Genomic DNA, 72089 nt, shown 5'->3' with positions numbered 1-72089 from the left:
CATTTTAAGCCTATAATGGGCGAGGATCGAGGGTCTGGCAAGCCCAAGGGGGCACCAGCAAAGGACAATTCGAGGACCCTTTTAGAAATACTGAAACTCTGCCCATCTTATGTTGAATCTCTGTCCGCAGACACAAAGGGGAAACTCATTCTAACTTTTCCCTCGAATTTATTTTTTTTTGGCAAAAGTATGCGAACTAGAGATCATGTGGTTAGGTTTATTTTTCAAACATGCATGTGAATTAGATACCATGCAGTTAGGATTTTTTACGAGTAACAAAACATGTGGGTAAATATCATGTTGGGTAGGATCTACTAAAGCATGATTCGGTAGATGCCATGTTGGGTAGATACCATGTGAATTAGGTTTAGAATGTATATATTTTCTATCTTCATGTTTTTGACTATTCATTGTATATACTAACACAGTTTTTATTTTGTTTGTGTTTTGTTTTATTTATTACCGCTGCATTGCATCATCATTCATGAAAAAGGTGTTGATTCACAAGGTGGTCATAAAAGTAGAAGGCGGTCATAAAATGGACAAGAGCTTTCATAACAAGGAAGTGGATAACGCAGAAGTGAGGTCGTGGTCCGAGGAAACTCAGAGGAAGAAAGGCGACAGTTTGACTGAAGATTACATATCAGTACTACTAGAGGTTGCTCCGGTCAGTCTAAAGCAAAACGATTTGCAAGAGTTACGCGAAATTTGGGAAAGTTGGAATTCTAATGTGAAATACTCTTTCTGGCAAAAGTATGGTGACATCGCCCTTCTGTTGTACGTGAAAGTAAACGAACCCCTAATCAAAGCTCTCGTCCAGTTTTGGAATCCCGCATATAGCTGCTTCACTTTCAACAAGGAAGACATGACTCCCACGTTAGAAGAATACACCTCCTTGTTTCATTTCGAGACGATACACTTGGACCGTGTCTACTCAAAGCCTCAAGGACACAATCCTTTAAGAGCAAGCTCGCAAGGATTACTGGGATGGGAGAGAAGTGGGTTGCTGATCGAATCCAAAAGAAGGGAGAGTCCGATTGCTTCCCTTGGTCATGCCTCAAAGAGCTTATCGTCAAGCATAGCGATATCGAGAAGAGCATGGAGATGTTCGCCTTGGGAATTTATGGTTTGATGATTTTCCCGAAAGTTCTTTATCACGTGGAAGCCGCAGTGGTCGATTTATTCGAGCGTTTGGAAAGGAAGGTAAACCCTGTTCCTGCGGTTTTGGCTGAAACATTCAGAGCACTTAGCAGTTGCAGAAAAGCTGAGAGTAGCCGCTTCACCGGGTGTGTCCAGCTGCTTACTGTTTGGATACGCAGTCACTTCTGGAAAATTGACCGAGAGTATGGTCGACGGTTTTCTACGGCCTATTCACCCTTAAAAGATTTCCTCACCAAAGAGTGGCCAGAGCATCTCACCAGGAAAGATTGGGTTTCACTCTTCAGAAATTTACAGGAACATGATATAGTGTGGCGTGTCCCCTGGTTAGCTTTTGTGGATGTGTTGTACAAATGCGGGGATTCCGATTGGGTAACCCTATTAGGGTTATGGAGTAGAGTAGGTTATGCGCCACTGATGGTACTAAGGCAATTTGGGGCACGCCAATTCGTCCCAGCTACATCCGGTCTGAAGGCATCTGAATTTGTGTACTGTGGAGATCATTACAAGAAGACTGCTCGTGCAATGTCAGAGGCATGGAAGTCAACCTTTAGAACTGATTTCATAGCAGCTGAGGTCATGCTGACACCAGATTACGTGGCATGGAGGGCGGTGCGAAAGAATGATATCCTTCCGTTGGCGGATCGTGACCAAACAATTCCTTTGGAAGTACAGTTTAAATACGTACCGTCTAAGTTGGAGATACTGAAGAGTGAATTCGAAGCAGAAATCGCCAGGAAGGAAGCAGAGTGTGAGGCCCTTAGACAAAAGAATTTCATGTTGGACATCGATAGGGGATTCTATAATACACAGTTTGAGCTTATGCGCAAGAGAAAGGATGAAGTGGAGGCCAATCTCACTAGTTTACAGAGCGATTACCAAAAGATGAGTCGAGCACGGGCAATCGCTGGCCTCGGGAGAACTTCAGAGCAGTGGCGGTTAGAGCTCCGGGCTGAGAGGGATCGTCGAGTTAGAGACGTCAGAGCCGAGAGAGAGCACCGAGTCAGAGAAGTAGAGACAGAGAAGAAGAAAAGAAATCAAGAACTTGAGTCCGAGAGAAGGTCCTGGGTTAGGGTACTGAAGAGCGAAAGGACAGAGGCTAAAGAGTTAAGACAAAGGTACACCTTGAGCAAGAAGCGAGAAGAAGAATTGCATGCTAATATTGAAGAACTCAGAATGAAGGCAAATAACATGCAACTTGACCTTGAGGTTAGAAAGCAAAGAATCGACGAGCTCGAAACTGAGAAGAGGCAAAGCAAAGAAGAGCTAAAATTAGAAAGGCAACATCGGGAAAATGTTCTCCAGGGCAAACAGGATGAAGTATTCCTCTGGATACGGAGGTGCGGAGCAAAGAACGAACGGATAGAGGTACTCAATCAAGAGATGCATGAAATGGAATCAAGGCATGAGGAAGAGTTAGCTCGAGCCAAGGCAAAGAATGAAGAGTATAGTGCCTACGTTATGCAGCTTGAAAGTTCCTTATCTGCAGAAAACAGTCAGCGTTGCCCAGTGGATCAAAGGGTTAGCCTCGAGGAGAACGCTGCTTTGCAAAAGAAGATTCATGATTTAGAGGCTGCCTTACGAAGCTGCCAGACACAAATCGCTGGTCTCGAGCGCACCGTCCAAGGCACCAGACTGCAATGGCAAAACTCAAACGATCACTTTAGAGACTGGAAGACAAACGTGAATCACGTGATCCGAGAGACCATGAATCAGTTAAGCGGCGTTGCGAGGCAGTTGGGAGAGATGGACCTCCAAGCAAAAGTCATCCAGAGCTATGCCAATCCAGCATCAGGCGTAGGAAAGAGGGTCGATTGGCTTGTCAATCAGATAGTAGAGCTGAACATGAGAGCTAGGCCATTTCTGTAATAGACCTTTCTTGTAAAAATGATGCTTTTGTCCTAAATGAAAGTTGTTCTAAGACTGATCGCGTCTTATGAATCAATGCCTTTCTGCATGCAATTTAAGTTTTGTGTTGCATTTTTTATCACACTTTACATAATTTGCATCCATCCTCAAAAACATTAAAATTAACAATAAGGGATACATTACAGAATACTGGGAAATTTCAAGCATCACTATAACACAAGGAAGGCCATGGATGATAAGATTGCTCAAATAGAAAGAACTCAATTACAGTTGCAAGATGATCTGAGGAAAATGCAAGAAGATATGCTTAAGGCTCAAGAGGATATGTTGTCTAAGTTGGCAAATATGCTGGGAGGGAGAAATCCAGAGCACGGAAAGGCCCATGAGCAAACAAGTGAAGAACCACTTTACCCCCCAGGGTTTACCCCAGTACAGTCTCCGAATATCCAAGGAACATCTGTCCATACCAAAGTACACATAAATCCTGACGGCATTACAGTGAATCCGCAACCTGGATCTTGTTCGCATCCCGAAGAAAACCCATATCACCAGGTCCCGGACCTTGATGAAGAAGCAAAGAAGAGCGAAAAACAAGTTGTTGCAGGAGAAATATAAGCAGCTAGCAAATGAAGTACAAGCTATGAAAGAAGATACCAGCTTGTATGGTCTCGACGCTAAGGAACTGAGTTTAGTTCCTGATCTGGTCCTACCTCCCAAGTTCAAAACCCCTGACTTCGAGAAATACGACGGTACCCAATGCCCTTCTGCCCATATCACAATGTTCTGCAGGAAAATGACTGGTTACGTAGGGGACGACCAGCTGTTGATCCACTGTTTCCAGGAAAGCTTAGTAGGCTCAGCATTGCGATGGTATAATCAACTAAGGAGAGTTGATGTCAGGACATGGAAAGACCTGGCCAAATCTTTTCTCGACCAGTATAAGCATGTGAAGGACGTCAGGCCTAACAGAATGGTGCTGCAAGCAATGGAGAAGAAGCATAGTGAAAGTTTCAGACAATATGCTCAGAGGTGGAGAGAGGTAGCAGTACAAGTCCACCCACCGTTGGTAGAGGAAGAAACGAACCTACTTTTTGTTAATACCTTGAAGGCTCCATTTTTCTCACATTTTGTTGGTAATCCTTCTCGAAGTTTTGCTGATATAGTTACGGCGGGAGAAATGATTGAAATGGCGATCAAAAGCGGGAAGCTTGAGGGATGAGATTCCAGCAAGAAACAACCGATGAGGAAGAAGGAAACGAAGTCAACAAAATAAGGCAGTATGATTCCCATAATATCACAGTGTCCCGACCCAGGGAACGGTAGCATCACCCCAAATTGACAATAGGCAAGGGGCAAGAGATCCAAGGAGAGAGAGGCCTCAATTTGATCCGATTCCATGACTTATAAGGAGTATTCCACGAATTATATGATCGATGTAGTCTCACCTTATCATGTGGACCCTATACAACCCCCGTATCCCAAGTGGTATGATGCTAGTGCTAAGTGCGAATACCATGCAGGGGTTTCCGGACATTCTATTGAAAATTGTCCCGCTTTCAAAAAGGTCGTCCAAGCTCTGAGAAGAAGAAACGTCATCAATTTTGGTGACAGTGAACAGCCAAACATAGCCCAGAATCCATTGCCAAACCAGCAGGAGCCGGGATTAATGCAGTCGCTGAAGAGAAAGGAAGAACGACTGTAAAAAATGTTAGGGAGGTGATGTCACCCATGTCTTGGGTGTGGTGCCAAATGGTCAAGGTAGGACTATTAAAGACTAATCTGCCATGTGAACATTTCAACAATGAAGAGATGTGCCACTACCATAACTGCACAAAACACAGTATACAACAGTGTTCTGATTTCTTAGGGCTGGTACAAAATGATGGATAGTAAGGAAATCGAGTTCTTCAAAGAAGGGGCTGAGAAAGAAGAAGCGGAAGTTTACGCCTCTGAGGGATCATCCAAAGGGGTCTATAGTGCTAGTTGTCCCCTCGTCATTACTCCCAAGAATCGAGTGGTTGAGAAGGTAGCTCCAAAGGTGATTATTACACCTCCATCTCCGTTCCCGTACAAAGACAATAAACAAGTACCCTGGAGATATACTTGTCAAATAGGAGAGGTGACAAAGCAACAGGAAGAGATAGATGAAGTGGGACACATGACCAGGAGTGGTAGATGTTATCACAAAGAACCTGAGAAAAAGATTGCTGTCGAGAAAGGAAAAAGTATCGATGTGCAAATAAGAAAAGATGAACCCATCGTCAATGAGCCAGTAACGGAGAATGAAGCGATGGAATTTTTAAAATTTTGAAACATAGTGAATACAGTATGTCGAGCAACTGCACAAGCTGCCTGCCCGTATTTCTGTCCTATCACTTCTTCTAAGTTCAGAGGCTCATCGCAATGCCCTGTTAAAAGTTTTAAACCAAACCTTTGTCCCGAAGGAGATACCCGCAGAAAAGCTGGACCGACTAGTTGCCAACATCCAGGCCGATAATTTTTTATCTTTTCTGAGGATGAGATCCCTTCTGGGATGATTGGCAATCATAAGGCCCTACACATCACAGTTAGGTGCAAAGGGCATGTTCTATCCAGAGTACTGATAGATAACGGTTCGGCGTTAAATGTGATGCCCTTGGTGACCCTGAAAAAACTGCCGGTGGACAGCACCCTGATGAGAAGCTGTCAAAGTGTGGTTCGAGCCTTTGATGGAACGAAGAGAGAAGTTCTAGGCAAGATCGATATCCCTTTGACTATTGGCCCGGCGATACGAAGTGGAGTTTCTTGTGATGGACATCGTGCCTACATACAACTGCTTATTGGGAAGACCCTGGATTCATCAGGCCGGTGCGGTTCCGTCAACGTTGCACCAAAGGATAAATTTGCAATGATGGGAGGCTATATGCATTCATGCTGAAGAAGACATTATTGCTTCAGTTTTACTACTGCTCCATACGTTGAAGTGGAAGAGCAAGCTGTTGAATGTTCTTTCAGATCGTTGGAATATGTCAATACCATGTTTGTGGCAGAAGGAAAGAAGATCCCGAAGCCTAGATTATCAAACTGCACCAAAATGGGGCTTAAGCTGACTCTGGGAAGAGGAGCAAAAACTGGCAAAGGGTTTGGACGTCGGTTGCAAGGACTGGTGGGCCCAATCTACCATGTAACTAAAAGAGACAGGTTCGGTTTAGGGTATCAGTCGACTTTAAAAGAAAAACTGAGAAGCATCAAGAAGATTAAGGAATTGAGAAAGGCAAGATTGACTGGTGAAGACCCAAGCTGGGAGCCCATGACATTCCCGCCATTGAGCAGCATTTTCGTATCAGGAGGATATATGTTTCAAGGGACTTTGGAAAGCGGTAAAGTGATAGTTGAGAATGCCTTGGAGGACTTGGGCATTAATGTCATAACCAATGAGGAGTTCAAAGAAATGAGAGCTACGGGCATTTACCCTGCGCCACTGGGCTTTGTGTTGAACAACTGGACTGCGGAGGAATTGCCTGTAGTTTACAAATCTTTCGCAGAGTAATACACTAGAACTCTTCCCTATTGTTCATACCCTGGGACAGTAGGTGATTTGATGTAAAGGGTTAAGTTGTGTGTTTTTACTTGCTTTCAATAAAAGATGTGTTTTGTTAATTCCCGAATGACAAACATTTCCTCATGCATTTTTGTTTGAATATACGCATATATTATTTCTTTCTATTTGTTTATATGGGAAAAGATTCTCCCATATGTATATATGTATATATATCTTCTTTTTCGTTACCCTTTCAGGAACTCAGATATCAATAATACGAATGCTAATGACTCTGACCCGGAGATTGATTTCGAGATGCCCATATGTCAAGGGGAAATCGAAGGTTGTGATGATAATGAGGGATGTGAACCACCCTCAGAATTACTAAGATGGTGGAACAGGAAGATGAGCAGATCCTGCCTCACGAAGAGCTTACAGAGATCTTGAACCTGGGTACAGATGAGGATAGAAAGGAAATAAAGATTGGTACCACCATGTCTGCTGAAGGAAGGCAAAGCTTGATAGAATTACTTCAAGAATTCAATGATGTATTTGCTTGGTCATACGAGGACATGCCAGGGCTGGATACAGAATTGGTTGTCCATAAATTACCAATAAAGCCTGATTGCAAGCCCGTACAACAGAAACTGAGAAGAATGAGACCCGAGATGCTGCTCAAGATTAAAGAAGAAGTGAAGAAACAATTTGATGCTGGGTTTCTCACAGTGGCCAAATATCCTGAGTGGGTAGCAAATATTGTCCCAGTACCAAAGAAGGATGGGAAGTACGAATGTGTCGACTATAGAGATCTGAATAGAGCTAGTCCAAAGGATAATTTTCCTTTGCCACACATAGATACGTTAGTGGACAATACTGCTGGAAATTCCTTATTCTCATTTATGATGGTTTCTCCGACTATAATCAATTAAAATGTACCCTGAAGATATGGAGAAAACAACGTTTGTCACTATGTGGGGGACGTTTTGCTATAAAGTCATGCCGTTTGGATTAAAGAATGCAGGGGCAACCTATCAGAGGGCCATGGTGACATTGTTTCATGACATGATGCATAAAGAAATTGAAGTCTATGTCGATGATATGATTGTCAAAGCCAAGACGGAGGAGGAACATGTCGAGAATTTGAGGAAGCTCTTCAAAGATTAAAGAGTGCCAACTAAAACTTAACCCAAATAAGTGTACTTTTGGGGTGACATCGGGAAAACTGTTGGGATTCGTAGTGAGCCGAAAGGGAATCGAAATAGATCCCGACAAAGTAAAAGCCATTCAAGATTTGCCAGCCCCAAAACACAGAAAGAGGTTCGAGGATTTTTGGGGAGATTAAATTACATCGCTCGGTTTATCTCGCAGCTGACCGAAAGATGTGATCCCATATTCCGCCTTCTTCGTAAGAATGATTCGGGAGAATGGAGTGAAGATTGCCGAGAGGCTTTTGAGGCAGTAAAGAGATATCTTTCGAATACTCGATCCTAGCGCCACCTATCCCAGGAAAGCCTTTAATTCTTTACTTGTCCGTTTATGACAATTCAATGGGATGTGTGTTGGGCAACATGATCAAACTGAGAAGAGGGAGAGGGCTATCTACTATCTCAGTAAGAAGTTCACGAGTGTGAGGCCAGATACTCACCAATTGAAAAATTGTGTTGCGCTTTAGTGTGGGCTACCAGAAGACTTAGACAGTATATGTTGTATCATACTACCTGGCTCATATCTAAGCTGGACCCTTTAAAGTATCTAATGGGGGTCCCTACATTGTCAGGAAGGTTAGCCCGTTGGCAAATCCTGTTGTCCGAATTTGATATCCAGTATGTAAGCCAGAAGGCAGTTAAAGGGAGCGCCATAGCAGAATTCATTGCGAGTAGGCTTCAAAAGAATATGAACAGTTGAACTTCGATTTTCCAGATGAGGATTTAATGGCTATCGCGGAGGAAGAAACAGTTGCGCTCACCGGTAAATACTGGAAGATGAACTTTGATGGTGCTTCAAACGCCTTGGGGCATGGGATTGGGGCAATCTTGGTCTCACCAAGTGAAGAGCATTATCCTTTTACCAGTCGGCTCAATTTTGATTATACAAACAATATGGCTGAATATGAGGCTTGTGTTATGGGTCTTAGAGCAGCTATTGAACTCAAAGCAAAAATGCTGAGGGTATATGGAGATTCAGCTTTGGTAATTTACCAGCTCAGAGGTGAATGGGAAACCAAAGATCCCAAACTTGTGGAATATCGTAAATTAGTTCTGGGACTTATTGAAGAATTTGAAGAAGTGACTTTCAATTACCTCCCCAGAGAAGAAAATCAAATGGCGGACGCCTTGGCTACTTTGGCAGCAGCCTTTAAGATGAACGAGCATTCAATATGATGCCTATTGAGATGAAGGCTTATGAGTATCCAGCCCACTGTTTTAACATTGAAGAAGAAGATGATGAAGGACCTTGGTACTATGATATCTTCCAGTATATAAGATATCAAAGTTACCCCGAACAGGCAACTGAGAATGACAAAAGGACCATTAGAAGAATGGCAGCAGGGTATGTGCTTAATGGCGAGACCTTATATAAGAAAAGCATGGATCATGTCTTATTAAGGTATGTGGACACTAAAGAAGCAAAAATGATTCTTGAAGAAGTACATGAAGGAATATGTGGCACCCATGCTAATGGGCATGTAATGGCCAGACAGATTATGAGATTTGGGTATTATTGGTCAACTATGGAAACTGATTGCATCAATTATGCCCGAAAGTGTCACAAGTGTCAGATTTATGGGGATAGAATGCACACCCCTCCTCATCCGTTGCATGTGATGACAGCTCCGTGGCCGTTTTCTATGTGGGGTATGGATGTTATTGGGCAAATTTTTCCAAAAGCGTCAAATGGTCATCGCTTCATTCTGGTAGCAATAGATTACTTCACCAAGTGGGTAGAAGCAGCTTCCTATGCAAGTGTTACCCAGTCAACGATATGTAGGTTCTTGAAGAAGGAAATCATCTGCAGATATGGCTTACCAGAGAGAATTATCTCTGACAATGCATTGAACTTAAACAACAAGATGATGAAATCTGTATGTGAGCAATTCAAATAAAGCATCACAATTCCACGGTTTATCGCCCAAAGATGAATGGGGCAGTGGAGGCGGCTAATAAGAACATTAAGAGGCTTATAGAGAAGATGACTGAAACTTATAAAGATTGGCATGAGAAGTTGCCATTTGCTCTGTTTGCCTATCGGACTTCTGTACGGACGTCTACTGGGGCAACTCCGTTTTCTCTAGTTTATGGGATGGAAGCTGTCCTCCCTATTGAAGTGGAAATTCCCTCGCTCCGGGTTTTATCAGAGGTGAAGCTAAATGAGGCATAATGGGTACAGGCCGATATGACCAATTGAATCTGATTGAAGAAAAGAGATTGAAGGCTATTTGTCACGGTCAGATATACCAGAAGCGGATGATACGAGCACATGATAAGAAAGTTCGCCCTCGAGAAATCCACGAAGGAGGTTTGGTGCTCAGGAGGATATTTCCCATTCAAAAAGATTTCCGAGGGAAATGGATGCCCAAGTGGGAAGGACCCTATGTTGTCAAGAAAGCTTTCTCTGGGGGAGCTCTGGTCTTAACTGAGATGGATGGGTCTGAATTACCTCATCCAGTGAATTCTGACGCAGTTAAGAAGTATTTTGCTTGAAGAAAAAGAAGAAGAAAAAATGAGTGAAAATGAAAAAATAAAAAAAAAAAATGAATGAAAAAATGAAAAAATGAGGGTTCAAGATGAAAACTCGAAAAGGGCGTCTTGAAACCAAAGGAGGTCGAGTCGAAAACCCGCAAAGGCGACTTGAGTTTTAAATTCAGAGTTCGTGTATGGTGGAGGATCTGAATTGTTTTTGGGAGTAGGAAGATCCTGACATGGGTAACGACAATGGCCATTGGGGTTGAGACCAAAGATCAATGAGTCTTGATGGGGACAACCAGAGGGGGAATTGAATGCACGTGAGATTCAATATTGGTTTATGGCATCCAATTATGGGAGATTTTGGGGTCCAGAAAGGGTTTCACACTCTTAGGTGTCATCACCATTTTGGAGGTCCTTTTGACAGAAGCTACACCCGAGTCATTCTGACGGCGTGCCAGTTCAAAGCATTTGTGTTATTGATATTTGAAGATGCTATCCTTTCGTTCTTTTCTGATTAAAGTTTGTCATGTAGTTGCCTAAAAATTCTTCGCCATTTATATAAGTAAAGAGATATTTTCCCTTCTTAATTTCCCTTTTACAAGCATCTAATTTGAGAAAGTTAAAACGCATAGCTTAACTTGTGGTACATGAGATCATTTTGTATTATTATGCAAAAGGTTCTGGAAATGCATGTATTCTGAAGCTAGCAATGGTTTTACCCATAAGCTTGTATGGTTGCGAAAAGCTAAAACTTTGGAATTCACAGACAATCTTAGCCATTAATAGATGACCCAAAGAAATTGTCATTTATCGAGAAGTTGGTCACGTGTACCGGCAGGTTTCAAGAAAGAAAGAAGTCAAAGTCCGGTCGAGCCAAAAGTTATGGTATTGAGAGTGTTAGCTGGGGTGAACTGGTCAAATGCTCTGTACCCGAAACGAAATCGAGTTCTATTGAAATCAAAAGATATGAGGTTCCTTCGAAGAAGAAAATGCGTTAAATTGCACATTTGCATACATTTTAGGCATGAATAGGATCATGACATTGCATGATGACTTAAATATTTACAGGTTTCCCAGCGATCGTTGAAGATTGTTCGGTCTTATACTCTCTGAAGAAATAGGGAGCAGACGCGATTGTTGAAGTTTGTTCGAGTCTTATACTCTCTGAAAGAATAGGGAGCAGACACGATTGTTGAAGATATTCGAGTCTCATACTCTCTGAAAGAATAGGGAGTAGACACGATTGTTGAAGATTGTTCGAGTCTCGTACTCTCTGAAGGAATAGGGAGCAGACACGTTTTCAAAAGATTTTCGAGTTCTATACTCCCTGAAGAAAGTGGGAGCGAACCCGTTTGCAGAAGATTTTCAAGTTCTATACTCCCTGAAGAAAGAGGGAGCGAACCCGTAGGCAAAAGAGTGTACGAGTTTCTACTCCCTGAAGGAATAGGGAGTGAACATGTTTTCCAAGGATTTTTCAAGTCTCACCCCGGGGGAGGAGTGGAGCATATCCCTCATCAAATTTTGAAGCAAGAAGATGGAATTGGACAAAAACACCCAATATGAGTCGTCCGAGCCATTTAAGCTTTCTCAGAAGAGTGTTGGAGCAAACCATCAGATAAAAAAAAAGTATTCTCGGTTTGTGCAAGTGAGATGGAAGCAAAGGTAAAAAAGAAGACTGAAGAAAGGAAAAATGATGTTGCAATTGGACAAAATTAGGTCATTATTATCTTTGCTACGTTCTTCTGGTCATAACAACGAGCAAAGAGGGGCAGCTGTAATACCCTAATTTTATCCGGCAATTTAATTCATTTAGAGATGCTTGAGAATTAATTTGGAGGTAATCGTGCTCAAATGAGAATTTAATTCAAATGATGAATGGAAGCTTGCATTTTGGGGACAACATGAAAATCAATAACTTTTGCTTAATTGGATTGATATCGTATAGTTTCATTTTGGAGATCGAGATACAAATTGAAATTCAACCCCAAATTAAGTGTTTAAAGTCCACTTATAGTCCAAAATAGATTACAAATATTTATGGACCAATTACAACCCAAATTAATGACAAGCTCAAGACAAACCCAGACCCGAGCACCCCACGTGAAGGCCTTGTTCTGCTCCATAACACCCGGTCACTAGCTGGCAATCTCTCCCACGTGATGCACCACAATTGATCAGCATCCATGGCTCCCACGTGGATCATTCCAACAACAACCCCCAGAAGCCCATGCTGCTCACGCTGGAGACAAGGTTCGACTCCCGAACTGCTGCCCATGCTCCGCTACGGCATCATCCAACCTCGATATGGAACACCACGCCTTACTCCATTCACCAGAACTGGGCAGCTCGGTTCCCCAATGCCACTAGCACCATAGTCGAGCAACCCGTGCCCATGCTGCTGAAGCCCCGTGACAAGCTCGCGCCCGTGACCTGCTCGTTCCAGAGCCCTGCAAGCGCACCAAACGAGAGCAGAAACAGACAAAAACAAAACTAGAGAAGACGAGATCAACTAGAAATAACGAAAGGAGGGGGGGTAACAGGATCTCTCTCGGTCATCGGCAACAGAAACAAAAAAAAGGAAACACCAATCTCTCAGTCATAAGAAACAACAGAGAATACAACCCCAAAGAACACAAAAAACGAAATACCCAGAAACCAGCAACCATAGAACACAAACCCAACGCAAGACACTTACCCTTTCGATCCAGTAACTTTCGTCACTAGAAATCCACCCCGTCTGCGATAAGGTAAAACCTTTCGCTTCCCGTTCATTTTGAGTCGTGCATGTCAGTTTTAGGTCTCGAGCTTTAGGGATTTGAAGGGTTCGGTGTAGATTTGGTCATATGTTGGCCGGGTAGTTGGATGGTGGCTCTCATCGGAGTCTTTTGGGGAAGGAAAAAGGTCGCGGTGGCCGTGGTTTTGTAGTCTACTGGAGAGTGAAACAGAGTGGGATTCGAGGGTTTGGTTTGAGTCATGGGTTAGGGTCGTGTTTATTTTAGGAAGAGGTCTGCTTCGAGTTATCGTCGGGCTTGTATGGCTCCCCATCGGAGCCGTTGAACGACGGAGGCCGCGGTGGCCTTCTGTCTCGTTTAGGGTTGAGAGACGAGAGAGCAGAGGATATGGGAGAGGCAGAAAATGGCTGAGGTGAGAATGAGAGGCTTAGAGGAAATGTTAGGGTTAGGAATGTTACCCTAAAATCCCATATATCAGAATACCCAAACGGCGTTGTTTAGATACCCCCAAAACGGCAACGTTCTGATAGCCTGAGGGAATCCGTGTTTTGGGATGGTGTGTAATCACGTGTGAGGCCCAGTATGTTCAGTCTGTTTCATTTTAGTCCCTTAACCGAGCTTTACCGTTTTCTGATTTGCATTGTAATTTTCTGCGTGATTTATTTTAGTCCAATTTCAGTTTTGAGCTATTTTCGTGTTGTTTTCAATTTAGATGTGTGATTTAGGAAACTTCCATTTTAATCCTATGAAGTATTTTGGTTGTATTATGTTTGCAGTACCCAGAAATGAAAATGTTATGAAAAAGCTTATTGTTATTTTTTTTTCATGTTTTAGTCCTTTTAATATTTTATGCATGTCTGTTAAGATAATTTAGATTTATTTTAAATATATGCATGTGTATATTATTTCGAGCATGTTGTCCATACGCACTTAGGTGTATTTCTTTTTAAAGCATGTTAGCCCCGTTTACTTTAATCGCATGTTCAATTAATCTTTGCATTAACATCACTTTGTATGATTTGCATGATATCCTCATATGCATAACTTGACATTATTGCATAATCGGAATTAAGGGTAATGCCCTTTTAATCTAAAATTATCAGAATGGCTTTCCTTAACTTACAGGAAAGTTGTTTTGACGATTTTAAATTAAAATGGTATCCCGTCAGTAACGCCTAATTAAATTTGGATATATCATTGTAAAATTTGGGAGCGAAAGAAAAGGAAATATTCGACTATTTAAACTTTTCGAGAAAAGGTCGTTAGAACTGAACTAAAGATCTGGTCTCGATATTTTTAAATAATCGAATATTCTTTATCTTTCTAATGACTTGGTAATTTTAAATTAAATCTATTTTGTTGCTTTGAATGTTGCAAATTTGCATGTTTGTCGTTTAAAGGGATCATTAATCAAATCAAATTTGAACTTGTGAAATTCGTTGCAAAGAAATTAATTAATCGACTAGGTACCGATTTAGGGCGTTGTGGGGGGTGCTAATCCTTCCCCACACGTAATCGACTCCCGAACTCAGATTTTGATAACGCAGACCTCTACTTGTCGTTTTAATTAAAATTAATTTTTATTTAAAATGACAAAATGTTTTTGGGTGCCCAATCACACCCTAATCAAAGATTGGTGGCGACTCCTCGAACCTTATATTTTTACCGTAACGGAATTTCCAATTTTTCGAAACGAGAGGTTTTCTAAAATTGCATCGTTTTTAATTAAAAATTCAATTGAAAAGAGAATAATTAAAAATGACGCGGTTTTCAAAGTCTCGCTCCCACCCCCGTTTAAAAATTGTTTCGACACAAATGTTAAAAGTTGGTGTTAAAATTAAAAGTACGATGGTTTTATCGACATTAATTTTATAATTAAATAATTATTTGAGTAGTTTATTCTAAAATATATGAACAAATCAAAGCATAATATTAAAACACAACGTAACCTTGAATTGTTAACACGTGGGGAGTAAAAGCAAGAGCTTTAAATTAGATTACAATAATATAATTTATTTTTGGTCAAAAAGATTAGCAAGAAAAAGAAAGTAGAGTGTACGAAATGACAAAGATCGGTGAATGGGAAGAGAAAAAGAAGGATTAAATGCATTATTGTCCTATCAATTATATTGTTGATATCGAGTTGTTTTTTTAAAGTATATTTAAGATATTTTATTTTTTAAAGTTTAAATTATTACTTTATTTACCTTAAATTGTTAATTCCGTTAAAAGTTATAAGAGTAAATTACCTATTTAGTCACTTATATTTTTATGATTCTGTTTTGGTCACCCTAATTTTTTTTTCAAAATTATCATTAAATTTAAGTATTTATTTTATTTTAGTCACTCAATTCGATTCGGTTTATTTTTTAAAATTTGAAATATATAAAAATTTTATTACATCACATATTTTTTAACACAACACACAAATTTAACTTATAATAATAATAAATAATATTGTAATGTAAATAATAATCTGACTTTGATCTTGTGTTATACATCTTTTTTAGCCGCCGCACTGAAAACTTCTCTATGTGGAATCTCAGTATTTGTTGCTTTAATGCAATGTATCTCCTCCCTTTTAATATAAAATTTTGTAAAGTATGTTATGTTACACAATGTAGAACATTTTTAATTTTACATAGATTTAAGATCGTAAGATGAGTGAAGATAGATGGTTGAGATTAACAGTAGTAAATGAGAATATATTTAATTAAATAAAAAACAAGAAATCAATCTCAACCATCTATTTTTGGTCCACCCGACCCAACTCGAGAACAAGGAATCATCCACCCGATATTCGAACCAACCCGACCAAAACAAGAATTAACTCGACCTGGTATATAACTTAAAAATCCAACCCGACTCGACCCGAAATAATAATAAAAATAGTGATTTAATTAAAAATAATAATAATATATAGAGAATTTTATTATAATTATTCCTAAATATATAAGGTAAAATTATATATTTTTCCAGGTTGGGTATTTTTTACTCTAAACCATAACCCGATTTTTTTAAAAAACCTGAACCCGATTTTAAAAAAAACGATCCGATTTGACCGGGTTAGAACCCCTCGGGTTCGGGTCCATGCCCATCTCATGGGGAGCTTGTGTTCTTTCTCAGAAGCTGCAAAAAATTGATTAAAAGGAAGAACTTTGAATAGTTAAAAGTATATGATAAGGTTTATGTACGTTTTACAACGAATGACACTTTGGAAGACGATGGCTTGCTCGAATGTCGGTGAATACTGAGTACCCTTCGTGAAATTGCCACTGAAACTCTACTTTCCTATCAACCTATTGAGTACAAATAAGTTAATAATACACGAACCAATTTATCTCAATGATTAAAAGAATCGTTGTTGTTCTTAAAGGTCATGAGTTTGAGCATATACGACTGTAAGATAATAGAACATTCATTATCAAATGAATAAGAGTACTGAAACCCGAATTTTAATTCGATTTTGTTAATGCATTTACACTTCTAAATGTACCTGGAGAGTGGAAACACAAAAGAGACACTGGTGCTATATATATAGCTAGCGAGGTAATTACTCAAGAGTGTGGGTGTTTGTAGAAGACTTTTATTTATGTTATAATATGATTTATTATTATAAATTAAATTTATAGGCTGCGTAAAAAAATATGATATAAATGAATTCTTATATATTACAAACTTAAAAAATAAATCAAATTGAATTGGGGATCAAAATGAAACAAAAACTTAAGTTTAGTGATGGTTTTGAAAAAAATAAATTAGTTGAGTGACCAAAACAGGACGCCAAGAATAATTGAGTGACTAAATATGTAATTTAACATTGTGTTTTTTAACATAATTAACCGTTCGAGACAAATGAGATAACGATTTAAATTTCAGGGACCAAACGTCTCGAAAAATACTTTATGGGATAACTCGATACAAACAATATAATTTAATGGGCAATGGCACATTTAAGCCTGAGAAAAAAAATGATATAAAGAGTAAACTATACATATAAACATTAAAAATTTTTCTTTTCCATTTTGACTATGACTTGTAATTTTGTCAATCAGATTACTTAATTATTTAAGTGTTGTTAATCAAGCCACTTGCCACCAACATTTAACAGAGGAAGTGACATGACTGTTAAAATATTAATATAATTACACATTTGATCCTTACTATTTACACATTCTATCAATTTAATCATAATTTTAATTCAACTAAACAAATTTAATACTAATTAAAAAGTTACATATTCGATAAGAAAGCAGTTACAACCTAAAATATTGCATGAGTAATAAATTTAATTATATTGAGGAACTCATATAACATTGTAGATTGTAATTGATTTTCTCATCAAATATATAACTTATTAAGTTGTAACCATACAACAGTTTAAGTTGATAATCATTAAACTATTATAAAAATCTCATCAAACATCTCAAACTTAACCGCCTTTTTTTAATATTTATTTTAAGTGACAATCATTTAAAATATATATTATAAAAACACTTCGAATCGATTTTAAGTGAACAATCAGCTTATCTCAGTAGTTAAAAGAATTATTGTTGATATTAGAGGTCATAGGTTCATGCTTCGATAATTTTTTTATGGTACAGATATCATGCCCAAGTATCGATATCTCTACATAATATAATATAATATCAAATTAAACTTTAAAATTTTTAAAAATCGAACATAAATTTAAAGTATCGATACATCTCATATAATATCGTTATTGTTTTAAAGTTTGATATTTTAAAAGTTAAATTAAATAATTTGAGTATCGACTGATATCTTTGAACAAATGAAGATTATTAAAAAAATACCTTTGAAAATATAAACGTGTTCCTAAATATTATATATTTTTTCTAGCTCTCGGTTCCAAGGTTTCGCCTTGACTTATCTGGACCGACCCGCGTCGCACACCTGACTTTGGTGGGTGAGTTTCCTAACATGGAATTTCTACATATACAATGACTCGAACTCGAGAATTTACTTAAGCGATATCAAGCTGCTTACCTTTTTTTTTTTTAGGAAAATGAATTTCATATATTAACCGTAAATGGCATCATCTAATACATCATTTGTAATACAAGCCGGTTTGTCAAAATCAAACTCTAAAGACTGATGACAAGTAAAAGCCAGTTCGGCAAGTGTGTGAGCTACTCTATTTGCTATATGTGACGCATAAAGGACCTGGATTTCGGGGTATTGTGCCAATATAGAGTGGGCTTCCTGTAGGTTTACCCCAACCAGAGACATATCCACCCCGGGGTTGGTCAGACGATTCACTATAGATATGGTGCAAAAAAGGCTTGTGCTTCAGCCATTTCGGCAGTTTGAACCCCTACTAAAGTTCGAGCTACTCCAGCATAAACCAATCTGTGGTTGCCTCTCGCTACCACCCCTATTGTTGCTGTTCCAGTTGAACCCCAAAAGCACCGTCTACATTAATTTTCATAACAGATTACATGGGCTTTTTTCATAGAGCAGATCGATTCAGTGGCACCTGTAGGTCATCTCTCCCATGTGCCAGCTTAAATTCATAGCTAAGAATCCTAGCATGATCGACCACTAATCTCGCTGGGACCAATTGTTCTTCGTGTACCCATTTGTTTCTCCTATTCCATAAATTCCAGAGTAAGACCATCATGAAGGTGAAACTTTGAAGATCCAAAACTTGCAATGCGTTTTCCAGCAATTTTTTACAAGTGCTTTGAGTTCCATTAGCGACTTGCTGATCAATTGCTCCATACTCAACCTCCTTAGCCTTTGTGCAGTCTCGAAGAGCATGTAACGCACTTTCTCTTTCTTGAGTACACATCTTGTAGGATCCATCATCAAGGCTGGCAGCAACTAATTTATGGCCAATGGGTAAGGCATCATGGCATATTCTCCATCCAAATAATCTGATTTTTGCTAGTGTATGTAACTTTGCTAACGCCTTCCAAACCTTTGAAGTATCTCTCTCGATGTTGTTGTGCTATAGAAGCCAATTATAACCTGATTTTGTTGAGTAAGTCCCCGAGGAGTGGTGCTCCCAAATCGACTCATCTTCATTGATTGGTGAAATAGGGCATGCTAAAATTCTTAGCGCGTCCTCTGGTTGAAAGACTTGGAGTACTTGCCTTTCGTTCCAAGAGGGAATTCCTGGTAACATAAATTCCCCACATTTAGTTGGGTTTGTCGGATTATCGATATAGGCACCAGATAACTCCACACAATGTGTGTCGCCCCATCTGTTGTCATGCATACGAGTAGTGCTATCGGTGCCAATCCTCCAAAAGTACCCTGCTTTCAAAAAATTATTTGCTTTATGAATGCAAGACCAGCCGAATGAAGGTCTGTCTCTTAACTTTGCTTCCATGATATTACCATTACGAAAATAGCGAGCTGATAATACTTTGTAGCAAAGAGTCCCCTGGTTGTGCATTAACCTCCAAACTTGTTTCCTAAGTGATGCCACATTAAACAGTTTGAGATCTTTAAATCCTAGGTCACCATCTCTTTCCATGCTACATGTGCCCAACCTCTCTCGTTCGCTTTTCCCGACCACCAGTAGCTTCTCATTGTAGCTGCCATAGAGTCAATTAAACCATCGGGAAGCAAGTAGCAAGTCATGGCATAAGTAGGTAATGCTTGTGCCACTGTTTTTATCAGTACCTCTTGTCCCCCATACGATAGAAGATTTTTTGTCGATCCCCGCACTCTTTGATCCACAGGGTCTCTTAGGTAACCAAGGGCATTTGTCTTGTTTTTTCCCACTATCAAAGGCAAGCCAAGGTATAAACCAATATCTTGCTCTTCGCGGAATCCCAAAGCACCAGTGATCAAACTCTTGTTGTGGTCGCTTGTGCTGTTGCTAAAGAAAATCTGGGATTTATTCAAATTCACTTTTTGCCCCGATGAATTCTCGTAAATTTCAAGCATCTCTTTCAGTCTACGAGCCTCACTTTCTGAGTTCATTATGAACAAGAGACTGTCGTCCGGATATAATAGGTGCTTCACTCTTGGTCCATTTCGGCTAGCTCTCACCCCCTAATACGACCAGCTCGCTTCTCTGCCAATGGTAATGCCGAAAGACCCTACGTGCACATTAAGAAAAGGTAAGGAGACAAGGGATCCCCTTGACGTAACCCTCTCCCCGGCCTAAAAAAAACTGAAATTTGACCATTAATACGTATGCAATAAGAAACCGAAGAAATGCATTTCATCGTAAGATTGTTCCATATATCGTCAAACCCCATTTTCAACATAATATCATTAAAAAAATTTCATTCAACACGATCATAAGCTTTTTCCATATCTAATTTAATAGTTGCACCTTTATTCGGCCCATTTTTTTTATCCTTTTAAGTAATGAAATATCTCATGAGCTACCAATATGTTATCCGAAATGAGGCGCCCATTTAATATGCTCACGTGACTAATTATGTCAAAAATTTCTAAATAATTTTGAAAAGAAATATGCTTTTGGGCTTTTCCTTCTTCACCGCAGTACGACAGCGTTTAAGGACAGGCTGGCCCTCCTGAAACTGAAAGGCAAAAGAAACTTCATTAAATAGTCGTCCCAGATCCCCCAAATCATTCCCTCTTCAGAATCATCGTTCTACCCCAAATTTGTTCCCTTCTAAAACCCTAAATCCCCAATTTCAGCAATGTCGATTCCTCCCTCTTCCGCCACAAATCCTTCTTCTTCATCCTCGTCTCAATTCACCTACCAAACGACGACGAATCCGCCGTATTTTCCTTTGCCGTTTCATCTCCAGCAACAGGCCCAACCCTACGCCGCCGCTTCTCAGTCCGTTACGGCCGCCCCAGCCGCTGCCTACCCTGCCGCCGTCGCTCCCGTACCTGGCGTATATTCTCTCCCTCAATACCAACAGGTCAGCAGAGCAATAAACTAGAAATATAATTTCAGTTTTTATTTGGAATTTGGGATTCATGGAATTTACGAGTTGTTTTGGGTTTAAATTGTTTCAAGAAAAAATTGTTAGCTTGGAAATTTTCTGGGCCATGTTATTGAGAATTGAATTCAAAATTCAAACAAGAACAATAAGTTGCATTGGATTGGCGGAATAAAGAGTTGAAAATTGAACAAAGAATTTGAGTTTTTAGTTCAAATTTTTTATCATTATTGCTAGTTTTATTTTTTATTAATTGCTAATTTATTGTTCTTTATATGTATTTTGGATGAAGTGCCCCCCGAAACCCTATTTTTATTTTAAAGCGGTGAGTCTGAATACATTATTCACCTGTGTAATAAATTGTAGTATATTTGGACAGGCCCAACAGTTATTTCAAAGAGATGCTCAAATAGTTACCCCCGAAGCACTAGAGAGTGTAAAGGCTGCTCTTGCAAGCAGTGAAATTGAACACAAAGCAGAAACTAAAAAGAAAGCAATCCCACGGAAAGCTGCTGGTCAGTCATGGGAGGATCCAACGCTTGCAGAGTGGCCAGAAAGTATGAACTATCAACTGTCATATTCATTTATCCCACAATTCTCTTTGTTTGTTTACAAGTTTTTTCCCTTCCGAATGTGCTATTTCTGTTGTTAATATGCAGATGACTTTCGCTTATTTTGTGGTGATCTTGGTAATGAGGTGAATGATGATGTTCTTTCAAAAGCTTTTGCACGTTTTCCATCATTTAACATGGCTAGAGTAAGCTTTCTAATTACTTGATTCTTTTTTAAAATTTTCCTTTTTATTAGCATTGTTTACCCCATGTCTATCAACTCTTCGCATTTGCTGTTCAGATTTTTGTATGAAGTGCACAGAGCAGTTATTTGTTTGAGTCTAAGGTAGGTTTGCCTTGAACCTGCATGTCTGCAAATTAATAGAATAATCCATTTTATTTCATTAGAATTCTTTGATCCTGTCAAAATTATAGACATCGATATTAGATGTTGACTGCTGGATTATGACTTACAGGGTTTGAGTAAGGTCAATTTGACCTGACTTATGGAGTAGGCAGTAGATTGAGTCATAGCAAGCTGAATAGATTTTTGAACTAGTCTGAATAGATTGGGTTAAGAATTTAGATAGCTGTCCTGGTGTTTTCCTTCATCTAGTCAAAGATATTGTTGCCATGATAAGAGTTTTGGAAGGAGCTATCAGATGGGTTGACAGAATGGCAAACATAGAAGCTGATAGCTTAGCTAAGGCTGGTATTGGGTAGTTATTGTTTGTTGGGTTGGGATATTGTTTAATTGAGTGAAAGATGTGTTCTTTGGTGTGTTTCGGGTTGTTTTTGTAAGGGGCTTCTTTGTTTTAAACATTATGTAATCTTTTACTTATTAATGAATTATGAGGCACTCTTTTTCTCCTTCCGCTGATTATGGAACACCAATTGGTGTTCTGTTAATCATGAAGGGGGTTTTAAACGAGGCCTTAACTTCCTATCAAAAAAAAAGTTTGATGCCCACCTCCTGTCTAGCCTTAAATGGGGGAAACGAGAAGTGCATGGTTTTCCCTTTATCTGTTAATTTTTATTGTAGGCGTTGAACTTGAGATAACCTTACACTTTTTTGTCTGTGAACTACTATCCCATATCCCAACAATGTTTAAAACCCTTGTGCTTTCACTGGTCCTCTGACTCAAACATTGTGGCACATTTGAGAAGCCTCAGTGTTGCCTATGCATTGTTGTCTTAATCATGCCAAGAAGAATGGTAAGATACATATTTGTGAGTATGCTCATTTTGAGTTGACTAGTTTTTGGCACACAAACACTGATGATTTTAACTTTATTTTTGGGTTTATTTTGTTTGATAACTACATTACCTTGCGGTATATTGTTTCTTGTGTTTCTATTTAAGGGCATGGCATGCCTTTTATCATGCTTGTGGTTGACCTGTTGGGGTGCCATTTTTGTGCTTAAGAAAATCAGTGAGGGATTCATGATTTCCTAAAAACAATTTGATATCTGAGGTATTTATATGATATATTATCTTCCTTCCAGGTTGTTAGAGACAAACGGACCGGCAAAACAAAGGGCTACGGATTTGTTAGCTTTGCTAACCTCTCTGACCTTGCAGCCGCACTTAAAGAAATGAATGGTGGGCAGTATTATAATCATAGCCAAATCTGAATTACTTTTTTTGGCTTCCTTGATGATTATATATGTTTGTACCCTAAGAGTGTACACTTTTCTGATAATGTGTTGCAGGTAAATATGTTGGAAATCGACCAATCAAGCTTCGTAAGAGTAATTGGAAGGAGAGGATAGATCAAGAAGCCCTTGTAAGACAAAAGGTACATATACACTTCCACTCGTTTCTTTCAAGCTTTTTCCCCAAACCTTTTGTGCCATTTTTATTGGCATAATGACAAAAAATACACCTAACGTGGCTAAAGTAACTACTTAGTCAATCGTTAATGACATTTTTACCCTAAAATGAAATATTGAGGGTCAAAATGCTAAAAAATAATAGGGGTAAAAATGACTATTTAGTCAAACATTAGGGGGCTATTTTGGTATTATGCCTTTATTATTCTAACTTTGGGTATCTGTTTTGATAAATTCATTGGCAGAACCATTATCAGAAAAAGCCAAAGCCACAAAAGAAAGGGATATTACACAAGTGAGCAGCTCTGATAAAACTTTCGGCCTTGCTTTTCTTGTATCAGAACGACCCACCAGTTGAGCCTGTTTGACCTGACTGCACCATTGGTAGTCAAGTATGTGTTGCTACTTAACAATTCTATTGTTAAAATCTGGTAGTTGTAGAGTATTGTGAAACTTTATTTTAATAGAATCCAGCATTCAAACACAAAAATCAAAACGCTTGTGTTTGTGTGTTTCTTCAGCAAATTTCATCTTCGAACAAATAATAAAATTCAATCGTTAATAAACAAAAGCGCAGAGAAATAGCAGATTTAAGTAGAATTTTAAGTAGAAGAGTAGAAAAATAGAGAATAATAAAGAATGTCTCGTTGTTGTTTTTTTATTCACTTAAAATGCATATTTGTAGTATAGCATATTAGTGTTGTGTAATTTTTTATATCAGATATTATTCGATCTAAAATTTTGAATATCCGGAGATTTTTATCATTGTATTTGATCAAAAAAATTGAATATCTAATTTTTCAGATCAAATATTCGGATATCCATATCTGAACATGAAAGTTAATTTGAGAAAGGTTTTAGGGTAAATTATGCTATTGACTACTTAACTTTTGTTATCTTTCACTTTAATCATCAATCTAATTTTCATTTTTAAACTTTACTTCCAGGAAAATTTATAGCTGAGAAATTTGAAGTCTGTCATTAGTGTTGTTTAGGGTTGTTTAGGATTATTTTCTGTTTCTCTGTTTCTGTTTGGGGTGCTTTTTAGGCTGTATCTTATGTAATTTCTTATGTTGAATAAATTCCTAAGACACTCTTTTTCTCCTTCGGCTGATTAAGGAGCTTCTTTATAAGCTTCATTAATCAAGAAGAGGGTTTTTAATGAGGTCTGAAATTCTTATAAAAAAAATCTGTCATCCAAGCATATTCAAAGAAATTAAGAGTCTTCACAGGGAAGAAAGTGGCTTTAACTATGGTTTTAGTCCCCTTATTATGATAAATCTCGAAATTAAATTCCTCTATTTTAATTTCGAAAAAAATAATGTTTTTATTGCATAATGTCACGAGGTAACGAGTTTCAAAAAATATATATTTTTATTAAAATTTATCACTTCGAGGTAAAAAGTTATAAAAAAATATTTTTTATTAAAACTTATCACCTCGATATGACGAGTTTTATGTCACCGTAAAAAATATCATAGATCCAAAAATAAATTTTTACTTGCCCTATTAGGCTAAATAAAAAATTCATATACCTTACTAGGCCAATTTTACCTATAATTGACTCTTGAACTCAATTATTTTTGAGAAATGAAATTGTAGGTGTTCAATTGTGCTCAACCTAAAACTATCGATGATAATCGTATTTTATCGATTAAATATATTCTAATAATTTTTTTTCGAATCTAAGAACAATTTTGAGAAATTTTATAGCCTCACTCGATCGAGCACGTTGTTAATAACCTTTCAGAAAGCAATAGTAAATCATGCAGATAACAACTTATATTTTCCATTTACGTGCATGTTAATAACTTTTTATTCCCTTCATGTCCCTTGTTTTCGTGTTAACTGACTGCAAAATTTATCTCATTTATCTTAGTTAAACCGGTTAAGAAAAATTACAATCAAGCCCGTCTAGCTCAGTTGGTAGAGAGCAAAGCTCTTAACGATATTAGGTTCAAGCTCCACGGTGGGCGAATTTTTCAATAATTAGGGGTTTTTCCCAGCATTTTGAGGAAAGGAATAATGTCACCTTTATGCTCTAATGTTTTTAAGTTTATTCAGTTTAGCCATTTTACTTCTCATAATTCTGTTTTCACCCCATCTTATATCTTTTTTATGCATTTTACTCCACAGTGCTAAAAATAAAAAGTTCGTTGACGGTGGTTCATCATCTCACAAGACCCACCAATCAATTTATTGTAAGTAAAAACATCAAGGCTCCCCATGTTTCTCCAAGATTTCCATCACCCTGATATTTTATCAATATTCCTCCCCATTTAAGAACCCTTTGATCATTGGCTTAGTTTACGAGATTTTGATGACTTGAAGGTGAATATAAAAATTAGGCCTCTAATAAAAAGTATCGAAGAAAATGAATTGTAAGAGTAAATAAAAATGAATTAATTTACTACCTTTAACAAATTGTCTAATGAATACATCAACTTTCAAATAGAAAACGTCAAAAAATTATTAAATAATAAAATAAGAATTACATGAAAATTTAAAAAAATATATAATATCATCAATGCTTTTAATTTCGTAACCATAAAGACCAAAACATAAATAAAACACAACATCATGTATGATTTTAAATAATAATAATTAAATGATTAAAACAAAAATTAAGTAATTAGTGGGCGATGAGAGAGATAATTTACTTTTTTAATTATATGTGAAATTCTAAAATTTGGGGTCCTATCCAGGCTTGGGATTCTTTAAAATCAAAGGATAAGATTACTAATATTATGTTTAGAACTCTCATGGCTCAAGCAACTCACCATGTGAACATGAATTTGAAGTTGGTTTTAGTTGTTGTGGTGTATGGACTATTTTATCAATTTTATATGATAGACTTTATATTATTTTTTATAACTATAGCTCTATTTTATCGAATAAAATTAACAATTATCTATATATATATAGTGTCGGGTTGAATTGGATGTGGATTTTACCTTAAAAGGTGATTCGGGTAAAATTATCTTAAACTCCGATCAAATTTTAGATGGAAGATGTATTTTTATCGAGTTAGATTAATCAAACCCCCGATTCAACCTGGTCCATCCTTTGTTCTAATGTTGCACGATGAATTATATGGTACAAACGAAACGACCTCAGTGATAAAGAGAATGTTGATATTCCTTAAGGTCCCGGATTCAAGACCATGAATGTCAAAGGTGTGAAGGTCTAATGTAATATCCCAAATAACGGGTTAGTGACTAAATTGTAAAAATTTAGAATTTGGTGATTAAAGTAGAATAATTAAATAGTTTAAAAACAATTGTTAGTAAATATGAAATGAAATAAAGGACAAACTGGTCATTTGCAAGGAAAATTTATAATTAAGAATTTTGATGGGGTTATATTATAACCCACGTGGGGCTTGAGTAGGAAACAAATGTTTCCAGATCTCTCTCATCTCTTCTTCCTTAATTTCTTATCTTCTTCACTCTTCTCTTCTTCCAAACGTGAAGACCCAAGCTTAAGGTAAGAGTCAGAACCTTGGTCGTTTCTTTGATTTTTAGCTTGGAAGTTGAAGTTTGGATGTTATATAAGCTAAAGGAAAGCTTATATGACATTAAGACAACAAGATAAGTGTTTTAGAGATAGATTTGGAAAATGGGTTTTTAGATGAAATTTTGATATGGATGAGTTTTTGAAGTTAGAATAAGATTTTTGACTTGTCAAGAAGTTAATTAAGGAATATGGAGTGTTAGAATTGGATTTAAAACATGTTGAAAATTGGGTATGATTTTTAGCTTTGAGAATTTGAATGAAGCATGAGAGATTTTAAAGTATTGGAATTGATAGAAGTTAATTAAAATGGTTGTAGTTAAGTTTGGTGGTATGAAAGGAACCTTGTCTGAGAAATTTAGTGAAGAGTTGATGATCTTCGAGTTTGAACAGTAAAATTTTAGATTATGCAAAGGGAATCGATACCCCTTGGGGGGAATCGATACCCCTTGGGGGGAATCGATTCCCCCTAAAAGAAAATGTTGAAGTTTGGTTTATTAAATTAGTTTAAGTTGTTAGTATCAAATTACAAGGGTTAGGCTTCTGATAAATATCTTGAAAATTATGTTTATGTAGATATATAAAACGTAATTCTATTCCGGAACAATCGAAGAGTTAGGATTGAAACAACGAAAGCGAGGCCAAGGTGAGTGCCTATTTTAAGGGTAGTACAATGGAATAAGACTTGTGATAAGTCTAATCCTATGTTGATTTTTATAGAACAATAGTTATGAACATGCATACATGATAATTATTATGATACATGCATAAGGTATATATGCTCATATGATTTGATAAATGATATGTGAATAAATTCGAATGTATATGATATGAATGAGCACATAAACATATGAAATATAAGAATGATGCCCATAGTATACGATATGAGGGCTATAGGTATAGTTGGCATGCCAAGAGTCGAGGGTTTCATAGGTCCTTCGGGACAACTCATAGGTCCTTCGGGACATATTCACATGTCCTTCGGGACAAATTTCATATGCCACTCATTGGGACTTATACGAGCTGTGGTGACAGCAATAGTGCACAACCTCAATGTACTCGAATACCTTGAGTTCTCAGTAATGTACATGGGCTTATAGAATGTTATCAAAGGTAATTGCATTATTATTGTTATATGTTATATCATTGAATGGATAGATCACATGTTCATATTTATAAGGAATACATCATCATTATATTTATATACCTCACTAAGTCTATGACTTAGCGTGTAAGTGATTTACACGTAGGTACAGAAAAGTAAGAAGATCGATCTTAAGAGCAGCAACGCATCATACCATCATTAGGGGATCAGATCAGAAGTAAACAACAAAGTATGTATTTTATTTGTATAAAGTATGTTGGCATGTAATAAGTTGTTAGATACGAACACTCTGATCGACTTTTCTAATGTTTTTAAATGTAATTATGTAAGTGTATAATAATGAACGGATGAATTTTTACGAATTTTATGTACATTTTTACGGAAGTACTGTAGCAGTACTGTAGCAGGGGAATCGATTAGGGAATCGATTCCCTATTTGTAAACTGGAAAATTTAATATTTCGGGTACTGTAGTAGGTTACTGTTCACGGTACTGTAGCAGATTATTGTTTATACGTATTTTATTGTTCGCAAATATATTTTTTTACCTCCAAATTTTATACTGAATATAATTTAATAATATATTATCTTATTTTCATAAAATAAGTTCAAATATTTTGTTATTTTATAAGGAAAATTATTTTAAAAAGGTAATGTCACATCTCGGACTCGTACTCGGGTCGGGTACGGATTAGGGGTGTTACATTTAATATCAAATAATTGAGAATTTTACTTAAACGAATATTACCTTATAATCTCCTATTAATAATAATAATAATAATAATAATAATAATAATAATAATAATAATAATAAGGTGACGTTTGGTTCGCTGGAATGTTTCTGAGGGAATTGGAACCTGTGAAGGAATTGGAATTTGTAGGAATTGAAATCTGAATCTAAAACATGTTTGGTTGGCAGAAAATTGAATTGGAATCCAATTCTATATTATGTTTGGTTCGCAGACATGTCAGATGAATTTGATTTCAGTAATGCAAAATGACAGAATTACTCTTTTTGTTTTATTGCTTAATTTTAGTTTGTTTTATAACTTATATGTAGCTTTATATTATAAAAATTTAAAAAATGTTAAATTTTCATTTTATTGATTGATTATTCATTTCAATAAATTATAAAAATCATACTAATAAACATTATAAGTTAAAATCATCCCAATTAGGGATGGCTATTGGTCAGGTTGGGTTTTTGGTCCATCCGACCTGATCCTACCCGAATATATGAATTAGAAACCTGACCCGACCCGAAATAATAAAAAAAATATTTTTATTCAATAAAAACAGCGGCTTAATTGAAAAAAATTATATATAGAGGGATATTATTGTAATTATTCTAAAATATATAAGATAAAATTATATATTTTTTTCGGGTCGGGTCGAGTATTTTTCACCCTAAACCAGAACCCGAACCCGACCCAATTTTTTTTTTTAAAAATCCAACCCAAATACCAAAAGATTGATGAGGGTAGTATGATCAAATTTCACATTCCATCCTCCAAAGGATTTCAATTCCATCATGTTTATGGATGAAATTTACTTTTCCTCCTTTGATAGAACCTTTGAAAACTTAAACCAAACATTAGAAAGTGGTGGAATTAGATTTCAATTCTCTTAATTTCAAGGGATTCTAGCGAACCAAACGTCACTTAAAAGTTATACGCACGCGGATCACGTGCTTGCTAGCCACCGCGCACAAAGCAGAAGGAAATTAATCAAATTATGTACCAAAAAGATATAGAAAAGAAAAGAAAAGTTTCCATTAAGGAGAAAAAAACATAAATTACTTTTTCTTCAAAGAAAAATAAAAACCCCAAAAGATTAGAGAAATAGATAAAATTCCCTTTCATCATCTTCTTCTTCTTCTGCTGCTGAATTGAAATCTTTGTTCGATTTCTTTCTATCCTTTTCCCCGCCTCCTTTTCCTCTTTTCATTTGATATTCTCTTTGTTTTAATTCCTTTTTATTGATTTTTTCCCACGAAAACTGTTCTCTTTTTTTTTTTTCAAGCAATGTGGTTCATTGATCCAATAATTTCCTCCTTTTATTTATCCCATTTCGAGCCGATTCTGTTATGAAATCGTCTGAGTGTTTTTTTTAATATCTTGATTACTTTTTGGTGAATAATCTAGTAAATTGATAATGGATCGTGTAGTCGGTGGAAAATTCAAAATGGGCCGGAAGATCGGAGCTGGATCTTTCGGCGAGCTTTTCCTCGGTAAATCTGTTTCTCTTATTTATTTCCTCTTTATTTTTCACCTTTTGAATTGAAGTAATAATTAATCTGATTTACTGGGAATTTGTTTTGATAGGGATCAATATACAGACAGGGGAAGAAGTTGCGATTAAGATGGTATGAGCCTTGTGTTTCTGGAATTAAATTTTAATAAAGATTTGATTAGCTTAATTTTTGTTAGTAATTTACTGATTTTAGATGCAATCAGTTGGATTTTGAATGTTCTCTGTGTGGAAATGAGTTAAATTAAGTTGTCATTATATTAAGGGAATAGCCATGTATCTCATTTAGTAAGCGTGAGTTTAAGAGATTTATTGGATCAGAACATGCTTTGCCCAATGATAAAGTTTTCAGTTGGTTGCTAGATTTGATTGGGTGGATGCTAAAATATTGAGCTTTGAACTTGTGAGTTGTAATGTGCTGGGAAATGCTGATCAGAACCGATATTGTATTAAAAGTTACATTGAATTTTGGAGTAGGGCCTTTTTTGGGCAGTTTCAAGTTTTGTATTTCTCACAACTGTGTAAGCACTATATCTGTCAATATTTTATTTTTCCCTTTTGACTAAATATCTCCGCCTAAAGTTGAACGTGTGATACATAGGCTGAAATTTATGAAAATGGAACTATACCGAGTATTGTAGTTTCATAGAAGCACTTTAGAGATCAGTACAATGCATGCATTGTAGAATGAAAAGTGCCATTTTCTTCTTGAAATGTTATGAGAAGTGAATTCAGAATGATTTTACCAGTTCCCTACCTTAATCTCATTGGATATTGATCACCATGATATTCTTTTTGCCTACATTTTAGGAACCTGTGAAGACCAAGCACCCTCAGCTTCACTATGAGTCAAAATTGTACATGCTTCTTCAAGGCGGAAGTAAGATTTTGTTAGTTTCTGTGCTGATTATAAATAAGTATAATGGGAGAAATTAACTCAATATGAAAAAGATTAGCTAAAGTTTATTGTTGTTTTTCTTTATTTTTTTGATGAAGCGGGGATTCCCCACCTCAATTGGTTTGGGGTTGACAATGACTTCAATATTATGGTTATCGAGCTTCTTGGACCAAGCCTTGAGACTTGTTCAACTACTGCAATCGAAAGCTCTCTTTGAAGACAGTTTTAATGCTTGCAGATCAGTTAGTATGTTTACATGACTTATTGGATAAATTGATCTTCTTCCTATTTAGTTAACATAAAATGTAAGGAGTTCTTCTATTTCTGTTATCCTTCAGATCACAGAATTGAATATATGCACTCAAGGGGATTTCTTCACCGTGATATAAAACCTGACAACTTTCTAATGGGTTTGGGACGAAAAGCAAATCAGGTACTTTAGCTAAATGCTTTCAATTTCTAGTTAGATTGTGGAGTGCACTCATTTGAAATTTTATCACACTTCATGGTTGGTGAAATAGAAAAAGGTGGAAATTTAGATTTTAGAGTGTGACGTTTATTATTTTATGTCTTGCTAATACCGATAAGTGGTTCTTAAGATTATTCATCATTAATAAGGCTATGGTTCACACTCATAATTGTAGCAGTTAATAGTTTCAGATTACAATAAGAGAGTTTAAAGAAGAAAATTATCATGTTCCAGAGTAAAAGCTAATCCTTTTTTGTGTAAACTGTGAGATTAAATAGTTCATTATCTGATACAGTGGTAACTGAGAAGTTTAAAGAGAGGACTTCAGCAAGATCTTGTATTGTGAATGCATTGATGTGATTTTCTTTGTGAAAATTTCACATAAGCATTTCTGCAACATAAATATGATACAATTATTTAATTCAATGAAGAGAGAAGAGTTTAAGATATTGAAATAACATGTAGGCGGGTAAGATTTTATCATGTATCCTCTTATGGAGTAAATTGCCTTTATTTATGTTGAGCTTTAATCAAATATTGTTTCATATTGATGCCATAAGTCAGCTTCTGATTATGTATTGAAGTTTGCTTTAGTTTCTCTTGCTTGTATCAATAGTTGATAACTGTATATTCCAAAAAGTTATTGCAACTGTATTTATTTTTTATGCGATTGGCCATTATCTAAAAATATTGACTTGCTACTAACCATCACATTGATTTTATAACAGGTGTATATCATTGATTATGGCCTTGCTAAAAAGTATAGGGATCTTCAAACTCATAACACATACCATATAGGTATGCATTTACCGTTGTTGGTTATCCATAATAGTCTTACAATGAGTCCTTGTTTCCTGCAATTTCATTTATCTAGTATGTTTATCAGCTGTATGTAACATGTTTTTCTATCTGAAAGGTAGATATATGTAAACTAATTGCTTATGGCCTTGCCAAAAAGTATAGGGATCTTCAAACTCATAAACACATACCATATAGGTATGCATTTACAATTGTTAGTTATCCATAATAGTCTTACAATGAGTCCTTGTTTCCTGCAATTTCATTTATCTAGTATGTTTATCAGCTGTATGTAACATGTTTTTCTATCTGAAAGGTAGATACATGTAAACTAATTGCTTATGGGTGGTGATTCTTGTTGAAAATGATTGCATATAACTAAACAAGCTAGAAAAGGCCGGTACCAGGGTACTTTGGAAGTTTTTGAACAGTTGTGATCTTCTTTTACTTTCATTCTTTTGTGTTCAATTGCTTACATGCTACTTTAAATTGTCCAAAAAGTGATTGCATCTTGACCAACATCTAGGATTAGTTTCAATTGTTTATTTGAGTGGTTGTTTATCTACTTATTCTTTGTTTTCTATATTTGCTATTTTTACAGAGAGAACAAGAATCTTACCGGAACAGCTCGATATGCAAGTGTTAACACTCACCTTGGATTTGGTGGGTAAAGTGCTAGATTAGTTATTTTCTTGTTTTTGCTTACTCATGTGATGCAGGAGCTTATATTGTTATAATATTCATTTATTTTTTGTTTTTATTAAATATTAAATATATTTTGGATGGCTAGGATTATAAGTTTCCTTTATGTTTTTAACCTAGGGCTAGGATTAAATAATCTTTGTAACTCTAGGATTAATAAGCTGTAAAAATATTACAGCCACAACTTATCATTATTTTTTCTTTGAATTAAAAAGAAAATTATAGGTTTCCTTTAACCCTAAGTTTTTCTTGAGTTCCATCTTCTTTCCTACTTTTTTTTTGATAAGATTTGAAGGCCTCATTAAAAACCACCTTCTTGATTAATGGAGTTAATGCGTAAACTCCTTAATCATCTGAAGATGGAAAAGAGTGCCTTATAACTTTATTGAATAAAGTAGGAATTACAGCCTATAGGGAGAAAACCCTAACCCTTACAAATAATCACTCGAGAACAAAATACATAAAATTCAGCCTATACCAGCTTTTGCTAAGGCATCAGCCTCCATGTTAGCTGTTCTTGTAACCCATCTAACAAATCCCCCACAAAACCTAAGTTTAACGACTATATCTTTAACAATATAAGCATACACAGCTGGACAAGAATCAGCTTTAACAATCCAGTCCACAGCTACCCTGCTGTCACTCTCAACAATCAAACGGAATTTTTCCCTCTCTTGGATAGATGAGACGAAAACAAGTCCCCTTTGAATAGCTTTAAGTTCCTTCAAAGTTGGAGGACCCGGACCTTCTGACTCCTGAAAAGATCCTAATATTGCACCAAGATGATCCCTTAAAATGCTTCCCAACCCACTTTTCTTCCAATCACTACTAGTGGTAGCATCCACATTCAGTTTAATGAAGCCTATAGGAGGAGGACACCAGGGAACATTAGAAGACTTCAGGAACTTGTAGGACGAATGGGAATCCCCTATTGAAGGGTCCGAAATCAACGAGTCTTTAGGAATAGAGATATCCTTATACTTAGCTAGGAACCAAGATGCCAGCCTGACTCTTGCTAAAAAGAATAATTCAATCTGATCCAACTTTCCCCCTTCAAAAACAATTAAATTTCTGGTTTTCCAAACGGTCCAAATAACAACCCCAGGAATGAATGACCATATAGCAGAATTTGGCTTCAACTCTTCCCAGCCTAATAAAAAAGTTTTAGCATCTTCATGAAGAACAGAACTAACACTCCACAATTGTAAGAACTTATTCCATAATGCCCACACAACCGAACATGAAAAGAATAAATGCGAGGAAGACTCATCAACCTTTTTACAAAGAGGGCATAAAACATCGTCAATTCCTTGAACTCCTCTTCTTGCCAATTCAGTCTTAACAGCAAGCTTTTTTGCACAATTTTCCACAGTAAAGTCTCAACTCGAGGTGGTAGTAGTCCTGTCCAAACAACCTTCATCCAGAATTGAACCTCTTCGGAACCAAAAACACATTCTTAACACAAGAACTTACTGTAAACATACCATCCCCACTGCCTTTCCAAATTAAGCCATCACTGGATTCTGTAGACAGAGAAACAAGAGAAATAGTGCTCATCAAGTTACACCATTGTTCCAACTCCCAATCATTTAAATTTCTCCTCACTTGAACATCCCAAATCCAGCCCGATGGATGAAAATCTCCAAACTCACATAGCTTTCCTGATTTATTAATAGCTATCAAAAACAATCTTGGAAAAATAACCTGTAGCGGTTAGATCTTTTTATTGTTGTTGTTTTTATTACCCACATCAATATTGGTAATCAAAGCATCGTTAGATCTTTGGAGTAAGGTTTACTTTGAAGCCATAGTTGGACACGGTAGAGGCCCTCCAAGAGGAAATTAGTGTCAAGGGACGGATTTGGCTGCAATTTTATGCTTGGTAGAAGAATTATCGCATGTAATTCATGATAGACAGCGACATGAACTAGTGGGAGCTCGGGTGGAGATTCTAGAGGGTACTCACAATCAGTTTGAAATATTGGAAGGTAGTCAAACTGAGGAATCTGATCTAAGAGATGAAGTAAACCTCTTCCATGATGGTGGAACCGTAAATCAGGCGACAACAGGTGGATTGGAGGAGCTATTGGACATGCCCTTGAAGGCGAAATTAGAGTCGAAGTTGCTGACTTTCATGGTAAGATGCATGCATAAGATTATTTGGATAGGAAAACTAGTTTAGGGGATTGTTTCAAGTCTAAGCGTATGGTAGAGGTTAGTAAGGTGTTGTTTGTGAAGCTAAAATTGAAAGACTCTTCAATGGTGAAAGAGAGTTGAAGAGCAATGAGCATGCGGAGGTAAGCAAAAAATTAGCTCGTTGATTATGCAATGGAGTTGTATGAGAAGTTCCACTTGTTAAGGCAAAAGGGATTGTCGGTGAAAGAGTACACCTCTGAATTTAACAATCTTTTTGTTTGAGGTGGGTTGAATGAAAGTAATGAGCATATGACTTTTCGTTATCTAGCAAGACAAAATCAGTCTATTAAGGATGAGATTAGAGTGGTTTGATTATTGAACCTTGAAGATGTACGACAACATGCTTTAATGGCTGAAAAGTGTGTTTGACGATACGATGCAAGAAAGCCTCTAGAAGAATTGAAGTGATACAAGGAAGGGTTGGAGTTGTTTGAGGTGTTAAAACATAACAAACAACCTTAAAAAACAATTGCGAGGCTTCTTCTATGAATTGTGGTAAAGGAAATATGGAAAATCTTGGGAGTATTGACAAGAAGGCCATACTGAGATTTGTGGGTGAAAGTAGTTGGACAAAATGTTTCTAAGGCTGGTAGCAACTCTTAGAGTCGTTGTTTTACTAGTGAAAGAGGCCATAGTTCTTATTCTTGTCCTGGACAAAGGGTACCTTTAACTAGGATGGAAGAGCAAGAGGACATTATCCTAAACCCCATTTACGATAAGCATGTTAAAGAGAATGAAGATATGGACGTGTACCCTTTTCAATGAGAATTCTTGATTGTTTGTGAACTGTAATATCAACTGAAGGTGAACAAGAAGATTGGATGTGACCTAGCATTTTTCGTACTAAATTACATTGTGGTGGGAAGGTTTGACATGGTTATTGACGGTGGTTGTAGGGAGAATGGTATTTCAAAAGAGGTAATAGAGAAGTTGAAGCTGGCTACATAAAAGCACCCTCATCCTTACAAAATATGTTGCTTAAAAGAGGTAAAGAATTCTTGTCACGTCGAGATGCTTAGTTAAGTTCATTGTGGAGAATGATTTGGATGATGAATCCTTGTGTGATATTGTTCCTATGAGCGTGAGTGAACATTTTTATGGGGAGAACTTGGTTGTATGATCATGATATAGAGCATCGAACCAAGCCAAATACTTGTTCCTTTACAAAGGAGGTAAAAAGTACGCTTTCCATCCTTTAAAAGATGTGAAGGGAGTTGTTAATGCTTCTAAAAGTAGCAAATTTAGTGGGTTTTTATCAGTTGAACAATTTTAGCTTAAATATAAAGAATCAAATCTAGTGTGTGCCTTGATGAGTAAATTTGTGAGTTGTGACAAATGGAAAGATCACTTGAATACGTACCAAAAATTCAGTATTTGTTGAGTTAGTTTGCAGTGATATGCTTTAAGGCTTGCCACCCATGAGAAGTATTCAACACGCTATTCATTTAGCATCGGGTGCCTCTTTACCAAATTTGTCTATAGTGAGAGAAGCTCTAGCTTCTCTCTAACCTAGGTGTTTTTCAAATTTCAAATATCCCAGGCATTTTTGAAATTTATTCTCCCCTCTGACATTCATTCGTTGTCCGCCACCGTCGTCCGCCACCCATCGCCGCCGTTTGTCACCGCGTCGGCCGCCACATCCGGTGGCTGTTGACCACCAAATCTTCCAGGTTTTTTCGTCTCGGCGCCATCATCTCGGTTCTAGGCATCATTACGTCAGGGTGAGCCTTCAACTCAGTAGATCTTGGACAAGGACCTTCGGCTTTCAGTTTTTGGCGATGCATCTTCTCCGTCAAAGATCTTTACGCTTTGGTTTCCGTTTTGCCAGCGTCTCATCGCCTGTACATCTTCTTCCCGCTGGGCTGGCCTTTTTCTTGCGACATTACAATTTTTTCCTATCTTCCAGACCCATGGCGTTTTCGTGTTTTAGTTTTTTTGTCGGGATAACTACGAAGTTCATCTGTCTTCAGGTTCTATATCTACCTGTTGGACTCTATTCATCACCTACTCCCTTCTTTTTTCGCCGGCAGTCACAGCCTCCATCGTCGGCAGTCACAACTTCCATCGTCGGGCGCTAACAGATCAGTTCCGTCAAGTCCCTGGGTTGTTTTTACTTCAACGTTTTTCTTCTTGCGGGGTGCTGGAATCCTCCCTTCTGTCCAGCAGAAATCGAAGGGCCAAACTCCTTCATTCTTTGCAGACGCGCTTTCTCCGTCATCTCTCACTTCTCATCTTGAGGAGGTTCGTACCATCTTCATTATGGGTCTGCCTGTAGATGTCAAAGAGAGAGAGCTGCAGAATCTTCTGAGATGGCTTCCAGGCTTTAAAGATTCTCATTTGAGTTATAAAGGAGAAAAGCCTAAGGGTTTCGCTCTCTTCTCAAATGCAGAATTTGCAGTTGTTGCCAAGGATGCTCTCCAGAAAATGGTTTTTGATTCTAAGTTGAAGTCCCTTTTGCACATTGAGATGGCAAGGAAGAATCTTGTTGTTAAAAGAGGTATTATTTCTAATTCTAATGCTCCTGTTCCTCCAGTATAGCCATTGCCAAATCCAGCCTCTTTAGCATCTCCAAGTATTCATGTGCCTTTTAAATCTGGGAGTTGCGACGAAAAGTCAGCAGTTGATGGTGTCCACGATGGAACCAGGGAATCTATCACAAAGGAGTGCAATGTTGGTAAGTATGGATGCTACACATTATTTGTTGAAAATTTACCAGAGAATATCCATTGGAAGAGGCTTGGATCATTGTTTTGCTCCCATGGTCGGGTTATTGATGCTTTTATTCCAAATAAAAGAAATGCAAAAGGAGTTCGTTTTGGTTTCATTCGCTTCGCTTCAATCGAAGAAGCAAGGAGAGCGACCTCAAAAATGAATGGCTCTTATATCGACGGCAGCAAAATTGGCGTTTCTTTCGCTAAATTCAAACCTCGTCAATCCTATTGGAGAAAGTCTTCCACAGGTGTTCTCCACAAGTCCGGGATGGAAGATGATTCGAGGAAGAAGCATTATAAAGTCGAAGGTGTTATTGATGAAGAAAAACTTCAGGTGTTGAATTATTGTCTAGTGGGGTGGTGTAAAAATTTCATCAAAATCAGTCATCTCGCTAGACAAATGCATGCGAAGGGCCTCACTGGCTTCTCCTTAATGAGAGCTGCTGGAAATGCGGTATTAATGATTTTCGAAGATTCTGCTTCTTTGAGAAGTGTGAAGAACGATAAATCAGAGACTCTCGCAGAGTGGTTTTCTATAGTCGAAGCTTGGTCAGAGAGTTTGGTATTGGAGTGTCGCCGAGTATGGTTAGTTTGCGAGGGTGTTCCGTTTCACGCATGGAATTGGGATACCTTCAAGAACATTGTTGATAGTTGGGGTCATTACTAGCAATCGACGAAAGCTGTCAGTCACCATCATCCTTTGATCGGGCAAAAATTCAAGTCCTAGCAAAGGCTGGTGCGAGAATTGATGCGACGTTGGAATTGAAGGTGGGTGACAACTCCTTCAAGATCATGGTGCATGAGATAGAGCCTTCATTCAAGCCAAACTCGTGGGCTCCTGAAGAAGACGAATCTAATTAGATTTTGCCTTTCTATTTGTGGTTTAATTTAGTTTATATGGTTGCAGGTGTTGCTTTTATTTTGTTTTATGTTCTGTTGCGTTGTTTAAATTCTATTACTGGAGGTGTAATTAGAAATAAGGTGTTTAGATTGCGACTTTGGTTGAGGTTATATGAGGTTAAGGTGTTTGTTGTAATGGTGTTTATCACTATAGGAGGATATTTTGTGTAATCTTTTGTATTGGGTATTGTTATTAATATAATTTGAGGTACTCTTTTCTTCCTTCCAATGTTCGTTAACATACTTCTTAGTGTGTGAACGAATAAGAAGGGAGTTTTTAATGAGACATCCAACTTCTATCAAAAAAAAAGTAGAAGAATTGTTGGTTAAGGGTTTGGTTTGTGAAAGTTTCAGCCTGTGTGCATGCCTAATGTTGCTCCAAAGAAGGATGGTTCTTGGAGGATGTGAATGGATAGCCTTGCAATTAACAAATTCGCCATTAAATATAAGTTTCTCATCTCGTGATTGAATGATATGCTTGAATAATTGGCTGGTTCTAAGGTTATTTCAAAGATTGATTGAAAAGTGGTACCACCAGATCAGGTTGAGAGGTGAAGATGAATGGAAAATGATGACCAAGGCTTCTGGTCTTTATGATTAGTGAGGCCCTTTGGCCTTTCAAGTTCACTGAGCACTTTTATGTCGGTCATGAATGAAGTACTTAAGCCATTTTTGAATTCTTTGTTTTTTATTTTGACAACATCAATTTTACAGTTAAAGCAATTAAGAACACTTATCTCACTTGCAACAAGTTTTGGAGGTGTTGAAAAAAATGAGCTTTATATAAATTTAATGAAGTGCACCTTTTTTGTGAAGAAGTCTTTTTGGGGTTTGTTGTCTCTGCTGTTGGCATCAAACCAGATCTAGAGAAGGTCAATGCACAGCTAGAGAATGGTTGACACCGTAGAATTTTAAAGATGTTCGAAACTTTCATGGGTTGGCTTCATTTTATAGGAGGTTTATCAAGAATTTCAGTACTGTTATGAACCCTATCACCGAATGTTCGAAGATGAACAACTTCAAAAGGCCTTTGAAGCAGTTAAGATTTTGATGACAAAGGCACTTGTCCTTGCACTTCCAGATTTTGAGAGTTATTTGTGAACGAATGTGATGCATCTCAGTTGGAAATTGGGACTGTTCTCAGCCAAGAAGGAAGACCTGTTGAATTTTTTAGTGAGAAGCTACTCGATGCTAAACAACACTATTCGACTTATGATTTATAGTTCTATGTTTGGTTAGGGCAGTTCAACATTGGAAGTTACTTTGCTTATTGAGAGTTTGATGTTTACTCAGATCATCGAGCATTGGAACTTTTGAGCTCGTAAAAAAGCTCAAAGATCGGCTTGCTAAGTAGTGTTCCTATCTTAATGAGTTTAATTTTTACGTGAAGTATAAGACCAAGGACACAAATGTTATGGCAGATGCATTCAGTAGACAATTTTCACTATTGACGTCTATGAGTGTCGAAGTGATGGTTTCGATGAATTGAGGAACCAATAAAAAATTGACCCATATTTTGACCATTATTTCTGAATTGGAAGGATCAAGTAAGCATGAATAATTTGTTTTATTGGTTACATGTTGGGTATGTGTTTAGAGATAACTGTTTGTGCATTCTGGAAGGATCTTTACATGAGCAGATTATGAGGGAACTTCATGGAAATTGCTTGGGAGGACTCTTTGAAAGAGACAAGACCATGGAATTTATTGCGGATGGATATTTTTGGCAAAAAAAATGTGCAAGGATATGGAGAGATTGGTGAATAGGTGTCCATCTTATCAATTTGCAAGAATTTTGCACAGAATACGGGATTCCAAAGGGCACTTATCACAAGTTGAAGTCAAAGAAGTTTGGGCTATGTAAAGTGTTGAACAAAATAAACTCTAATGCTTATGTGAGTAAGTTGCCTTCAGATTTGCATATCAGTCTAGCTTTAAATGTTTCAGACCTGTATCCTTTTGTGGATTTTGATGGGGATGTTGCTGAACTTTCAGATCAAGTGCAACAACTTCCTAAAGCGAAGACTGAGGCTATTAATTATGTGTTGGATGTTAAAGAAGTTAGGTCTGGTAGGGGTAATCAATATAGGAGATTTTTGGTGAAATGACTGGTCAAACCAGCTAGTGAAAGTACTTGGATTGTGAAGAAGAGTGCAGAGATTTGATCTCGAAACTTATGCTGAAGTGAAAGTTCTCTCGCAATAGTCGAGTTTTCTAAGCTGGGGATAATGACTCAGGAGCATATATTGTTATAGTATTTATTTATTTTAATATTGTTAAATATTAGAGATATTTTGGATGGCTAGGATTGCAAGTTTTCTTTATGTTTTAAATCTATGGCTTGGATTAAATTATCTTTGTAAATAAGTTGTAAAATTATTACAGTCACAACTCATCATTGATATTTTCTTTGAATTAAAATAAAACTAAAGGTTTCCTTTAACCCTATGTTTCTTGAGTTTAATTTTCTTTCCTACATGTTTGTTGAGCCTTGTATCTTTTGTTTATTGTTTTTCCCCTTCTTGTCCACATAATCATGATAGACATGATTTAAATTGTGCATTCTAATTGTTTCTTGATTCATGTGCAGAGCAAAGCAGAAGAGATGATTTGGAATCACTTGGTTATGTGCTAATGTATTTCTTACGGGGAAGGTTATAACAATAAAATCACTATTCTTTTGTGCGTTCTAAATTTGATTTGAAAACTATTTTTCTTTATTCACGATCTTAAAATTTTTGTATTTCTGGAATCAGCCTTCCATGGCAGGGCCTTAGAGCAGGGACAAAAAAGCAGAAGTATGATAAAATCAGTGAAAAGAAGAAGTTAACTCCTGTTGAGGTACTGTAAGTTTCAACTGGTCACTTGCATGTAGGATACTATGCTTATAATATTGAATTCTGAAAAGGCAAGGCTATTGCCGTTACCCTGTCACTGCACTTCCCTTATTTGTGACTAATCATATAAAAAATGCCAATCCTTCCTTTAGGTACTTTGCAAGTCATATCCATCTGAATTCGTATCATATTTCCATTATTGTAGTTCATTACACTTTGAAGACAAGCCAGATTATTCATACTTGAAGAAGCTTTTTCGTGACTTATTTATTAAAGAAGGTAAGAACCAAGCATTGTAGTTTCATGTTCGAAAACTTTCATCATATCTCAGTTAATACTAATGGATGGAAGTTTTTTGTATCTTTTGTAATGCCCAAAAATATTTGTAACGTCTTGAATACCCTAGTCTATCTGCGTCTTAACACAAATGCTACCATTCAACGCATGACTGTTTCAATATTTAACATTTACACATTATTGTGGAAGCAACTTGAAGATGGGCTGCTTTCTGGAAACTTGATGGCCTACCTTTCTAATTTCTTCTGGTCTTGTCTAGAGTCATCCAAATGTACCAGAAACTCTGCATAGATTGGTGTTGCTGTGTCATAACTCATAATTACATGTACCCAAATATCAGTAGCTAATTCATGCACCTTAAAATTGGAAAAGGATTGTGTACCAATGTCTTTCAAAATTTATTTGTAACGTCATTAGCACGGTTTGTTATTGCAAAATTGATAACGCGTCCATCATATCATTCTGTTTCTAGCTGGAGTTGGTTTTCCTGCTTTCAAGTTGCTCCAAAATATTTCTTTGAAGGCTGGTGGAGGAAGTTTTGACCGAGTTGGTTTTCTTGACAGGTTATCAGTTCGACTTTGTATATGACTGGACCGTACTCAAGTATCCCCAGCTGACTGGTAGCTCTAAACAACGGGTCAGTGAGTGCCACCATTGAGCTCTGCATCTCGCCCATCGCGGATTATTCTTATTTGCTTTGTTGTGTGTCTTTTCAGCCATCAAGTGGAAAAGTTGTTGCAAACATTGGAACATCTGCTGAAAGAACAAAGAAGCCATCAGGTATGATCCGTTCTCTGGATAGGTTGTCAGGAGGGGGATATTCAGTTGTGTTGTGTGATTAAAATGTTTAGAATGCTTAGGGTGCATTTGGATTTCTGATTTCCATAGTTTTCTAGAATTCCTTCTCGATACAATTCTCAATTGCAATTATCATGCTCGAGGCTCGGGTACTTAACCTTGCCATTTTACAGCCAAGTGATTCGACATGTTTCAGGGCTGTTACTTCATGAAAGAAAAAAAGTTTTCCCTTTGTGTTAAGTGAATGTTAATGGATTTTCCCCTCTTTTCCTTCCATGTGTTTTACTGTAGCACGAGAAACCCGGGATAGAGTTTCAGGCGCTGCTGAGGCATTTACTAGGAAAAATGCTTCAGGCAGTGGACATCTCAAACAGAAGGTATCAGAGAAGGCATCACCATCAAAGGATATGGTAGGCATCAGACTGCCAAAAAATTTGTTGTATTTACACTCGGTTATCGTTTTCTTGCTTCTTTCCTATATGGATCTGGATCTATTTCATGGAATACGTTCGATATGTCTGTCCATGTCTTTGGATACGAGGATGCATGTAGAGTTCATGTTTTATCCCGAAGGCTAATGTGAAGTTCGATCATGGTTTTCCAGGATAATGACTCTGGAAAGGCACGAACTTCTTCTAACCGCCCTAGCAGCATGTCCAAGAGGGCTGTTGCATCGAGCAGCAGCAGGCTGACCTCTTCTTTAGGGCCCAGCGATAGTCGATCAAGTTGGCTTCTTTCAGGTAGCAGTCGCCTCTCCATGAGCCAGAGACTCCATTCAGGGTCCGAGCAAAAATCATCTCTCTCCCGAGTTACGTCCTCAAAAGGTGTCCGTGGAGATCAGAATCAGAACCAAAGCACCGAGCTCCGTTCGAGGTTTCTGGAGAAGAGGAAGGTGTGAACGTTTCATTTGGTAAGAGAGAGCACTTCTTCTCGGTATGGTCCTCGCATTCCCATGTCGATCGAAACGTATTTCTTGGATGCATTATGGGGTGTCGCCGCCGCCGCTAAATTCCATATATTTTTTGTTGGAATATCATATTTTATATAATCATCTTACTGGCTGTCAAGCTGTGTTGTTGTAGAGTTAATGAAGAGAAAGTAAGAATTTTTATCCAGGTTTTTTTTATATTTAAAAAAATGTTAAATATTTTCGGAAAATAATAAAAAAATATATTTTATTTTTATTTTTAGGATGTGGAATGAATAGATATTGGTTTGTTTTTATTCCTTTATTTTTAGCTTGTTTGTTTTAGATTTTTCATGTTTAGTTCTTATTCATTAAAAATTTAAACAATAAATAATATAAATAAATTTAAACAATGAATTGAGTCAATTGAGTGGCATCAATGGTTAAAGGAAGTATTATTTTTTTGAGGTCTCGAATTTGAATAATTATATTATATTATCTTGTAATTATCATAGGTTATTTAAAAAAATCTTAAAAGTCTTTTAACTATTTTTTTCATTTTTGGTTGATAGATTGTCGAACCAATTTTTGTGTTGGTTGTCGCGATCAATATTTCTAGTTTTTCCTTTAATTTTTTATATAACATATTTATTTATTTTTTTTGTTTTATAGTTTTTTATAACAATGTCTTTATGATAATTTTTTATTTTTTTATGGCACGTTTATATCCGCGGGCACTTTTGGGTTGTTTGACTGTTATTTTAGTTTTTTTTTCTCAGGGTTAAATTTGACATCACCATAACTGATCAAGATGGCGCTTATTTGTTATCATGTTTATCTTCCATGCTTTGAACCCTCGAATTGGATTTAGATACATGATTTGTGTTCGCGAAGAGGTTTTTCACTTCGCTCGATTATGATTTGTTGTTTGTCGGTGATCTTTCAGTAGCTTTATCCCTTTTACAATTAATTTATTGATGCAGTCAGATCTGTTCGTATCTATCTTTTATTCTAGTTTTTGATTAGGTTTTTAACTTTTTTCCTTGTATAGTCATTGTGTGATCTTAAGTGTATAGTTTTTGTGTTAATGATCATAAGAAAATATCCTAGTTATGTGGTTGGTTTACATTTATAATTATTATGATCGTAAACATTTATTATAACTTTAGATATTTCATCTTCTAATAAAACTAGCGTATTCCATTAAAAAATTAATTTTATATAATTAAATTGTAATATTCAAATTCACTCTAAATATATTTATAATATATAAAATCAAACTCAATTTTTTATTTAAGTTTCATAATATGATATTGTCTAAATTTATCACTCTATATATTTGTTTAAGTTTATTTCAATGTAAATTTGAGTATAATTGTGAATATGCATTAACTGTAAATGTAATTATAATTTTAAGAGATATAAATAATAATTAAATTATAAATAAACTAATTAAATTCTTTAATTTTTAAAATCAATCATATCTTTTTAACATATTATTATATTAATATCGTGACAATTAATATCATAAATTATAATAACAATATCATAATAATTAATGTCACTTTCGATTAGTTAAAGAAAAGATATAAATAAATTCAAAGTCGCAATAGTTTTGGATAAAATACACAAATGGTCCCCAATTATAGGGTGTTACTTTTTTGACTCCCTCGACTAATAGAAGTTACAAAATAGTCACTCCAACTATAGACGTTATTTTGTTGAGTCATTCGACTATTAAAAGTTACAAAATAGTCACTCGATTATTCATTTGTTCCAAACTCATCCTTCTTTGTTAAAAACTTGATAACAATCTGAGTTGGATATTAACATGTTGACCGAGATATGATAGTCGTTTAAGATTTTGAGATTATATTTTATCATATCATACTTAGCAATTTAATATTTAGCTCAAACTATCATCAATTTTTAACAAAAAAGGACGAGTTTGGAACATATAATAGCCAGAGGACTATTTTGTAACTTTTAATAATTGAAGGACTCAACAAAGCAATGCCCTATAGTCAATAAACTATTTCAAAAATTTTAATAGTTGAGTGATTCAATAAAATAACACCTTATAATCAGGGGGCCATTTGTGTATTTTACCCTTTTTAAAAAAATTGAGTACATCAAATATAATTAAGCTTTGAAAAATTATTACAGACCAAGATTTATTGGGTGAGATTGCTCAAAAGAGCCTGATCCTTGAAGAGGTGTCGTTCACCACATGGCCATGTGGATCACCTTAATTATTTTAAGAATAAACTACACGTTTAATACTTCTATTATTACATTTATTTCATTTTAGTCACCTAATTATTTTTTAAAATCATCCCTAACGTTATATTTTGATTTCATTTTGGTCACCGTTGTTAAAAAAATAACAAAATTATTGACATGAAATTTTTTAAAATGATATCGTGATATTACCTTATGATGACATATTAACACCACCGTCAATTTTTTAATTGTAGATGACTAAAATAAAACTAAGACGTAACGTTAGATAGATTTGAAACTAAAAAAAATAGGGTGACTAAAATAGAATAAAAGTGATAGTTGTGTTATAAAACGTTAAGCTTACTTTTATTTTAGTTTATTTTTGGGTAGAATAAACGTTTAACACCTAAACTAGTATTTTTATTCAATTTTGGTATGCAATCTTTATTTTTTTCAAAACTATCCATAACATTTAGTTTATGTTTTATTTCAATATCTTGCCGTTAAAAATTTAATAGTGATGTTAACGTGTCACCATAAGATAATACTACATCATCATTAAAAAAATAAAAAATTTCATGTCGACAGTTCTATTAATTTTCCAACGGCGAGGTATCAAATTAAAACCTAAACTAAACGTCATGTACGGTTTTTAAGAAGCTTTATATAAAAATAAGTGTTCAAATTATACACTTTTTCTCATTTAGATGTCTAAAATATTTTTTCGATCAATCTAAGTGTTTAACGTTACAAACGTTATCATTTTAAGTGACTCGGCCGTAACGACCGTTAAAAAAATCTATTAAATAACACGTGTCGCATTTATATTTTTTAAAAAGTTGTTTCTTATTTTTAAAATAAAAATATTATTTTTATAAAGAATCATTTAAAAAGTCTAAATGTCCCCCGTCCACCAACCTGCGCACCCCCTCCCCCCGTCCCCCACCCACCCATGCGTCTTTTTCCCTCTCCCCGCAACTTGAACTACAAATTGAAAAACATAATGTGAATGCAGCAGGGACGGCGTTGGCGTCATTCCCCCGTCTAAACCTCTTGTAGGGGTATAAACGAGCCTAGTCGAATCGAGCCTTGATCGAGTTGATCTCAAATAGCTCACGATTATAGCCCTAACCTCTTGTATGAACCCTTATTCCCGCATATGAACACAAACAAGCAGTTTGAAATTTGAGTTTTAATATGTAGGGATCTAAGTATTAAGATTTTTCATTTCAACAACAATGTTCGGGGTTGGAATAAGGGGTTTTCGCCGGCAATGTTGGTGGAGGTCAACGAAGGAAAGGGATTGAAATTAGAGATTTTAGATTTTTTGGGGTTTTTTTTTATCATTTTTATAATTTTAGGGTTTTTATAAAAATAAAATTTTAAGTTTTTTATTTTAAATAAAATTTTTAAAATTCTATAAATGTAACATATGTCATTTAACATACTTTGATAACGGTCATTACGATTAAAACACTTAAAATGATAACATGTATAACGTTAAATGTGTAAATTGATCGAAAAATTGTTTAGGTACCTAAATGAGAAAAAATGTGAAGTTTTAGCCAATTTAAATACTAAAATAGAATAAAAGTAATAGTTTAGGTACTGAATATGTAGTTTAATCCTTTAATTTTTCTCAAGAAAATCAGTACTCTTTTTCTTTCGAGTAATAAAGAAATCAAGATTGTGCTCTTGTTTTTCTTCTCGGATGTCACTCCAAAACTTCTAATTTCTTACCCGATCTATCTACGTCTTGATTTTTCTTTTTAATTGTAAATCACTTTGTTTCGTCCCAAATCACTCACTTGATAACGTCAAAAAAACAAAAAACCAAAAAATAAGAAAAATCGTCTACTTCGGTTTCCCTGTTTCCATGGAGATCTAGGGTTTTCAATTGTTTCCCAGCTCAAAATCGAACTTCCTCATTCACATTTTCAATTACTTACTATAAATAAGTTTCTGAGCTCAGATATGTTGGTTTTATCTTTTTAAAGCTCATTACATTTGATCTGTGTGGAGACTTTGTTTTAACTGTGTTTGGTTATGCGAAGAAAAGAAAATGGAGGCAGTTGCTGCTGGAGATATAGCGCGTTTGGATCCGGAGCTATTGCAGCTCCAGGAGATGTCTCCGTTTGTTCTCAAGTCCAATCCCGAATTCACGCAAAAGCTTTTCGAACAGTGGCTTTCTCTTCCCGATGCTTACAAGCTGGTACTTTTGCTTTTCTACTTTCGAATCCTCTTGGTGTTTGATTTGTTTTGTTTTCTTTATATCTTGAATTGAAAATGATTAATCGTTATTGCCTTTGCGTGTTTCTAGTCAGTTCCTTGCTCGATTATTTGATGGTAAAATATTTAAAAAAAAGAAATTTAATTTAAGCGTATGATAATTAAACTATATTTGATCGTTATTGCCTTTTCATGGTTTATTTAGTTCATTGTAGATATTTATGTAGACCTTTTTAAAGAATAAATATTGGTAGCTTTTGGGAACTTGATCTTAGAATTTGGATTTCAAAGATATTGTAAATTGGGTAATAAAATACATTTTTTAGAACTATAATAAAATACTTAGAAATGTAACATTGATGATAATTTCTCCAATCTATGGATTTGTTAAACGTCTATACAATAATGACTTTGGAATTACTAATTTATTTTTGGGTTTGATCAATCCATATTTTTGTATTTTTCATCTATATATTATATTGAATCTTAATTGTATATCCACAATATATGCATTTCATTCTTATCATTTACATAGCAAACGAAATCCAAGTCCAATTTTTCAAATTCTAATTTCCAATTGTAGAATTAGGTAATTTAGTGGATTAAATTGACGTGAAAGGGATATTTGACCTCCGATTGTTGATTTTTCATATATCTTTGTTCAGTAATGCTATGTGCAAATTGATTATATGTTGGAGGCTTAACAGTTGTAACACTATTCTAGAGTAGTTTTTTTTTTTGTATATTCTTGAATGAGAGAATGCCAATAGTCTCTTTTGTATTTATATGTGGAATGTTAACCTGTCTTTGAAGCAAAATATTTGAATCAATGTGATTTATTAAAATGTCCTCTGAGCCTAGGGGTGGAGTTGACTTTTGTTTAATTTTTTACTTTGCTAGGTGACGTCATTGGTTAATGATGCCAAGGCATGTAATCCCTTGAATGTTCCTGGAAATGTTTCCTCTGGAAGTACATCAATAAGCAATGCTCTACCTTCCTTGTTTCCTGCTGGCAGTGCTCCTCCCCTTTCACCAAGAAGCGCATCTGGTTCCCCTCGTATAACAAAACAAAGGGCTGGTCCTTCAAACTTAGGGTCTCCACTGAAAGTAGTTAGCGAGCCTGTGAAAGAGTTCATACCTCAGGTTTGGATCTTGTTTATTTGATATTATAGTTTTCTTTTCTCGGTTTCTTGGTTGTGTTTTCTGCTGTATTTTCCTTTCTATTCCGAAATCAGCTTTAACTTGTTACATTTGTATTTGAGAACACCTCCAGTTTTACTTCAAAAATGGCCGTCCGCCTCTAAATGATCTAAAAGAACAATGCATGTTTCGAATCAATCAGTTCTTCTATGGGCATCCGGATGGGCTGCAGCTGCTTGGTAAGATAAATGCATGTGTGCTTTAACATATATTTCTGGAACTTGTCTTATATTCATTTTTTACTTTCTATACATTTCAGAATTCAAACTAGTTACCAAAGAAATCTGCAAGCTGCCTTCATTTTTCTCTCCATCACTTTTCAGAAAAATTGATGTTAATAGCACTGGTGTGGTTACAAGGTATAGTTTCTTGTTCATAGAAGTGGAAAAGCTATATTTATATCTCAGATGCATCATATTCTTTTAACTGCTAAGATATTTATTTGAAAATTATGAGAATTTGGTGCTCTCCCCATTGAGCCTTTTAAGAGTACTGTGTTCTAAATATAAAATTGTTACTAACAGTGATAAATAGATGAAAATGTTATTTTAGAATCTGACTCCTAATTTGGCATCGCTTCTCCTTGTAATTGCTTTTCAGCTGTAATATCATTTTCTTCCTTTTTGTATTGTAGCTTTTACTGATATTTTTCTCTAAACTGCTTGCAGAGATGCATTTATTGATTATTGGGTCAATGGCAACATGCTGACCATGGATATGGCAACCCAAGTATATACAATATTAAAGCAACCAGAGCTCAAATACCTCACTCAGGTCTTTATACATTTTCAAGTGCTTAAACAACAACATTATTTGTTGATAGTCTAATGGTATATGTTTAAACTTAATTTCTTCCGTACTTACGAATTTGATAGGATGACTTCAAACCTGTGCTCCGTGAACTATTGGCTACTCATCCAGGGTTGGAATTCTTACAGAGTACACCTGAGTTTCAGGAAAGATACGGTTTGTTTTTGGTTGATACCTTTGTCTGTTCTCTCATTTTATTTTTATTTTTGGGTGCTCTTTCACCTTTTCTATATGTCCCCCTCCTTTTACAATATCTAAGGTATTTGAACTTTGTATGAATTGTTTCCAAACTAACTCCTACACTAAATGCTGGAACCACTATGATCTGAACTTGCAAATCCTGTAAATGCATCTATTTTTGTGGGAATTTCTACGAATGCAGTTCACCCTGGTTCATTGATGTAGTAGTTTTGTTTATAATATGTTTGATCGTTTATAATGCTATGTTAAAAACTATTAATAAAATGGATATAGCATATTATTAAAGTAGGAATGCAAACTTGTTCTTTGATGAGCTAGTGTTGAAATTTGCACTAATCTTGATGGAGGAATAAGGTGCATAGAAAACAGGATTCATATTCTTGTTTATCATGCTGGTCACTTATCTTTAGTAAGAAAGATTGGCGGTGTAGTTCTTTTGATAGAAGTTGGAGGTCTCATTAAAAACTCCCTTCGTATTCGTTCACATACTAAGAAGTATGTTAACGAACATTGGAAGGAAGAAAAGAGTACCTCAAAGTTTATTAATAATAATACCCAATACAAAAGATTACACGTAATAACCTCCTATGGTGAAATACACCATTACAACAAAATCCTTAGCCTCATATAACCTCATCCAAAGTCACAGACTAATCACCTTATCTCTAATTACACCTCCAACAAAAGGATTAAAACAACGCAACAAAACATACAACAAAAGAAAAGCAACACCTGCAACCATATAAACTAAATCAAACCACAAATAGAAAGACGAGATCTAGAGAGATTCGTCTTCTTCAGGAGCCCAAGAGCTTGGTTTGAATGAAGGCTCTATCTCATGCACCATGATCTTGAAGGAGGTGTCACCAACCTTCAATTCCAACGTTGCATCAATTCTTGCGCCTGCCTTTGCGAGGACTTGAATTTTTGCCCGATCAAAGGATGATGGAGACTGACAGCTTTCATCAATTGCTAGTAATTGACCCCAACTATCAGCAATGTTCTTGAAAGTATCCCAATTCCATGCGTGAAACGGAACACCCTCGCAAACTAACCATACTCGGCGACAATTCAATACCAAACTCTCTGACCAAGCTTCGACTAAGGAGAACCACTCTGCGAGAGTATCTGATTTCTCGTTCTTCACACTTCTCAATGAAGCAGAGTCTTCGAAAATCATTAATACCGCATTTCCAGCAGCTCTCATTAAGGAGAAGCCAGTGAGGCCCTTTGCATGCATTTGTTTAGCGAGGTGACCGATTTTAATAAAGTTTTTGCACCACCTCACTAGACAATTGCTCAACACCTGAAGTTTTTCATCATCTATAACACCTTCAACTTTAAAATGATTTTTCCTCGAATCATCTTCCATCCCGGACTTGTGGAGAACACCAGTAGAAGACTTTCTCCAATAGGAACGACGAGGTTTGAATTTAGCGAAAGAAACACCAATTTTGCTGCCGTCGATAAAAGAGCCATTCATTATAGAGGTTGCTCTCCTTGCTTCTTGGATTGAAGCGAAGTGAATGAAACCGAAGCGAACTCCTTTTGCATTTCATTTATTTGGAATAAAAGCATCGAGCACTCGACCATGGGAGCAAAATAAAGATCAAAACCTCTTCCAATGGATCTTCTCAGACAGATTTTCAACAAATAATGAGTAACATCCAGACTTGTCAATACTGTACTCCTTTGTGGTAGATTCCCTGGTTCCCTCGAGGAAACCATCTACAACAGACTTTTCGTCACAACACCCAGTTTTAACAGGCACATGAATACTAGGAGAAGCTACACAAGCTGGATTTGGCGATGACAGTACTGGAGGAACAGTAAAACGTCCATATTTGACAGAAACATCAGAATCAGTAATAATACCTCTTTTAACAAGATTCTTCCTTGCCATCTCAATGTGCAAAAGGGACTTCAACTTAGAATCAAAAACCATTCTCTGAAGGGCATCCTTAGCAGCAACTGCAAATTCTGCAATTGAGAAGAGAGCAAAACCCTTAGGCTTTTCTCCCTTAAAACTCAATTGAGAATCTTCAAAACCTGGAAGCCATCTCAGAAGATTCTGCAGCTCTCTCTCTTTAACATCAACATGCAGACCCATAATGAAGATAGTACGAACCTCGTCTTGATGAGGAGGGTGTGATGGCGGAGAAAGTGCAGCCGCAGAGGATTAAGGAGTTTGGATCGCAGAACTCTGCTGGAGAGAAGGGGGGATTCCATCACTTGACATGAAGAATAATTTATGAAGTTAAAAAACCAGAGACTGGACGAAACTATCCAAGTTGCGCGCCCGGCGAAAGTGAAGGCTGTGATTGCCGGCGAAGAAAGAAGGGTGGAGTTGATGAATAGAGCCCATCAGCGCGAGAATACGACGAGCCCAGTGGAAAGAAGATGTATTGGTGATGAACTTCGGCGTGAATCGGAAAACCAAGGCTTTTAGAACAACGCCGAATAAAAGACCTTCTTGAAAATCTAGTCTCGACAAAAGAATCAGAGTGGGGCGACGATCCTCCTGAGGAAAAACGGCGGTGAACTGATGACGGAGTGAGGCGGCGGGCGACAGTGGACGGCGTGAGGCAGATGGCGATGATGAACGTCGACGGACGGCGATGGAAAAGATGAAATGATGGAAGAAAGCAAAAATGCCTTGAACCAAGAAGAAGCGGGAGCTTCCGCAAGGCTTTACTGCTGTGAAAGTTCACACCTTCGATGGAGAAGAAGATGCGTCGCCAATAGCTACTAGTAGAAGGGCCCCGTCCAAGATCCACTGAGTTGTAGACTCACCCTGGCGTAATGATGCCTAGATTCGGGATGTTGGCGTCGAGACGAAAAACCAGGAAGTTTTGGTGTTCAACAGCAACCGGACGTGGCGGCCGGCACGGTGTCTGACGGCGACGGCGGGTGGCGGACGGCAGCGGAGGACAACAGATGGATGTCGGAGGGGAGAAAAAATTTCTAAGACGCCTGGGTCGTGGATATTTGAAATTTGAAAAACACCTTGGTTAGAGAGAAGCTTCAGGTGCTGCTTTTGTTATTCTTACCTCCGGCGGTGTAGTTCTCATCAGTCCTAATCTTTAGTTTCAATGGCTATGCTTCCATTTTATAAAATGTGTAGGTTTAAGATGATGAATTTGCATAAGTTCTAATAATTCATCCTTTTCTTAGTTTAATCGAGATTCCTGAGTAACCATATATTTTTCTGATTATATTTGGGACTGATTATTGACAATTTAACGTGCATATGAGAGGGTTTACATGGAAATATATTGTGTATATTGTGACTGAAACTAAACTATCTTACACCAAGTCATGCATTACAGCTTAAAGAATATCTGTCTTAACATTCCGGGCTCTCACCCATTGTATAGGCTGTTTACTGTCGCTCAAACAACTAGCATAAACTACTACTACTGTGTTTTTCAATTATTTGCAAGTCTAGATTGCCTCTATTACTGCCAAATATGTTGCACATTTTGTCTGATGTTACTTGTTAACATAACTTTTGTTTCACATGGCCAGCTGAAACTGTAATATACAGAATATATTACTACATAAATAGATCTCAGAATGGTCACCTTACTCTTAGGGAGTTGAAACGTGGAAACTTGATTGATGCGATGCTACATGCAGATGAGGAAGAGGACATTAATAAAGTTTTGAGGTAGGGACTTGGCTTGGAATAAGTTTATATAATTGCTTTTTGATGCATCCCCAATACATTGTATTTTCAAATTTCAATCTCTCTCTTCTTCTATACTATATGTACAGGTACTTTTCATATGAGCACTTTTACGTGATATACTGCAAGTTTTGGGAGCTGGATACGGATCATGATTTCTTGATTGACAACGAGAACCTTATCAGATATGGTAACCACGCGCTTACCTACCGGATTGTTGATAGGATATTTTCTCAGGTTTGTCTGAGTCAGATGCCATTTTTGTTCCTTGGTCCAAACTACATTCTATATGCAGAAGAAGCTTTTCATTTAATTGAACTTTGTCTATTCCACTTTCCTTTTCTATCACTTTTTCTGTGTCATTGATTGATTTAATTTATTCACAAGTTTGGAACTTTCACTCATGTTATTGCTTCCATCCTATCTTAGGTTCCAAGAAAGTTTACCAGTAATATTGAAGGAAAGATGGGGTATGAAGATTTTGTTTACTTTATCCTTGCAGAGGAGGACAAGTCATCTGAGCCTAGTCTTGAGTACTGGTATGTTTGTGCTCTTTCTCTGTTGAGTCAAGGGTATTATGTTGGATTTTGTTCACGGATTATCAATATGAAGTTTACCTTCTTAGTGATGGAAGTAAATATACCTCTTCTTATTGTATAAATTCACTTGTTTGAACAAGCCCCCAAAATATTTGAAATAACATTTTTTTTTTGCATTCCTCACCTAAAATTCTGAAAATATTGTCAGAAGCTACTGATTGGGAATCTTGCTTAAAGAAAAACTGATGTAAATGATTCATTAGCATCTGTATAATTATGCCATAATTTTCTGCTGCTGCTGTCTGAGGGTGAGAAAAAAGCAGCGTGTTTTGAAGGGGTGGAGCTTTTGGACGATCAAAATAAGATTGGAGTTCCAAGTATTTATTATTATTGGCTAGTTTTTCTAACGTGGTTTTTTCCTTTTCTAGGTTCAACTGTATAGATTTGGATGGCAATGGGATTCTAACACGTAACGAAATGCAATTCTTTTATGAGGAGCAGTTGCATCGAATGGAATGCATGGGACAGGAGCCCGTGCTCTTTGAGGACATCTTATGTCAAATAATTGACATGATTAAACCGGAGGTTCGTCATCTTATCTTGCACTCTTTTTATTTTCTTGTCTGTTCAATATGGTGCCTATTGGAGTGTGCTCACGGAAAATGAATCAGAATACTATGTTGTGCTAAGATCTGCTTGTAATTTCAAACTTAGAGATTTCTGTTTTTATAAGGGTAAGTTTCTGGCAAATTGAGTTTAATCTCTTCTCGTGCTCCTCCGGAAGTAGGTAACTCATGGCTGCTTCGTAATAAGATCATTTAGTGTGATCTAATGAGCTAATTATACTGTGAACTGCTTTTACCATATGTTGGTTTGGGCTTTTAGGTCCTGAGTGTTCATTGAATTCTCCTTCCTACACACTGCAAATGAAGATAGATTGTTTTACATGTTCAGCTACCAAAGCTTTCTCATTTGCAGGATGAGAGGTATGTCACATTGCGTGACCTGAAAGGTTCTAAACTTTCGGGAAGTGTTTTCAACATCCTTTTTAATCTTAACAAATTCATGGCCTTTGAGACTCGTGATCCATTCCTCATTCGTCAGGTAAATGTGATACTTTAGCTCCTTTAATATTACCGCTACCGGGAATTGTAAACCATCATATTTCTATGCAAGTTTTGGATAACAGCATTGTTTATATCGGAACAAACAGGAGCGTGAGAACCCTACATTGACAGAGTGGGACCGATTTGCACATAGAGAATATATTAGGCTTTCAATGGAAGATGATGTCGAAGAGGCCTCTAATGGAAGTGCAGAAGTTTGGGATGAATCACTTGAGGCTCCCTTCTAAGTTGAATAAGGTAAGCTTGTCAGTTCACGTTGTGTTGTTATGGCTTTGACCGAAAAGAAAAAGGAAAAGAAAATTAGATCACATAAAAAAATGTAGTGCCCAATGCATGTGTGCAGTTGTGCACCGGCTATTTTACAAGTGCACCAAATCAAAGAATCAAAGCTAAATGACTGCAAAACATTTATAATCGAGCAACCAAGATCTTGAAAACTTAACTGCAAATGTCTGTTCACTACTTTTTTTTTCTCATTATCTGTTATATCTCTACAGGTGCTCAGAGAAGAGCTCAACATGCTTCTATGTTGGGCACCGGAAAGAGAATGTTGCCTTGATGGACGAGGAAGATACATTGGAACTCATTGGAGGAAAATTTCGGGCTTGTCCTTCTGGGACATACACTTGATGCACCAGTGAAGGATTTCCAGGCCTTTGAATGCATTATTTGAAAAAAAAAAAAAAACAAGATGAATCATGCCATTGGAGCCAGCTTTATCTAAACAATTTTTCATACGAACGAGTTTTTCTGGGAGACTGTAATCGAAATCCAGGTATAAGAAAGCTCAGAACATTTTAATATCCTTTTGTTTCTTGATTTCTAGGATACGATCTAAGTTCATATTTTCCTCTCTGGGGTCCAGGTTGGTTCATTTAGTAGTAATTTTAGTGGTATGGTTTAAGTGTAGGATTGTCGCGTTAGTTCTCTAATCATGTAAGAGTCTTGGTTTGATTATCTAGCAATTGATTTTAGTTCTTATGGATGAATGTTGTAGCATTTATGTGGAAAACTAAATTTGCATATCTGTTGTAAGCTGGTTTGGTTTGAAAGTAACAAAGAGGAGGGGATTATCATGTGGACGTGCTAGAGTATGTATAATCATTGAACAAAATTTCTCCTGGGATGGAAGGGAAGGTAGCTATATTCAAAAAATTTAGTATTCGATTATTCGGATACGAATACAATGTGTGTTCAACATGTGTTGCGGTAATCGTATTTAAATACGTTAATCGTGTTTAAATATGTTGTAGCATGTTGTTAGATGCACCATGTAATCATCTACCAAAATCAGTTGGGAAAGGTAATCTTTGTAGAAACATTTGTTGGCGAAAGGTGATCATGTTTTAGGGTTTATGTGTAGTATTTATATTTATTTATTTTTTAATTTTTTTAAACTCAAATTGAAATCAAACTTAATTAGATTGTCATGCAGAGTATGTGGGTGAAAGAAAATATGCATGTATAAAATTTTATTGATGAAATATTTTTATTGATCAAATGATTACCAATCTAGAGGATTTTTTGGTTGATAGAAAAAGGGATGGGTATGTGACGGGTTGGGTCGGGTTTTTGGTCTTCCCGATCTGAGAACAAGGAATTCTCCACTTGAGATTCGATCCGACCTGATCAAAACAAGATTCCACCCGACCTGAACCTGACCCAATTTATATCTTAAAAACCTGATCCGACTCGACTTAATCCGAAATAAAAAAACTATGATTTTTATTCAATAATAATAGTGATTTAAATGAAAAATAATATATAGAGGGGTATTATTGTAATTATATTTAAATATATAAGGTAAAATTATATATTTTAGGGTTGGGTTAAGTATTTTTCACCTTAAATTCAAACCCGACTCAAAGAAAAGAATCACTGGTTAAAGGTGAGAAACATGGGCTTATTTTATGTCGACGAGAATAATGTCTGTAACCTCGACTTCACTCCAGGCTTAGTTGAAGTGTGCACATATGTAGCTAATTTCTTTCTAATGACACTAATCTCATTCATTCTAGACTTGAATAATGTGTTCGATTGATGATCTATTTTCGTCATCTTAGAATTTTGTAAGTTCGTCATTTTCTAAAATTTTAAAGTTCATCTTCTGACATAAAATTCTGCGTCCGTTCTTGTATATTTTGTTTATTTTCGCTGCTCGAATTGAATGTTGTATGATTCTCTCATCAACAGTAGTATATCTAAAAATTTAAGAATGAGGTACACAATTTTAATATTCTTTACTTAAAAATAATGGGTATACAATTTTTTTTAATATTTTTTCCCTTAACACATTAAATAAAATTTAATCATTTTTCTAAAGTAATTTTAGCTGACTCTTATTCCCATATGCAATGGGGTAAGAGGAAGGTAAGATAGTAGAGACTTAATGCATCCGCCCTTGCTCATCCATGTCCCTAGTTTTAGTATTGTTTAGCTTAGCATTTCGCTTAATCCTTTTAAGCATTTAGCATGCACAAACAGAAGATTACATGAACAAGTTGACCAATTAAATTTACCAAATCCATTAGAAAAAGCTAACTTAAAACTAACACCATCCACGAAATGAGTAAATAAGCAGAGCAAGAGACTATAAGCATGACTTTCAAACACCAACCATTCTATATCTGAAAAAGGGTTCCCTTACAAACTAGAATAATACTATTATTTAACTGCACCCAACCATTACAACTTATATCAGATGCATGGAGATTTATATTTTTTTAACGACATAATGATAAAATTAACCTGTCTGTATAAATGGTTATTTTCTCCATATTCGGTTTTTGGAGTATTTTAACTCTAACGTTTCAAATTTTATCAAAATAGTCCCTATTGAATGAAAATCGTTAGTTGACTAATGGTTGACATATGTTGTTGATGTGATATTTTCACATATGTTTAATTGATGACATGATATGTGTCACTTCACGTAAAGTGAAAATGTTGTATCCACCGCATCACTAATTAAGCATATATATATAAATACCACGTCACCAATTAACGATTTCCATCCAAAAGAGTTATTTTGACAAAAAAAAATGTTAGAAGCTAAATTATGATTTGGTTGCCAGATTGTACCGATTATGATGCTTCTAGGCAAGTCATACATTTTTCTTTCACTGTGTAATGGTTGGGATACAACATAGAGAATTTGTTAATCTACTTTTAATAGGCATATCATGAAGAAATTTACTTTATGTTTGGTAAAAATGATCTCCCGATAGGCTGCTTCTTGGACCAGTTAGTTTTCAGCCAAGCATATTCCCTTCCATCTTGGTGGATACATTATACGCAATTTCTTTTCTGAAGCTTTTGGCGACTATTGTAGGCACCAGAAACTTAGCTACCAAAAGACACCGGGTGATGAAGTCGAAGATATGTTTATTTTGTTAAATGAAGTTAAGAAGCAGATACCTTCTGTCACAGCAGTTTCTTCTGGTGCAATTGCAGCAGATTATCAAAGGCTATGACTAAAAAGTGTTTGTTCAAGATTAGGGCTTGTTTCTCTGGCATATTTGTGGAAACAAGATCAATCGTTGCTTCTCCAAGAAACTTAGCTACCGAAAGACACCGGGTGATGAAGGCATAATGGTTGTTTCTCTGGCCTGTTCCTGAAGTTAGCGACTTGATTGAAGTTTCAAGTTATAACCTTCACCTCTCTAAAACAGAAAACAATAATACATTTTCTATGTGTTGTTGGTTGCAAGATCCATCAGGACAGTCAGCAGGTACAAAAAAGAAAAGACCTTTTCAGATTTGCTGTTATCATTCCATGAAACATATTGTTTCCCTCTATTTAACCATTGTTTCCAAATACAACACTACATTCTGTTTTCAATTACCTTTTGTTTGATAGATTTGCAGGAAGATCTGAAGCTGATCCTTAGGCAAATCGAGTTGCAACTTGCAGGCTGTGGTTTCGGTTGGGAGCGTGTGCTTTATATCCATCTCTACATTTCTGACATGGATCAGTTCACTCGGGCAAATGAGACATACGTGAGATTTATCACCCAAGACGAATGCCCTTTTGGTGTTCAGTCACGAAGTACTATCGAACTGCCGTTAGTTCAAGCAGGTTTAGGGAGAGTGTATATTGAAGTTCTAGTTGCCAATGATCAGAGCAAAAGAGTTTTGCATGTTCAAAGTATTTCATGTTGGGCACCAAGTTGCATTGGACCTTATAGTCAGGTACTTCTAATAATGGCAATTGGCATCAATCAGGGAAGGTTCCTTTTTGAAACATTTTTATACTTCCAAAAAGGTAAACGATCCACACTTACTCTGAACTTTTTCAATGAATAATAAGTATGCTGAGAAGGAAGTTTTCACCTTGAATTTGTGTTTGCTTTTCGTACTCGATGAGTAATCGACGAAGTAATAGTATGTGCTGCATCCAACAGAAGGGCTGTTCATCATCTTTGGTTTCTGATATTGCAGAGCACTTGTAGAAGTAAAGCCGATTCTTTATGTCCCGGAGACTGCAGAAACACCCGAAGAAACCTCCTGTGAACTTTCTAGCACCGTGGCACCAAGTTCTTTCGGTTTTCAACCTGCAGATTGGCACGATTCATGTATTCAGAAATGTGTCATTCACGGAAAGATATGTTCAATGGCTTTGACTATCACAAGTGTAGTGGCAATGAAGATTTGTTCTGATTCTATGAATGCCGATCGGAGCAACAGCAATCACCAGAATTCTCTCACGGAGAACCAAATGAAAAGAATATCTAGATTTTGCATCTATCTTCTTGACAAAACTGCTATTGAAAATGGTTTCTCCTGGAAAGATACCATGGTAAGTTTCTTAAGCAAGTGCCAAAATTTCCTTCAACATTGATTGTAATAGAGTTGTATCCTGTTGAACTGTGGTTAGGAAAATGATTTTCACCAGGAAATCTTCATAATGCTAGATTTTGATTATTGGTTCCTGGAGTTCCTCACGTCTATTTCCTCCATTCTTTTTTCTAGATTTTGAGACTCTACATCCCACAAAATCTCCATGTGCCATTGGAGACAATATCGAGCTTGTTCGAGGACGCATTCAAGGAACTTGATCAGATGAATGGCGGTGCCAAAGTCGACGGGAAACCTATCTTCAATCTTGTTCCAGTCCTAGGTGCCGGAAGATCCGCTGCGTGCACAGAAGATACGATCACCTGTGAGTTGTTTGCTCGGAAATATTGACCCTCCACTTGGCAATGCCATCATTTATTACTCCATGGGATGGATCAGTCATCAAAGAAACTACTTTTTGAGCTCTTGAATGATGGGAAAATTATACGGTGGGACACTTTAATATAAAACTAAAATAAGACGCTACCAGTTTTTATTATTATTTAAATAATAAAATCGATAAAAATTATTTAAAATATTATTATTTTTATCTAAAATATCAATTTTTTAACATTTTCGGTAAAAGTGCCCAATAATAACAAAATTGGTAGAAAAAATAACAAAATGATAAAGCGCCCAATAATAACAAAATCGGTAGAAATAATAATGTTTCCGAAATTTTTTTACCGATTTTATTATTTAAATAATAACAAAATTGATAATGCTTTTTTTAAGCGTATATTAAGACTGTCGCACGTGAATATTTCCATAAATGATGAGGTAACACTTTTGGTCAATTTATATGTTCTCTTGCCTTTACAAGCAACTCTTCACATTTGAAGGAGTCTATACAAGTGAAATCAAATTTAAATGTTAATTGCAAGATTTTCTGATATATTCTGATTAGAATTTCTTGCTTATGTCAACTGTCCTTGGTGCAATAGCTTTGCCTCAATAAATAAATAATGGTAAAATAATAGAAACCCCCCGAACTTTACCATCTTATTATTTAAGTCCCTATACTTTTACTAATCCAAAATTAAGTCCAATAAGTCCTTAACCTTTAACTTATACCCAAATAAGCCTCTAACCTTTTGATTTGAAATATCGGTTTATTTAGGCAAAACCAAAGGACTGACATATTTAAGAAAAGTGAAATAGTTGAAGGCTTTTAAACAATTGGATGAAGTACACTTGAGGTCACTGAAATATATTCAAATGGTTGTTTTGATCATTGAACTTTCAAAAGTCACATTATGGTCATTAATTTTATCGAATGGTTACTAAACGATCATTAAATTTATTAGATTTTTACAATTATTATAATAAATTTAATGACCATTTTATAATTTTTGAAAGTTTAACGATCAAAAAAATTATTTAAACATTGTTAAGTGATCTTTTTTGTACTTTACCCTAAACAAATTAACCATATAATAAAGAGTAGTGAAATGATTTTCCCAATTGGGACTAACAATTTGCATGTGGACATCAAAATTAGCTTGTCATCATGTATGTATATATATATATGGGACAAATTTTAAAAATTTTATGACGACGAATTTATAAAGTTTCAGAAAAGATGAAAATCTTGAAACGATTGTTTCCATTCGTCCTCTCAATCCATCCTCCTTATCACCCCAACACCCTATTAATTTGATCGCAAAACATCATATCATCATTATTATAACCTTGACTAACCTAAGTGTTCATATATTTTGAGGAAAACCCTAGTCCAAGTTACATCAAATTTGTCTCAATGAGACTGCTAGTGTATCCATGGCCATAAGTTATGGTGTTTTTTTTTTTGGGGATGGGTTTTATGTGGGAAATCACAGCTCACATGGGGAAAATGGGGTGGACCAGTGACAGTTTTAAGGGGAAAATCATGATAGTGTTAAGCAAAGAAAGCCAACATGGACCTCAACCTCTATGGTCCACACATGATTTAAATAGCGGTAATGGAATAGCAGTCATTATATAATGATAACGACGTTATATAAAATTGTTTGCTGTCAAAAATAATAGCGTGAGACGAAATCACACCAATAACGATCGATCGAGGCTACAATTTAACAGGTAACGACCAATGCATCAATAGTGAGTCGTTATTTCCGTTATTATTCCATTACTGTAAAAATTAAAGAACAGAATCCAACGGTCCATTGTGACAATTAAAAATACAATGATAAACACAATGCATTTTGATATATTCACTACCGTGATAAATACATTGTGATCAAAAATACAACCACAATTACTATTTAGATCACGGGTCACACTCAACACTAAATTTAAATATCGAATTTGTTAAATATTATATTTAAAATGTAATTGTATAAATGAAGAATGTTAAAAACTTGATTCTCAACAAAGATTTTGATGATTATCATATGTGTTTTGCAATAATTGAAATTAATTAAATGATTTGGTTGTTGCATTAAATCACAATAAATATAATATTTGTTGTCCCGTGGGACAAATTTTAAGTCTTCATCATAGTAATTAACTAATGAACCATAGTTTTAGACCTTTTATTAGTAAAATAAGAAGGCATGAAGGTTCATTGTTATTATTGTAGCTTTTGTTGAAAAATAATTTTTTTTTATAAAAATCGCTAATTTTATTAATAATAGAAAATATCTAAAATTATAATAGAAGTTTACAAACATAATTGTAAATTAAATAAATAAATAAAATTTTTTATTATAATTATTGACACAAGAAACTAGTCACTTCATATCATACAGAGACCATACAAGGAAAAAAATTTAAAACTTAACAATAAAATTCAAACAAAAGATAGATACGAACAAATTTGATTGCATATGTAAACGAACCACAAAAGTGGATGAAGCTACTGAAAGACCATCTACAAATTGTAAATTAAAGTTAAACAACGTGAGAAAATGATCTACGAACGCAATTTGTGTATCTAAATCAAATATGATGATCCAAAGCATGAAAGATCAACATTGTAACAAATAAGCACCATCTTGATCAGTCATTAAGGCTGCCAAATCCAACCCTGAGAAAAAGATAAACAAAAACAACGTCCAAATGAATGAAAACATACCATAAAGACAGAGGAAAACGTACCATAAAAACATAGTTATTAAAAAAATATGTAATAAAAAATGAACAAATAATGTCCCTAAGGATGATAAAGATAACTTTTCTCACCCAAATGCTCTTAATTACTCTAAACTAACGTCCCCTAAATCCCACATTTTCTCTCAAACATTGAAGGAGAAATCTAATTTGATTTCTTTCATGAGAAAAACTGTATTTTTTTATCTGTATTATGTGACTTCTAATTTAAAGTGATCATCTTCAAAAGTAATTAGATATGATTCTTACTTGATTAGGCTCAAATCTTACATAATGAATCAAACTATTCATATTTAAATCGATTATTCAATAACTTGAGACAAAATTATATTATCGACTCGAAAAATTTAGATAGTTACAGAATTAATGTTCAAATGTCACCACCTACATAATTTGACTTTAAAAAAAAATAGTTCGATGATCAATTGTAGGGTAAACTATGGAATTTATCAAATTCTTTTCATGTTTGTACACTTTTATTCACTAAATTTAAGACATATAAGTTTTGGTCACTTACGTTATCGATTTATTAAATTTTGATCACTTACATTATTGATCATTATATTTTAGTCACTAAGTCGTTAACTCTTATTAGTTTGATGACATGCCATGTTATTCAAAAGAGGCTAATTTTTAATTTGACTTATGAACTTTTGGTAGAATACTAATTTGACCTTGAACTTTAGCTGAAATATTATTTTGACCTCTAAAGTTTAGATTAAATATCAATTTGACCCCCTGAATTTGACTAGAACCCCAATCATCGGCTGCCACTCACCACCATCATCGTCGATCATCTTCGGCTACTATTGTCGATGATCGTTGGACCTCAAAATTTTAAGGTCACTCCTTTTATGCCTCATGAGCATGAATCCAATATTTGTTTCATCATAAAATGTTTTGAACTCAAGAAATTTAGTATATAACCTTTCGACTTCCTTTTAAAATAAATCATCATTAATATTCTTTTAAAATAAAAAAATAAAATATTAAATCTATATCATGATCAAATTCATACTTTTCATATGTAATATTGTTATAATTTTGTTGTATTTATAATAGTAATTATAAGTTTTTAATATTTATAAATTATAAAATTATTTTATGAATTTTATAATCTTTAAACTAACAATATCTTTCAGACTATTTTATATATATTTTTTGATTAATTTGGTGTAAGTACAAAGTAGTATGTGTTTAAAGATAAATTTCAAACATTTGACATTGAACGCTCATACCTTTGACATTCATGGTGCTTTAACCCAATACCTCAAGAAACAACAACAATTCCTTTACCACCGAGGTCTCTTGGTTCATGCTACTCTTTTATATATTTGCATTATATACTTTATTAGATATTGTCAATGAAAAGTTCTCAATTTTTTGATAAGATTTGATTCAAATAGTTACAAAAATTAATCTCACTATTTTACCCATACAACTATCAAATACATTATTTTATGATTATGAATTAGTTTACTTTATATTAGAATTAGATTAACTTCTAGATACTACCTTTGAACAAATCAATGTTAGGGGTACGAGTGATCAATGTGGTTGACAATTATCTTTGAACAGATACTACCTTGTACTTACCCCAAATTAATCCAAAAAGAAAAAAGAAAAAAAAAGAATTAGATTGAACTTTCATCATCATTTCCAAAAGTTAACTTTTATTTTGTATTAATTCATTTTAATATTATAAATATTATAAAACATAGTAAAATCAAATTATAAATAATAATTCATAAAATTTATATAATCATAATTTTTTATTTGATTTTTAATTAATAACCATTTCTTTAAATACAAATTAAAATTTAAATAATACACAATTATCTAACATCCATACATTAAGAAATATATAATATTAAATTTTGTTACATCTTTAATATTTATAAATATTAAAAAATATATAATTAATATTATATACATAGAAAAATTATAACATATCAATATTAATAGCAAAAACTTTATGGATTTGATCATGATATAGATTTAGTTGTATGGAGTATATATGATACGTTTATTAGTATGATTTAATTTTAAAGGAATCAAATAGTTCTATGCTATATTTATTGAATTAGAGGTAATTTTTGGTGAAATGGATACCAGATTCACTTTCATGAGGCAAAAATTGAGTGAACTATAAACTTAGGGTCTAACGATCACCGACAATAGTGACTGATGGTGGTCGGTAACAATGATGGTGAGTGACGAACGATGACGAGAGATTTTGATTGAATTCATGGGTTAAATTGATGCTTTATCTAAAGTTTAGGGTCAAAATGATACTTCATCTAAAGTTTAGGGGTCAAATTAAAAGTTAACCCCTTTTGACTTATGTGCCACATCATCAAGTTAACAGGAGTTAACATCCCAGTGACCAAATTATAACAATTGATAATGTAAGTGACTGAAATTTAATAAATTGATAAAGTAAGTGATCAAAACTTAACTTTTTTTTTAATTTGATGAGAAAAAATGTACAAATATAAAAGGTAAATGACCAATCCAATAGTTAACCCTTCTATGTAAGACGATAACAAATAATTGAATAAACTACATGTTTAGTACCTTAATTATTACTTTTGTACCATTTTGGCACCTAAACTTTTTTTTCAAAACTATAACTAATGTTTAGTTTAAGTTTTAATTTAATATATCACCTTTGAAAAATTAATAGAGATGTTCATGTAGCATTTTTTTTATTTTTTCAATGATTATGTGGCATTAGCTTATGCTCACGTCAACATCACCGTTAAATTTTTAACGACAAGTACCAAAATGAAACTTAAACTAAACGCTAGGTATGATTCTGAAAAAAAATTAGATAACAAAACGAAACAAAAATAATAGTTTAGGTGTTAAATGTATAGTTTACCCCTAAACAATTTAGTCTTGTTAAAAAACGGGCTTATTTTTTTTATCTAAGTAATTAATGTATTTTTTTTATCCAAATAGATACCTAAAGTATTTATTTTTTTTAATTCAGATACTTAATTTTTTTGCCAAAATATTTACCTAAAGTATATAATATTTTCATCAAAATACCTAAATTTAATTAAAAGATATTTTAAGTACCTAGATAAAACAATTAATATACATTAAATAAATACCTTGAAAAAATAATTTAGATATCAAAATATAAAAAAAATTAAATATCTACTTTAATAAAAATAAAAATTCAAATACATAAAATAAAAAATAATACAGTTTATACAAGTATTTTTAAATTAAGTCTTAAAATATATGCTCCATTTTTTAAGTAACAATTTATCTCCTGAAATGTTTTTTTTAAATAAAATATTCATTTCACAAGTTGGTTTATTTTTAAGAATATTTCTTATTTAAGAGCATATAATTTTTAAAATTGGCTAATATACTGAAAGGGCCCTTGAATTCACATCTTATATAAACAAACCCTTATTTTTTTGTAGTTAAATAAGCCCCTAATCTATTATTTATACTCATAAAAGCCCTTAATTTATTTTTACTTTTACACCTGTCATATTTTTAATGATTAAAAAGTATCTTAAAATGCATATGATTAAAATACTTAAACTATCAAGTTAAAAAATCAATTTTCATATTTACTAAATAAGCAAAAGTAAGTTATTCTCAATAGTTTCAATGGCTAAATAAGAGATTTTATGGATAAAAATATAGATTAGGGGCTTATATAACTACAAAAATAGTACAAGAGTTTTTTTTTAATATATCAGCCTTCTAAATTTATAGATGGTTATAATTTTAGAACTGGCAAAATAATTTTTGTCCTCTAATTTTATTAATTTAATCATTTTAATACTATAAATTTTATAGGATAAAATATACAAATAGTCCATCAACTATAAGGTTACAAAATGACTCATCGGTTATAGGATGCTAATTTGTTAAGTGTCTCGTCTATTAAAAGTTACAAAATGTTCATTCAACTATTAATTTGTTTCAAACTTATCATTTTCCATTAATAAATGGCAACCGTTTGAGCTACATGTTAACATGATGACTAGGATATGATAAAATCTGATCCTATTGTAGACACCCATTTTTTTTGAGTTTTAAAAAATTATTATTTATTTATTTATTATTATTATTATTATTAATTTTTAATCATTTTATAGGGCCATGTTCAACCCCATCATCTCACAAAACTCCTAAAAATAAAAGAAAAAATCATCCAACCACCCACCATATCTCACCACTACCCCCACCATTATCTCAACCACGTTGTCCCCATTTCTCCACTTCCAAGGCAACCACTTTCCCACACCTGTCTTCCTGCACAAGTCTATAAATTCTTTCCATTAACCTAACTAAAAGGGGGAGACCAAGCGAAGGCAAACATTCTTAGTCTCAGATCCACAAACTTATATCCAAACTTTATTTTTTTTCTGTTTGATTCTTGAAAGAGAGAGAGAAATGGAGAGAGTGGGGGGGGGGGTTCTACTAGCATCACACACCATCTTCTTTCAAAAGCGGTCTACCATCGAAACCAGCCTTTGAGCTAAATCAGTCGTATTTCACCAGGATGGCTAGAGAGTTGAAGAAACATTTGAAGAGGCTCAATGCCCCTAGGCATTGGATGCTAGACAAACTGGGTGGTGCCTTTGCACTAAAGCCATCATCTGGACCACACAAATCCAGGGAATGCTTGCCACTGATTCTCGTTATCCGTAACAGATTGAAGTATGCTCTCACATACAGAGAAGTTGTTGCTATTCTCATGCAGAGAAATGTTATGGTGGATGAGAAGGTTCGCACGGATAAGACCTATCCTGGTGGTTTCATGGATGTTGTGTCCATTCCTAAAACAAATGAGGACTTCCGTCTCCTTTATGACACCAAAGGACGTATTCGTCTTTATGCCATCACTGGTGATGAAAGCAAGTTTAAGCTGTGCAAGGTTCGATCTGTCCAATTTGGCCAGAAAGGTATATACCTCAATACATATGATGGGCTTACTATCCACTACCCTTTAAATATATTATAAATGGGATCATGTTTTAATAGCTAAACCCATTTGCATGTAACACACGTGTATTTGGTTTTTTAGTTTTTTTATTTTTCCCTTTTTTACTAACTTTTATTTATCTTTATTATCTATTGTATTTATTTTGTTATTATTATTATATTAATATTTTTTTCTTTTTTTCATATTTATTTCTATTTTTTATAATCTAACATTTTTAACTTTCTAGGGATGTTTTCAATCGATCAAAATTAATTCGAATCAAATTTTTAAATTTTAAATTTCGCAATTAAAGATAACCGATAAATTAATTGGTACCGAAAGGGCGGTTCAAGGGTGTTAATCCTTCATTGACCATAATCGACTCCCGAATCTGACACGTTTATGGTAAAACACAAATCAAGTAAAATGGTGTCCGATCTACCTATATGTTTTTAAAATGGTCGGTGGCAACTCCAATTCGTTTAATACAAGTAGTAGCCCAACTCCGGGGCCCACCCGAAAGACGACTCCGACAGCTTGGCGACTCCGACAGCTTGACGACTCCGCTGGGGACAGGTAAGCGAGTCAGGTCGAAATTAATTTCCGGTTGTCTTTTTGAGCGAAAATTACAAATTTAAGTTTTAATTTATTTATTCGATTCTAATTATTTGTCTTTGATTATTTTTTCATATAAATAGTTGTACTAACATTTTTTCAATGATTTCAGATTTTCAAAATTTTCATCTCAGGCTCTGTTAGGATTTTTGGAAGCTTGAATCGATAATCGGAACGATTTACAAAGAGGGGTCGGAACGATTTTGTGTTTAGGGAGTAAGGAGATTGAAAGATAGAGAATTGCCCAACGATTTATAGTGGTTTGACTTTCTCAACCAAAGTCTACGTCCAGTACCTTAGCTCCTCACCAAGGATTTTCCAACAAATTCACTAATTTGTTCTTTCTTTTGAGGATAAAGAGTAACCTTACAAACTCCCTAGTTTTTCCGGGCTAAACTAGAACCTTTCCCTAGCTTCTACACGGGATTAGCTAGAATCTTTCCCATTTACAAAAGGATAAGAAATGTAAACAAGAAAACCTCTCTAAGGTAGGTGTTTACAAGAATTAAGCTCACAAGAACAAAATATTTACAAAAGAAAGATGAAATAAGAATGAAAAACTCTTCTCTTGTGTTTGATTGCTTGGATGGTTGTTCACTTGTTTCTTCAAGTGTCCTTAGCTTGTATTTATAGCTTGGAATGTATTTGAAGTCGTATATAGCTGTTGGGGATGTTTTGGAGCCGTTTGGAGATGAGAATCAATTAATAAAACAACTTGGAGCGTGGGGGGAATCGGTACCCCCTCATAGGAAATCGATTAAAAATGACATTTGAAAGATTTGGAGTAATATTTTGATATTCGAATAATTATATCGAATATACTTAGAAAATCTTTTGGAAAATCTTAAAATTCATTTAACTTAATTTGTTATATCGAAATATCAAAATATTTTCAACAGGCTTTATACCCAAGCTCTAAACCCTTTTTAAGTGAGGGTGAAAGCGACACCTTCGTGAGAATTTATTCTCCGTGTGGGCCTAGCAAGTAACCTTCGGGATTCATATACCTTATGTCTTCGTGTGAATTTATTCACCGTACGGAAATAAGGGAATATTTCCTCTCGAATTTAACTTAGTCCACATAAGCTTGTAATGGGCTTAGGACAAAGGGTCTGGCAAGCCCAAAGTGGCACCAGCAAGGAGAACTCGGGTACCTTTTTAGAACCTAAACCGTGAGAGTATAGGGAATTAGAGTCCACCCCAAAACCTCATTTCAAAACCTAGGATGCTTGAATTATTTTCTGCTTTACTTTATGTTCAAAGCATACGAACTAGACAAATATGCGGTTAGGATTTGTTTGAAATTAGCATGCAGGATAGAGATCAATCCCGGGTAGGAATAATAAGCATGTGGGGTAGGACTTTTATTTTCATGATTGTTTTTTATTATTATCTTTACCTCACTAACTCTTTTCATTTTTTTATTTTTTCATCATTTGCATCATTCAAAAGAGGTGTTGATACACTAAAAACGTGTTTGTTAAACATAAATAATTTGTTTTAATAGACAAAGAGGTTGTAATACAAGAGATGAAAAATGCAGAGGACAATCTACAAGTCGACTATGTGTCATATTCAATCCAGAAGACGTGGTGCCCACAATTGAAGAGTATATCACTCTGCTGCATTATAAAGGACTCAAAATGAGCCGGGTCTACATCAAGCACAACAAAAGTTTATCTTTGATGAACTAACTGGTAGAGGTTGCATGGGCAAGATGAAGGTTACTAATATTAGGAGTCCCTTCAAAGACAACAATGGTAAAACGATAGCTGAAATTGGAGACCATTGTTGACGAATTCAAGAAACAGACAAATGAACTTCGCATAGTTCCTATCAATTGAGGGCTTCAATGACGTATTCGTTGGGAACATATTCAACAAAATATGAATGCCATAGATGCAGTGATTCGAGACTTCTAGGACCAGTACAAAAAGTAACTCAACATTTGCACGGTTCATCCAGAGAAGCCGGAGCGGTTCGACATGTTATTCAACCGGTGACAGACGAAGGCTGAAGACTAGTCAACATGTCAGAAGCTGTCAGGATATTTTTGTCTCTTAAAAGATAAAACACTTTTGTCCCCAATAAGGATTATTTATGATATCAGACATGTTTTCGGATCAATGTCTCGAGCATTTCATGCATTTTTGCATCTACATTTCATTTTTAAGCATTTTTATAAACATGAAATTTCTTCATGGAGGATTTGATGCAGTGTTCTTAATCACGTGACACCACATGGAAGAAATATTTTAACAATTAAAAAAACTGAAATCAGTACAGTGGGAGCCTGATAAATTGATTGTAGGGCTAAGCCTGCCAGAATGATCTGAGAAAAGAGGCCCTATATCCTGAAGGCCATGATATTAACTGTTGAAAACATTTTGATGTTTCGATATAACAAATTAAATTAAAAGAATTTTAATTTTGAAAAAGAATTTGCCAAGGTTTTCTTTACCGTTGTTTAAAACAAAATATTTATATCCAAAAGGATGAAAATAGCTAATGTTAGGCTTTTTATTTTTGAAAATTTTATATGGAGTTTTCTTTAAAATTGGCCTAATCATTACTCGATTTACAACATAAAAAGCGGTATTTGTGGCTTCCGTCCAAAAATATTTTGGCAAATTATTTTCACAAAGCATGGTTCTAGCCATTTCTTCTAAAGTTCGATTTTTCCTCTCAACAACTCCATTTTGTTAAGGGGTTCTAGGTGCTGAAAAATTATGGCTAATACCATTAGAATTACAAAACTCATTAAGTCCAAGATTTTCAAATTCAGTGCCATGATCACTTCTAACACTAGTGATAGAGTAACCTTTTTCATTTTGGATTACTTTTGAAAATGTGATGAAATTTTCTAATGATTCATCTTTAGTACTTAAGAATATAACCCAAGTATATCTAGAGTAGTCATCTACCAAGAC

At 35.3% G+C, this 72089-nt stretch overlaps 4 protein-coding genes and 1 pseudogene across 5 annotated transcripts; all 5 read left to right on the top strand.

Moving 5' to 3' along the window:
• The first annotated feature begins 20527 nt into the window (after positions 1-20527).
• LOC120148452 (RNA-binding protein 42-like) lies at positions 20528-23739 on the top strand. Of its 2 annotated transcripts, XM_039161571.1 has the most exons (6): positions 20528-20839; positions 21240-21417; positions 21520-21617; positions 22917-23013; positions 23124-23209; positions 23489-23739. In XM_039161571.1, exons 1-6 carry the CDS (start codon positions 20612-20614, stop codon positions 23540-23542), a joined length of 741 nt encoding a protein of 246 aa, XP_039017502.1. In that variant the 5' UTR covers positions 20528-20611; the 3' UTR covers positions 23543-23739. The 2 variants fall into 2 exon arrangements, with proteins under 2 accessions (XP_039017502.1, XP_039017508.1); XM_039161577.1 differs by lacking the exons at positions 23124-23209; positions 23489-23739 and adding an exon at positions 21713-21757 and having other exon boundaries at positions 22917-23014.
• Positions 23740-29899: 6160 nt separating this feature from the next.
• On the top strand, positions 29900-43821 carry LOC120148440 (annotated as a pseudogene).
• A 3827-nt stretch (positions 43822-47648) lies between these two features.
• Positions 47649-56577, top strand: LOC120148429 (serine/threonine protein phosphatase 2A regulatory subunit B''beta-like). The gene is made up of 13 exons (XM_039161558.1): positions 47649-48058; positions 48976-49218; positions 49349-49454; positions 49535-49634; positions 49944-50049; positions 50151-50241; positions 53815-53956; positions 54064-54211; positions 54404-54513; positions 54942-55098; positions 55492-55617; positions 55727-55877; positions 56138-56577. The coding sequence occupies exons 1-12, from the start codon at positions 47909-47911 to the stop codon at positions 55865-55867; spliced, it is 1620 nt and encodes a 539-aa protein (XP_039017489.1). The 5' UTR covers positions 47649-47908; the 3' UTR covers positions 55868-55877; positions 56138-56577.
• Positions 56578-59716: 3139 nt separating this feature from the next.
• LOC120148100 lies at positions 59717-60827 on the top strand. Its single transcript, XM_039161292.1, has 3 exons — positions 59717-59831; positions 60081-60438; positions 60612-60827. The coding sequence occupies exons 1-3, from the start codon at positions 59755-59757 to the stop codon at positions 60825-60827; spliced, it is 651 nt and encodes a 216-aa protein (XP_039017223.1). The 5' UTR covers positions 59717-59754.
• Positions 60828-68019: 7192 nt separating this feature from the next.
• LOC120148001 (40S ribosomal protein S4-like) lies at positions 68020-68583 on the top strand. The gene has a single exon (XM_039161206.1). The coding sequence runs from the start codon at positions 68122-68124 to the stop codon at positions 68581-68583; it is 462 nt and encodes a 153-aa protein (XP_039017137.1). The 5' UTR covers positions 68020-68121.
• Positions 68584-72089: the final 3506 nt, after the last annotated feature.

This window comes from Hibiscus syriacus, unplaced genomic scaffold (assembly GCF_006381635.1).
Source record: "Hibiscus syriacus cultivar Baekdansim isolate YM2019G1 unplaced genomic scaffold, ASM638163v2 tig00002655_pilon, whole genome shotgun sequence".
Lineage (NCBI taxonomy): Eukaryota > Viridiplantae > Streptophyta > Magnoliopsida > Malvales > Malvaceae > Hibiscus > Hibiscus syriacus.
The sequence above is the reverse complement of the archived record's forward strand: the minus strand, read 5'-3'. Positions and strand labels throughout refer to the sequence as shown.

What these genes read in the sequence shown, in the direction of transcription:
- LOC120148429 (XM_039161558.1), top strand. Translation starts at nt 47,909, where the DNA reads ATGGAGGCAGTTGCTGCTGGAGATATAGCGCGTTTGGATCCGGAGCTA. An exon ending in TTCCCGATGCTTACAAGCTG is followed by an intron (nt 48,059 to 48,975) that starts GTACTTTTGCTT and finishes TTACTTTGCTAG; the next exon opens with GTGACGTCATTGGTTAATGA. An exon ending in TTGATAGGATATTTTCTCAG is followed by an intron (nt 54,212 to 54,403) that starts GTTTGTCTGAGT and finishes ATCCTATCTTAG; the next exon opens with GTTCCAAGAAAGTTTACCAG.
- LOC120148100 (XM_039161292.1), top strand. Translation starts at nt 59,755, where the DNA reads ATGATCAGAGCAAAAGAGTTTTGCATGTTCAAAGTATTTCATGTTGGG. An exon ending in GCATTGGACCTTATAGTCAG is followed by an intron (nt 59,832 to 60,080) that starts GTACTTCTAATA and finishes CTGATATTGCAG; the next exon opens with AGCACTTGTAGAAGTAAAGC. An exon ending in TCTCCTGGAAAGATACCATG is followed by an intron (nt 60,439 to 60,611) that starts GTAAGTTTCTTA and finishes TCTTTTTTCTAG; the next exon opens with ATTTTGAGACTCTACATCCC.
- LOC120148001 (XM_039161206.1), top strand. Translation starts at nt 68,122, where the DNA reads ATGGCTAGAGAGTTGAAGAAACATTTGAAGAGGCTCAATGCCCCTAGG.
- LOC120148452 (XM_039161571.1), top strand. Translation starts at nt 20,612, where the DNA reads ATGTCGATTCCTCCCTCTTCCGCCACAAATCCTTCTTCTTCATCCTCG. An exon ending in CTCTCCCTCAATACCAACAG is followed by an intron (nt 20,840 to 21,239) that starts GTCAGCAGAGCA and finishes ATATTTGGACAG; the next exon opens with GCCCAACAGTTATTTCAAAG. An exon ending in CGCACTTAAAGAAATGAATG is followed by an intron (nt 23,014 to 23,123) that starts GTGGGCAGTATT and finishes AATGTGTTGCAG; the next exon opens with GTAAATATGTTGGAAATCGA.